The 72,089-nt window shown below is 45.3% G+C and overlaps 1 protein-coding gene across 1 annotated transcript; it reads right to left on the bottom strand.

The window, feature by feature from the left end:
- Nucleotides 1-14,414: 14,414 nt before the first annotated feature.
- LOC138536967 (uncharacterized) lies at nt 14,415-63,760 on the bottom strand. Its single transcript, XM_069641416.1, has 9 exons — nt 63,718-63,760; nt 53,055-53,107; nt 50,485-50,523; nt 43,056-43,107; nt 36,894-36,960; nt 34,690-34,957; nt 34,468-34,519; nt 22,781-22,847; nt 14,415-22,690 (listed from the first exon to the last, which is right to left on the bottom strand). Exons 2-9 carry the CDS (start codon nt 53,104-53,106, stop codon nt 15,566-15,568), a joined length of 7,722 nt encoding a protein of 2,573 aa, XP_069497517.1. The 5' UTR covers nt 53,107; nt 63,718-63,760; the 3' UTR covers nt 14,415-15,565.
- Nucleotides 63,761-72,089: the final 8,329 nt, after the last annotated feature.

Below are 72,089 nucleotides of genomic sequence, written 5' to 3'. Positions count from 1 at the left end.
CCCCCGGCTGACTTGATGTTTGGCACAGTCATGAGGTCATCCATACCGCACCACCCCAGCAGAAGCCTGGACATGATCGACGAACAAACAAACGAGAAGAGGAGAGGAGCCAATGCGCACATGAGTGCCAAGAGAAGGGCGAAACAATCCAATCACCGGGTGTGGGACCAGGTGGTCATGCTATGGAACCCGACGAAATCCAAGCTGGATTCTCGCTATGAGGCCGTCCCATGGACTGTCAGCAAAAGACAAGGAACCATGATAACTGTTCAAAGAGGGGACTGACAAGTGACACGAAATGCGTCATGGTTTAAGGCTGTGCCACGAAACTTATGGACTGATGGGGAATGCCCCCAAGAAGACGCTGACCACCAATCGAACAATGAAGAACAGGAACCCCCACAAGGCGGAGAGGAAGCAGACGACTAAACGTGGTAGTCGTGGAATGAACCAGAGATGGGTGAGCCGGACATGGAAGGTGAGACACCCAACGAGACTGTGGGTCCCAGTTCCAGGGGTGGGGGATATGGTTTGAGAAGTGCCACCCGGCCGCCAGCTCGGCTAAGAGACTATGTGTGGTGAGACCCCCCCTGGAGAATTCTAATGAAGGGAGCCTCTTTTTGATGGAGATTGTTTAAAAATGTATGTGGCAGTTTGTTATGTTAAATTTGAGTTAACTTGAAATAAAGGAGGAATGTTGTATCCGCCCTGCGTCCCGCAATGCGGTAACACAGGGCGCCTGAATAAAAGCCCCGCCCCTGCGAGTAGGAGGCAGTTCCGGGGCATTCCGACCTAAAAAGCGTGTGTGTGCCGTTATTCGCTACTGCCGCAGCTGCGTAGCTGAGGCCCACCTCCGTGGCCTCACACGTTCTATCCCCAGGCCTCGCGGTGCCGCGGAATGAACACAACATCACTGCACTCCAGGGGTTCCTTCATTAACTCATTTGGATCTACGTTGAAATACCAGAAAAAAACAGTCGAGGCTAAAAACACAGAATTTTTGTTTTCTTGAATTCCCAAAATTATTTTACTTCTTTCTTTGCTTTTTTTTAATGCTGGGGAGACCTCCGGAGGACCCCCGCATCCTCCTATCTTAATGCATTGCCTATTTATTTTAAAAAGTGCACAAATCCAGCATTTTCTCCACTAAACAAATGTATTGTTTTTGGCTTTGGCATTTTTGGATTCATTTTTTTTCAAGCGATACTGCTAGTTTCTGGTGCAATAGATGGGAGAAGTGAAATCTGTCATATATTTTAGAGACCACAATGATATGGTACTGTAAAGAGATGTTATTCAACTTCTTAAGCACATGCTAATCTGGTTGAACCTGAAGGACACATACTTGACAGTGCCAATTTCTCCATCCCCCACATGTGTTGCCTGCAATTTTAGTGGGGCGGCCAGATATGGAAATGTACAAGCCTCCCCTTTGGATTGTGTTCAGACACCGGGTACTTCATGTTATTGGTGGAACCAGTGGCGACTGGTCTCCACTCCAGGAGCCAGCATTTAAATATTTGGCGTGCCCCCATGATTTTCATATCACAAGAAACATAAAGCTTGCACTCCCATGTCAAAAATGTTTTGATCCTCCTGCCGGGCCTTGGAGCCCTATTTAATTGGCAGAAATTACTGACTCTCGTGCAAACCTGACATTTCTTAGATTTCAAGTTGATTTAGTGGGAGTTACTCCTCAGTTACCCAAGAGTAAAGTGCTGTAATGCACAAGAAAGGGGAGATTTGATCTCTCCTAGGAAGTCCCACTGTCTCTATAAGAGTTCTTGCCAAGATGGAAGTGCTATTAGCAGACTCTATACAAGCTATATTTCCAGGGTCCTTGCATTGCAGCGCCCTCTAAAGGCTGAATAACTCTCTTATGTTAAAGTGTCTTCCCTACAACGACCAGGTTCACTTCACCCAGGAAACGCTAAGAGAGCTGAATTGGTGATTAAACCATATGGAAGCATGCGATGGTGGCACCTTTTTCGGATCAGCACCAGATCTGGTCATCGAATCATCATGGGGGAAGTAAAGTAATATTGGGTAGCAACTGCCTAGAGCTGTGGGCAGGCTCCTTTCTGATCCAGAATCTCAGCAGCGACATAGTTTGCTGGCTTACTTCTCTGCATGGGCAATATCTCGGCAGTGTGCTATGTCTACCATTTCAGTGGCATGAGGTAAAGATTGTGGTGAAAAGAATTCTGCCATTATTGCTTCCAGTGGAAGTTGACACTGATTGTGGAAAACTGCCCATGCCATACAACCTGGTGGAGGACTGGAACTCAAGGCTCTAATCAGACCTCAGACCTGCTGGACAGGTGTATGTTCCTGTCTATAAAGGACAGTTGGGTCCCACCCAATATGACCTCTGACTCCCAGCTCAATGTGCAACTTCCCTGCGTCCTCAGCTCGGGACTAAACTCTTTTTCTGTGGTGTCATGCTCAGATATGAGTCTGCCTGAGCTGTATGCAAATATGGAAGAGAATCTGAATTGCATTTCAGCATCTGTGGTAGTGGTGGGCACTTTTCTATCTGGATTATCGGTTTGTAATGTGGATGAAGGTGTAATCCAAGCAGAAGATCCCTGAAGAAGGACATCATGTCTGAAACACATTGGATACCTCTAAACATTAAAGTCTGTAACTTCATACTATAAGACACATTATTCGATTGCACTCTAAGCTATCTGTATAGTGATACATTTCAGTAACTGTGTGCTTTAGCATGCATATGTGCATATTTAGGGCACTATAGATACTGTTTCAATGGGATTTTCCATGTGTGGTTCACTCAGCTACTGACAAAGGTTTTGCCATGTTTTTATTTCACATTTATCTGAATCCTTCACCCAGAAATTCAATGTCTCCAGAGCTCTGGTCATCTTCAGGCTGGACTACTGCAACAGCCTCTTCTTCAATCTACCTAACACCTTCCTTTGCCCACTTCAACTAATCTAGAATCAGACTGCAAGACTTATCCTTTGCCTCAAGGCCAGGGCCCGCATCTCTCCAGCCCTTATATCTCTCCACTGGCTCCTGGTTGCTTGGTTGATCAAGTTCAAGACCCTCTGCATCATCCACAATGCTTTCTAGGGTCTGGGACCTCTCTACATCCAAATCTCTCTCCCTAAATACCTCCCTACTAGATCCCTTCGCTCGTCTAATTCGAGCTCTCTGCAAATCAGATGCTTTTCCAAGCAGAGAGTGGGGGGCAGGGCAGATCGCTCTCCATTGCAGGTGCCTCCCTCTAAAATGGCTTCCCTGCCCCCCTCAAACTTGAGCCGGATCGCCTTAAATTCCAGAAGCTCCTCAAGACCTTCCTCTTCTTCCTTACCCCTGCCCCTTCCATGCTAAAGTACCCATCTGCCTGTGATTGGCGGCATGTTTCCCTCTGAGTCATATAGGGCACCAGGCCCCCTTGCCCAGTCTACCTATGCCCTTGTCCTCCTCTTTCCCCCACCCTTTCACTTAACCTGCACTAGCCCTCACGACCCTCCCCAGCTTGACTTTCTGGCCAGCTTGCACTCCTTGGAGCTATTCCAGCCCTTTTGAAAACATGCACTTAGTTATGGACCCCTTCACTTCTGCTTACCCCTAGCCCTGATTACCTGGCCTCCCCTGGCACTCTCCTTCTCATGGGCGCTTCCGCCCAGTTCCTGCACTTCTCCACCTCCCCTCCCCCATGCACTTCCCGTTACAGAAATTGCACACTTTGAATGTCGCAAGGCTTACTAGGATCGCAACTTTCTCTTACCTGTTTTACCCTCTCCCCCATCTTGTTTTGCACCTTGAAACACTTGTGTATAGGTGCATTACAAATGACCAATACATAAATCAAATACAATAGATCCCTCGTGCACAGAGATTTCTGTTGTGTACGTATTAATATTAGTAACACCTTTTTGGAGTTTGTACTTTTTAATAAGCAGGTGGTGCTCACTCATAACATATCACATATTGTATTTATAACATGTTAACCACACATACCTGAGGTCAACCCACACTATTACCTTCTTGCAAAGGATCAGTGGGAATACAAAACAAGCAGAAAACAAGATCCAATGCACCTTTCAAATAAGAATTTTCTAAGCACCAGTTTTCAAAAGCAGTGCACAGTTTATTAAAGACATTTAATTAAAACACTGCAAAATGTGAAAGTGCAGAGTACATTTCTAACAGTACGCAGCAACAGTGTCTAGACAAACGAACCAACATCGATGAAACACATCAAATTTACTAAAAAAAAACACTCATACGACAACCAACCATACATCCTCACATACGTAACCGACATACATCAATGTACAAAAAAATCTATTCTGCAAAAAAAGTGTGCTTTTTCAGATATTTGGGTAACTAATACTCCCATCACCAAAACCTCTAATCACTGTGTGCCACTACTCTGTAATACGTGGTGACAAAGTACATTTTACACCTAGTGATAAACATTGCAAAACTAAATCCACAAATAAATCTAAGATTTTAGGATTTTCACATTTCCAGATTTCCACACTGCCTACTCGAGTTTCGGCTCTTCGTTTTCCCAATACTTTAATGTACCCAGCCTTCTTCAGGTAGAGAAAATTCAATCGTGGAGTGGAATATAGCCTTACAGTAATCTGTCAACTCACCCGCTTTTAGCGGGTGACTCCCAGCATAGAATCAGTTAAGTCACCAGTCAATCCACTTGCACATCCATAGACGTTAACGGAGCTCTTGCTTGCCGCATCTCTGTTTCACCCTCGGGCAAGTACTGGAAAATCACTGGAAGGTTCTGAAAGTTTCAAGCAGTACCTGTCACTAAGGAGCTCTTCAACAGACCAGCCGAGGACACCGCTTAACTTTTGAAAGATAAGTGAGTCGCAGGAGCCGCAACGTAGTCCATAGGGTAAGCAGCATGGATTGCGGAGAACAGTTGTGGCTGACGTTGCACGCTACCCAGTAGACACTGCCACTCCTTAGCAGCATGGTCAATGCTCTATAGGTGTCTCACTTCCACCTGGCACAGGCTCTCGACGAATTCCTGCAGCTACTTTATTCAAATAATTGAACAGCTGGCATCCTCTGTAGGTATTAAATGAGCTATCTTGTTGACAGACCCAACTAAGTAACTTCACCCTGCTTAAGTGTTTTCTCTGAGAATATAGATTACCCCTGCTATCTGCGCAGGGAGTATTAATTCTATTAAAGACTAGGAGGCGAGCATTATGCTTCATCTTCATTTATTACTACTCTTCAGCAGTTCAACAAAACACTATAAAAAATCGTGAAAAGCGTAAACTTTGCTTTCCTCTTTTCCTTTCCTTCTTTCTTTTTTTTTTTTTTTTTAACTACAATGTCCATGAGTCTCTGTAGTCCATGCCCTTTCCACCAGTCATAACCCACTTCCTGTGCTCGGGCTCCTCCTCTGCTTTTACTCGCTCTGAAACTGCACAAGTCCATTAACTGATCCTCGCCAACAGAGCGAAGGTTCTTCTGAACTTTAAAACTCCACCGCCGGTGTCCTCCCGGTCTGCTACTCTCAGCTACGGCACGGCCATCAGTTATTCTTCTGATCTTCCCCTATGAAACAGAAATAGAAAGTCTTAGGGTGGTGCGTCTGTAGTGTACTTCACTCATATAATGCAACGACATTTAGTACAGTACATTACTTCGGGAGGGAATTTAATGCTCGCCTCCTAGTCTTTAATAGAATTAATACTCCCTGCGCAGATAGCAGGGGTAATCTATATTCTATGACAAGACTGGAGGCGAGCATTATGCTTGTTCAAAGCTGCCCAACACTGTACTAGCCAGACCCTCTGTTGGCTTAAAGTAAAATTCTTTAAAGGTACGGTCGTTTGACCAGTCCGCTGTTAGCATTATTACATTCAAGGGCACTCCCGCTCTCGCTGCTGACGATGCCATCGCACCCCTCACTGAATGCGCTCCATACATGTCCACATTCACACCCGCTGCATGCATGATCTCCTTTACCCATCTAGCTATAGTAGCTGATGTTACGGCGTGATAGGGTTTCCTGCGCGCTATTAGCAACTGGGTAACCTGCGCTGCTCTGTTCTCTGCTGTTCTACTCTCGTATTCTTTAATACACCGTGCAACGCACCACTTCGAATTGCCCGGAAAATACGGATAATGCACTGTGGAGGTACCTGTCTTGGTTCTCCTAGCAATAGAGAACGTGACTCCTTCCGGTCCGAAAGCTCGTCTGTTAATCTCCAGAGCTTTAACGTCTGACACTCGTTTGCATGAGATTAGACATAATAACATAGCTAGCTTACCGGATAGTTGTTTACGGGTAAGACATTTATCCGTCGGCCAATCCGATAATAGTCTTAATACTGTCGCCACATCCCATGTCGAATTATATCTGGGCACTGGTGGCACTCTGAACTTTGCTCCTCTAACGAGCCTGACTACCGCGGGGTGTTCTCCTGCTGGCCCTCCTTCTATTGGAATGTGTCCCGCTGATATAGCTGATCTGTACACCCCTATCGTACGAAAAGCTTTCCCGTCCTGCAGTAAGTTCGCTAAGAAATTTAGAATTACCACTACAGGTGCTGAAACGGGATGAACACCTCTGTCCTTGCACCAGCTTGTCCATTTTGCCCAAGCTGCGTCATAGCTCCTCCTAGTGGAGGGAGCCCAGGATTCTGCGATAAGCTGAGCTGCTTGCTCCGAAATTCCTGGCAGGGCCCAACGTCTCCTGATATCCTGCACGCGACTAAGGGGAGTGTCCCTCTCACTCTCAGAGGATGACACAACCCAGCTGGGTCCGTGATCAATCGCTCTCCTTCGGGAAGCACTCTGGGTAAGTCTGCTAGTAGCTCCATTAGCGTTGGAAACCACACTTGTGACTTCCACAACGGTGCGACCAACACCAGTTCCGCTCTCTCCCTCCGACACTTCGCTAGAACTCTGTTCAACATTGCGAAGGGGGGAAAAGCGTAATGCGGTCCTCCTGTCCACTCTTGCAGGAACGCATCCGTTCCCTGCGCTTCCGGATCTAGCCTCCAGCTGTAATATAGGCTCGTCTGTGCATTGAGCCGGGATGCGAACAGATCTACCTTCAGTGGACCCCATCTCCTGTCCAGTCTCTGAAACACGACTGGGTCCAGCTTCCAATCGCTGGAGTCTATCAGGTAACGCGAGTTCCAGTCCGCTACTATGTTCTGCTCGCCTGGCAGGTATTCCGCTATCACTGACGTCTCTGACTGTAGACAGAAATGCCAGAAGTCCTTTGCTAGTTCCGCTAGCATCTTGGACCTCGTACCGCCTAGGTGATTTATGTAACGTACTGCGGAGATGTTGTCCATCTTCAGCAGCACACAAGATTTCACTCTTCCTCTTGTGAATGCCTTGATCGCGAACGATCCTGCCAGTAGCTCCAGGCAGTTTATATGTAGCCGGAGCTCCTCTTCGCTCCATTTGCCCCCGGTCTGTAGGGTCCCACATCTGGCCCCCCAGCCCTTCCGGCTGGCGTCCGATTCTATTACCAGATCTGGTTTGTCCCCGAATATGGCTCGCCCATTCCAGGCGTCCATATTCTTCAACCACCACTCTAGTTCGGTAATGGAGTCCTGATCTAGGGGTACTTTCTGGTGATACTTCAGACCCTGTTGTAGGTGTCTTATCTTTAATCTCTGTAGCGCTCGGTAGTGCAGAGGCCCTGGAAATATGGCCTGAATGGATGCTGCTAGTAGCCCCACTACTCTCGCTAGCGTCCTGATAGATATCTGCTTCTTCTCCAGACATAATCTGATCTCCCTCTTTATGTCCTTCATTTTCCGAGCTGGCAGCTCCAGGGTCGCTTTCTTCGTGTCTAGTACGAACCCTAAGAAATCTAGCCTCTGAGCTGGTACGGTATCTGACTTCTCTGTATTCACTAGGAATCCTAGAGATAGTAGGAGGTCTTGTACCCATCCTGTTTGATATACTAGCACTTCTCGGTCTTCTGCTAGGAGCAAAAGGTCGTCCAGATAAATTATCAGTCTGACGCCTTTCTCCCTGATCGCTGCCGCTACTGGTTTCATCAGCTTCGTAAACGCCCAGGGCGCCGAGGCCAGCCCGAACGGCATCGTCTTGAAGTGCCAAAACTGTCCGTGCCATCGGAACGCTAGAAATGGTCTGTACTCTTCGAGCACGGGTACTGTGAGGTACGCGTCCTTTAGATCTAGGCGCGTCAGCCAGTCTGCCTCCCTTAGGGAGTCCCTGAGCTGATGTATGCCCTCCATCTTGAAGTGGCGATATATGATCCAACCGTTCAGCTCTTTGAGATTGATAACTGGGCGTACCTTCTCCTTCCTGTGTACTAGGAACATATTGCTGACAAACTTGGGTGGCGTTTCGCATCTCTCTATCGCTCGCTTGCGCAGTAGCTGCTCTATCTCGCTGTCTAAAAGCGCCTGTTCCGCTAGCGCTAGCCTCTGGCTCCGCGGCCTGTCCTTTTGCACTGGCCTCTCTATGAAATCTAACCTCATACCTCTGACGGTTTGCAGTATCCAGGAATCGCTGGAAAGCTTGCGCCAATTCTCTAAAAACATGCGCGTCCTCCCCCCTACCGGAGGATACTGAATCGCTCTCACCTGGTGTAAACCCTTGACCTCGTCCTGATCCTCTGGACCTGCGGCCTCTTGGGAATCTCCCTCTGGATGGGAAGAAAGTATCCTGACTCTTGTTCTCCCAGTATTGAGCTCTGGGGTTTTGAGGCCTTCTTCCGCCTTGGGTCCGACCGGCCGCCCGGCCTCTGTAGCGTCCGGTCCCTCCAAAAACTCTATTCGGGAATATCTTGCGAATCGATGCTTGGGCTTTCTCGAGCGAAGCGTATGTCCCTACGAATCGGCCCATCTCCTTACCGAAGGTCTCACCGAACAGGAGGCCCTGGGCCCCTTCTCCTGCCTCATACGATGAGAGGTCGCTGAGCTTAGAATCAATCTTGAGCAGGAGGCCTTTCCTTCTCTCCGAAGCGATGGCGCAGTTCGCGTTCCCCAGAAGGCAGACTGCTCTCTGCGCCCATCCTGCGAGAGCTTCGGGGTCAACTTCCTCTCCCGTGTCCCTTGCTCTCTCCGCCAGGTCCATGATTTTAGCGAGAGGGCCTGCTAAGTCCAGAACTTTCTCCTGGCAGCTTTTCCAGGACCTATCGATACCCTTGCGCGGGTCTTTATTTGTTTTTGATACGAATGTCAGCATCTTCGGGTCGAGCTCAGGGGCCTCCGCTACTTTTCCAGGGAGATCTGGGCGCGGGCATTCCGCTCGCAGGCGCTGCCTCACCTCCTTGTCGAGAGGCTTGCGCAACCTAGCTGCCATGTATTGTGCTACCCGGGGGGATGGTTGCCACTCCGAGGATTTCGGGTTCCGTATGCTATCGGGGTCAAACATATCCTCTTGTGGCTCGAGGAGGTGCTTCTCTTTACGAAGTCTTTTGCCCCCGCTGGGTTTGGCCCAGTCCTCCTGCTCTATCTCCTCGTCCTCTAGTGAGGCTTGGAATCCATCCTTCTCGTCTTCCGAGTCAGGGTCTTCCCCTGTATTGTCCTCCCCTGGAGTGGGGGTCATGAGGTGTGGCACTGTCTGGCGTTGCAGATAAGCTTCTTTCAGCTTCGCGAACGCGTCAGGCACCTCTGGGGCCTTATCATCTGCCCCTTCCAAAGAGCCCCGGGGGTCGTCAGAGGCTTTCCTCTTGAGGGCTAGCTTACTCCCCTTACGTCCCTCTATCGCGGGATCCGTGGGCGTGCGTCTCCAGTCTTCGGTGCTGCTGCTAGGCTGTGAAAGCATGGCCTCCAACGTCTCCAGCCTCTCCTGTAGGGGTCTGACGCCCTCTGCCACTGCATCAATGAGGGAGCTTCCTAGCACTTTTTTGAAGCTGGCCGCGAGGTCCTGGGACTGCTCCTCCTCGCTCCACTCAAATTCTGACATTCTCGTGCTTGTGCCTAAAATACCTGAGTCAGGTGTCTTAGCACGCCCACAGCTCCTCTTGATGATTTGGGGTTCGTAAAGTCGTCTTTACTCTTGCGCTCCCCCTTTTCTTTTTTTTTTTTTTTTTTTTCTTTTTTTTTTTTTTTTTTTTTCAGTGGCTGCACCTAGACGCGATCACTCGTGGCTCCGAGAAGCCTTCACTTCTGCTGCGCCAATCCTCTGCTACTTGGCAGTGTAAGAGCTCCGTCGGTTTCTACCTTCTGCAGCTCCCAATCCGTGACTTTATCGTCACTCAATGTGCTTCATAGGAAACACGGCGCTTGCGGTCGCTATAACCGCTAAATCAGAGAAACAAGTCGCACGACTGAAAATCATCAGAAATGATTGTACACGAGTGTACTGTAGTCGGTGAACTCTGTAGACAGTGGCGCCATGGAGCGACCTGTCGGCACGTGCGCTTATGCGCCTAACTCCTCCCACACAAGGGTGGGGGCTGCTTGCGGAGCATTTGGCCGCGCACCGAACTTCGCGGGAGCCGGCCCGCCTCCGCGGAGATGGGGCCTGCTCTCGGATGTCGGCGCGGCCTATGCTGCGTCGTTCGCGAGGCTGACTAACCCCAAGTGTGCCGAAATTGCGACACGGGGCCGCCCGCCTCGCGAATAAGCCCCTGCCTGAGATACCCCTTGGGCTACTCCCACGCAAACTCGCGCCGACGCGAGCGCTCGAAAATCTATGTCAACGCGCTTTTACGCAGAATACACTATGAAACCATTATAGTGACTAAAATACCAAGATATTCTTTTTTTTTTTTTTTTTTTAACACGCTCTCTCGGCGTTCCTCTCTTACACACTCATATCTAAAGAATTCATAAAGATTAATCTCCCACTCAACCCCCGTCAATACATTCATGCGGAGAGGGAAGAAATTGTACTTATCTGCTTGAAGAGCAGTAAAAGAAGAGGAGGAGCCCGAGCACAGGAAGTGGGTTATGACTGGTGGAAAGGGCATGGACTACAGAGACTCATGGACATTGTAGTTAAAAAAAAAAAAAAAAAGAAAGAAGGAAAGGAAAAGAGGAAAGCAAAGTTTACGCTTTTCACGATTTTTTATAGTGTTTTGTTGAACTGCTGAAGAGTAGTAATAAATGAAGATGAAGCATAATGCTCGCCTCCAGTCTTGTCATAGAATTGGTTATGAATGTATATTTCTCTACTGTAGTGCAAATGCTTTGTGTTAGGAGGCTGCATTGGCATGGGGTGAATATGGGTTATTTAAACAATGCAGTAATGTATATATATATATATATATCCCATGCCCTAAAAAGCACATGCAATCTAAACTCAATATAATGCATGTTTTTTTACTGTTACTGAAAATGAAACCTTTTATGTTGAGGCACCGCATTAGATTGTGCAATTATAAATAAGTTGTCCAATTTTGGTGAAAGTGCATCCTTAAGAAGTGGAAAAATATGTTTAATTTTTCGCTTTCAATCTTATTGCTAATAATTGTAGGGGTACTCGCCAAGTCAGCAAACACCATTTCTGGGTCATATAATGATAGTATTAAAAAATAATAGAAATATTGGTAAAATCATAATTTTTATCAATGTTTTGATAATTCTTACTACACAGAGCATTGCAGCAGGTAGAAAATAGCAATAGTGACATTGAGCCATTGTGTGCCATCTCTCGCTCCAGATCAGACCTTTCTGAGGTGATTCAGTGCACCACATCACCATATCACCAATGATGTTTAAAGGCTTAAAGGAGCATCAAGCAATAATAATCTTCTCTTTGGTTGTCTATCATTTGGTACCTATTTCTCACATTATTTACACTGTCCCATTAGATCCATGCGTGGCTTTTTCCCATCAGCCTATGTCGTGACTTTGCTACTGCTGGTGTCAGGTAGTGGAAATATGGGGGGGGGTTGGGTGTGAGCGAGGCTATGCGTTTCACGCCTCCACTGTTTGCTAGAGATAGTGATGCCATATAACAATCACAGCCCTGGGTTCGGAAACTGAGGGGAGCTGGGAGCTATTTAGCTCCTGTTTCTAGCATAGCGGGAGACTGAAAAATAGCAATATTTTTCACTGACAAATCGGGAGTCTCCCATCCTAAATCGGGAGGGTTGGCATGTATGACTGTCTGTAGCCAATCCCATTGAGGTGTGGGCAGTTCTACTGTAAGGGCTGGAAATCACTGAGACTCCACACTCTTCCCCGCAAACCTGGAGAAAAGTGTAAAAACCCAGGTCTCCAGGATAAACCCGGAGACTAGGCAGGTATGCCTAGGATGCTTCCCTTTTTATCTACAAACACTGATCACTACCCCTCGAATTCCATTACATCCGTGCATAATGCCGCCATACCGATATACCTTGTGTTACCAATGCCAGGACTACATGTCACAAGGGTTACCGACATTGTGCAACAGTGTGGTCTTTTTAACTACCTGCGTGTATCCTGAAAGTTGCATTATTAGGTTAGCATTGCGTCACATCTAGACAGAATTGTAATACTAGCTTGTGCCACATCGAGACAGAATTGTGAAGATTAGCATTGCGTCGCTTCTAGAAAGAATGGTAATACTAGCTTGCATCACATACAGATAGAATTGTAAAAGAGTAGCTCGTGTCACATCTAGACAGAATTGTGAATGTCAGCTTGCATCACATCTAGATAGAATTGTAAAGATTAGCTCGCGTCACATCTAGACAGACTTGTGAAGGTTAGAATTGCATCACATCTAGACAGAATTGTAATACTGGGTTGCGCCACATCTAGACAGAATTGTGAAGATTAGTATTGTGTCACTTCTAGACAGAATTGTAATACTAGCTTGCATCACATCCAGATAGAATTGTAAAAGATTAGCTCGCGTCACATCTAGACAGAATTGTGAATGTCAGCTTGTATCACATCTAGATAGAACTGTAAAAGATAAGCTTGCATCACATCCAGACAGAATTGTGAAGAGGAGCGTTGCACCACATCTAGACAGGATGGTGAAGATTAGCATGTGTCGTTTCTAAATAGCGATGCCACTGACCTACCCCACTAAACAATCTCACCCCTCTGCATACACCTCTCACACTCTACAAATACACAACCACACCTCCAAAGCACTACAAACCGCACACACTTCACTACATCGCAACAACGAAACATAACCCACTTAGCCTCGCACAACACATGAAGAATACCAACCAAAAAGCACACCTAAGCTCAGCGAACAGTGTTAACCGAACTGAGGCTGCCAACAGCACATCACAGCTCCATTGCTCTTTTTCCCGCTCAACCTTACTAACCCATCCCACCCTGTTTTCCTTTTCAGATCTGCTTGAGCCCCAGGAGACCACTACAGTGGTGATCGTGTGCAGTATGAATATCCTTTAACATAACGTAATATAGTAGAGCGTGGTTAGCTAGAAACCAACAGATACCAGGAGCTACGTTTGGCTCGTAGAGCCAACTGGTGCCTTCCAAACATCTACATGTTACATTAACTGAGCATTTTCAAATGTTAATAAAGAAGAATTAGAACACATCTAATATACATTTAAACACAATGGTTCATTCGAAATGGACAACAAGTTAAAGGCGCCCATCTGGTAGCTCCTGGTTCCCCTGCAGTAGCTCCTGCCTACAGGGTGATGCCCAACACCCAGGGGCTAGTAGCTGGTGCTCATCAAATCTCAATTCCGAACCCTGCAGCCAGTCCTAATTGAGAATTATATGCTGCCTGGAGTGTAAACAGAAAGAAGTGCATAAATAGCATCTGTTTGAGTCCCACACTCTGAATCTGAGGGCTGTTGTCTCCTAGATGAGCCCTGGGAGCAGTATCGAAAGAGAATCAGAAAAGAATAGAGTAGAGAATGAGAAGTGCTTTTGGGATCTCTACATATTTATTTATTGGTTATTGGTAAATTGCACTATGCAGCAAAAATTGTGTTTCAACGCACATAAATCAACACGTTCCTGGGTAGGCTTGAGCCACCTGCCTTTGGGTAAACAGCCAAACGCGCTAACCAGTTGCGCCACAGAGACGGATCAATCAGAACAAACATGAAAGGCCCTTCCACCTAAATGAATTCACCTTTTGTGATGTGCTTAATACCAGAGACCAGTCTCTAAGCATTGGACCGGGATTTGAGCCTACAAACGCATTGCTCCTGAGCTATCCTGCTGGCCCACAGAGAAGAAAGTCGATTGGTTGTGCAGAAAGGACACAGAAAAACACATTGGGAGTCAGAGAGAATAAAGAGTGAGAGAACGCAAGATAACAGAGCGCAACAGGTAAGGAATATGGAACAGATGGACCGATGGAATACATTTGCAAATGGTGATTTGCATTTGGTCAATGTGACTTATTTTCACTGACAATCTAACCGATACCCTTCAAGAAGTCAACTATCAAATCTTGTTCAGGTACTTAGTTGCATTAAATCAGGGGCAGAGACACACAAGGGTTCATTCATCAAAAAGCACACAATGTTTCATTAATCAAAAGCGTTTATTATAAAGGTATAGAACATAAGGTTGCACATGTAGTTGAGAACCAGGTTGAAATCTGGGCTCATGGTCGCCTCATAGATCTGAGGTCATCAGCAGTCTGGTGAGGCCTCGGATTCTCTTGCTGGAGAGTGAGAAAGAGTTTCTTATAGAATCATAGACCTCAAGATGGCAACCAGGTCCGCAAGAAAAATGCTGCTCCTCATTCCTGATCAGTCGTCTTTGGGCAAATGACTGGTGTTCTTGCAATGTCCTTAGACCTCACAAAGTATAAATTGCTTCTCCAAGCATCAACAAGCAGTTTGTTAAACACAGGCTGCGGGTATCCACATAGCTATATCACCCTCTTCAGTCCCTCTCCACTCCCCCATTATCTAAATATAACAAAATGTAAGGCACTTGCAAATGTACTGGTGGCAGCTTGTGTGTCTCCAACTTGCGGAACAAACACTCAGCTGTTCGACTCAAAGCACAAGTACTACTACATCTGGGTGTCAACTCTAAAGGAAACCATACTACTGTTGTCCTTAGTTCTTACAGAAATCGTAGAGTTACTGTTTGCGTTGGAAGGAGTAATCAGGTATTGTTTATGTTTTCCGGTAGCGGTTGCCCTTTGAGGAATGTCTCTTTTGGAATTGCGGCATGCAAGATCTGCGACGTCTTCAGCTCAAATGTCTCACTACAGATGTCTTCTGCAACACTGGCGATTTGTATGGTGAGTAGAGTGGTAGAGTTCTAAGGAACATTTTCCTGGGCCTTAAAGATGAGCGTTGGCGGTCTCACATCTTAACTTAACCCTAACAGGAGGTTTGGTGGCAGAGGCGTCCAGGTTTGAGGACGTTTTGGGTGGTCTGAGCAGAGATGCTTGGGTCTTGCTGTCAGGAATCTACACACATGGGATGTGCATACATCAGGGGTCTTAATGGCATGAAAATGAATGCTGGGTATAAAATGTCCAGGGATATTATTGGCAGGTGTTTGAACTCATATGTACACAAGAGATATAATCACAAGGGTATGACAATCAGGGAATTTAACACATGGCTATGTCAACCACGTGTATGCATGCTAGGGATTTCAATTGTAGATTTCGAAGCATCTTGGTTATGTGTCCAAGAGATACTGCCAAACATCTATGCTCCTGGGGCATGGGCACCTGACATGTGAATGACAGAGCTGTGAGCACTCGTGGCATGTGGACTAGACATATGAAAGCCAGAGCTCTGGACACCTGTGGCATGTGAACCAGATATCTGCATTCCAGCCATATTCCTTCCAGGAATCTCAACATGCAGACCCTGCACCCTGGATATATGATTAACAGCACTCTCAGCCCTTGTGGCATGTGAACCAGACATATGACTACCCATCAAATGAATGCCAGGGTGCTCAGCACCTAGACCATGTGCACCAGTCAAATGAATGCCAGCCAAATGTCCCCCTGTGGCATGAGCACCTGCAATATGCATGCCAGCAATTTGCTGGCCAGAGATCTCAGCACCTGGGACATGTAAACCAGATATATGACTACCAGAGCTCTGAGCACCTGCTTCATGGGACCCAGACATATGAATACCCATCAAATGCATGCCAGGGTGCTCAGCACCTTGACCATGTGCACCAAGAATATGAACACCAGCCAAATGTTCCCCTGTGGCATGAGCACCTGCAATATGCTTGCCAGCAATTTGCTTGCCAGAGATCTCAGCACTTGGGACATGTAAACCAGATATATGACTACCAGAGCTCTGAGCACCTGCTTCATGGGACCCAGACATATGAATACCCGTCAAATGCATGCCGTGGCTCTCAGCGCCTTGACCATGTGCACCAAGAATATGAACACCAGCCAAATGTTCCCCTGTGGCATGAGCACCTGCAATATGCTTGCCAGCAATTTGCTTGCCAGAGATCTCAGCACTTGGGACATGTAAACCAGATATATGACTACCAGAGCTCTGAGCACCTGCTTCATGGGACCCAGACATATGAATACCCATCAAATGCATGCCAGGGTGCTCAGCACCTTGACCATGTGCACCAGTTAGATGAATACCAGCCAAATGTTCCCCTGTGGCATGAGCACCTGCAATATGCATGCCAGCAATTTGCTTGCCAGCAATCTCCGCACCTGGGACATGTAAACCAGATATATGATTACCAGAGCTCTGAGCACTTGTTTCATGGGACCCAGACATATGAATACCCATCAAATGCATGCCAGGGTGCTCAGCACCTTGACCATGTGCACCAGTTAGATGAATACCAGCCAAATGTTCCCCTGTGGCATGAGCACCTGCAATATGCATGCCAGCAATTTGCTTGCCAGAGATCTCAGCACCTGGGACATGTAAACCAGATATATGATTACCAGAGTTCTGAGCACCTGCTGCATGGGAACCAGATATATGAATACCCGTCAAATGCATGCGGTGGCTCTCAGCGCCTTGACCATGTGCACCAGGAATATGAACACCAGTCAAATGTTCCCTGGTGGCATGAGCACCTGCAATATGAATGCCAGCAATTTGCTTGCCAGAGATCTCAGCACCTGCGACATGTAAACCAGATATATGATTACCAGAGCTCTGAGCACCTGTTTCATGGGAACCAGATATATGAATACCCATCAAATGCATGCCAGGGTGCTCAGAACCTAGACCATGTGTGCCAGGCAGATGAACACCAGCCATATGCTCCCGTGTGGCATGAGCCCCTGCAAAATGAACACCAGCCATATGCATGCCAGGGGCATGTTGCTCGGGGATATGCACACCAGGTACTTCAAGACCTGGTACTTGCTTTCCAGGGATATGCTTTCCAGGTAACTCAAATCCTGGTATATGGTAACCAGGCATGTGAATACCCGAGATGTTAAAACTGTGACTCATATTGGCAAGGACATCAAAACCAGGAATATGCGTACCAGGGTACTGAATGCCAGGGATATAAAAGCCATGCATATGCATGCCAGGTTTCTCCACACCTGAGACATGTTGCTCAGGGAAATGCACACCATGTACCTCGAAACCTGGTACTTGCTTACCAGGGATATGCATTCCAGGTAACTCAAATCCTGGTATATGGTAACCAGGCATGTGAATACCTGAAATGTTAAAACTGTGACTCATATTGGTAAGGACATCATAACCAGGAATATGCATACCAGGGTACTGAATGCCAGGGATATAAAAGCCATGCATATGCATGCCAGGTTTCTCCACACCTGAGACATGTTGCTCAGGGAAATGCACACCATGTACCTCGAAACCTGGTACTTGCTTACCAGGGATATGCATTCCAGGTAACTCAAATCCTGGTATATGGTAACCAGGCATGTGAATACCTGAAATGTTAAAACTGCGACTCATATTGGCAAGGACATCATAACCAGGAATATGCATACCAGGGTACTGAATGCCAGGGATATAAAAGCCATGCATATGCATGCCAGGTTTCTCCACACCTGAGACATGTTGCTCAGGGATATGCACACCAGGTACCTCAAAACCTGGTACTTGCTTACCAGGGATATGCATTCCAGGTAACTCAAATCCTGGTATATGGTAACCAGGAATGTGAATACCTGAGATGTTAAAACTGTGACTCATATTGGCAAGGACATCATAACCAGGAATATGCGTACCAGGGTAATGAATGCCAGGGATATAAAAGCCATGCATGTGAAGACCAGGTTTCTCCCCACCTGAGATATGTTGCTCAGGGATATGCACACCAGGTACCTCAAAACCTGGTATTTGCTTACCAGGGATATGCACACCAGGTACCTCAAAACCTGGTATTTGCTTGCCAGGGATATGCATTCCAGGTAACACAAACCCTGGTATATGGTAACCAGGCATGTGTATACCCGAAATGTTAATACTGCGACTCATATTGGCCAGCACTTCAAGCCCAGGAATATGTGTACCAGGGAAATGAATGCCAGGGATATGAAAGCCATGCATATGAAGGCCAGGTTTGCCCTCACCTGAGACATGTTGCTCAGGGATATGCACACCAGGTACCTCAAAACCTGGTATTTGCTTACCAGGGATATGCATTCCAGGTAACTCAAATCCTGGTATATGGTAACCAGGCATGTGAATACCTGAGATGTTAAAACTGTGACTCATATTGGCAAGGACATCATAACCAGGAAAATGCGTACCAGGGAAATGAATGCCAGGGATATGAAAGCCATGCATATGAATGCCAGGTTTCTCCCCACCTGAGAGATGTTGCTCAGGGATGTGCATACCAGGTACCTCAAGACCTGGTGCTTGCTTACCGGGGATATGCACACCATGTATCTCAACACTTGGTGCTTGCTTACCAGGGATATGTGCACCATTTATCTCAAGACCTGGTGCTTGCTTAACGGGGATATGCACACCATGTATCTCAAGACCTGGTGCTTGCTTACCGGGGATATGCACACCATGAATTTCAAGGCCTGGTGCTTGCTTCCCGGGGAAATTCAAACCATGTATCTCAACACTTGGTGCTTGCTTACCAGGGATATGCGTACCATGCATCTCAAGACCTGGTGCTTGCTTACCGGGGATATGCACACCATGAATTTCAAGGCCTGGTGCTTGCTTCCCGGGGATATGCACACCATGAATCTCAAGAACTGACTCTTGCTTACCGGGGATATGCACACCATGTTTCTCAACACTTGGTGCTTGCTTACCGGGGATATGTGCACCATTTATCCCAACACCTGGTGCCTGCTTACTGGGGATATGCACACCATGTATCTCAAGACCTGGTGCTTGCTTACCAGGGATATGCGTACCATGCATCTCAAGACCTGGTGCTTGCTTACCGGGGATATGTACACCATGTATCTCAAGACCTGGTGCTTGCTTACCGGAGATATGCACACCATGTATCTCAAGACCTGGTGCTTGCTTAGCGGGATTATGCACACCATGTATCTCAAGACCTGGTGCTTGCTTACCGGTGATATGCACACCATGTATCTCAAGACCTGGTGCTTGCTTACCGGGGATATGTACACCATGTATCTCAAGGCCTGGTGCTTGCTTACCGGGGATATGCACACCATGTATCTCAAGGCCTGGTGCTTGCTTCCCGTGCATATGCACACCATGTATCTCAAGGCCTGGTGCTTGCTTCCCGTGCATATGCACACCATGTATCTCATGACCTGGTGCTTGCTTACCGGGGATATGCACACCATGTATCTCAAGACCTGGTGCTTGCTTACCGGGGATATGCACACCATGTATCTCAAGGCCTGGTGCTTGCTTACCGGGGATATGCACACCATGTATCTCAAGACCTGGTGCTTGCTTACCGGGGATATGCACACCATGTATCTCAAGACCTGGTGCTTGCTTACCGGGCATATGCACACCATGTATCTCAAGACCTGGTGCTTGCTTACCGGGGATATGCACACCATGTATCTCAAGACCTGGTGCTTGTTTACCGGGGATATGCACACCATGTATCTCAAGACCTGGTGCTTGCTTACCGGGGATATGCACACCATGTATCTCAAGACCTGGTGCTTGCTTACCGGGAATATGCACACCATGTATCTCAAGGCCTGGTGCTTCCTTACCGGGGATATGCACACCATGTACCTCATGGCCTGGTGCTTGCTTCCCGTGCATATGCACACCATCTATCTCAAGGCCTGGTGCTTGCTTACCGGGGATATGCACACCATGTATCTCAAGGCCTGGTGCTTGCTTCCCGTGCATATGCACACCATGTATCTCATGACCTGGTGCTTGCTTACCGGGGATATGCAGACCATGTATCTCAAGACCTGGTGCTTGCTTACCGGGCATATGCACACCATGTATCTCAAGACCTGGTGCTTGCTTTCCGGGGATATGCACACCATGTATCTCAAGACCTGGTGCTTGCTTACCGGGAATATGCACACCATGTATCTCAAGACCTGGTGCTTGCTTACCGGGGATATGCACACCATGTATCTCAAGACCTGGTGCTTGCTTACCGGGGATATGCACACCATGTATCTCAAGGCCTGGTGCTTGCTTACCGAGGATATGCACACCATGTACCTCATGGCCTGGTGCTTGCTTCCCGTGCATATGCACACCATCTATCTCAAGGCCTGGTGCTTGCTTACCGGGGATATGCACACCATGTATCTCAAGGCCTGGTGCTTGCTTCCCGTGCATATGCGCACCATGTATCTCATGACCTGGTGCTTGCTTACCGGGGATATGCGCACCATGTATCTCAAGCCCTGGTGCTTGCTTGCCGGGGATATGCGCACCATGTATCTCAAGGCCTGGTGCTTGCTTACCGGGGATATGCACACCATGTATCTCAAGACCTGGTGCTTGCTTGCCGGGGATATGCGCACCATGTATCTCAAGACCTGGTGCTTGCTTACCGGGCATATGCGCACCATGTATCTCAAGACCTGGTGCTTGCTTACCGGGGATATGCGCACCATGTATCTCAAGACCTGGTGCTTGCTTACCGGGGATATGCACACCATGTATCTCAAGACCTGGTGCTTGCTTACCGGGGATATGCACACCATGTATCTCAAGGCCTGGTGCTTGCTTCCCGGGCATATGCACACCATGTATCTCAAGACCTGGTGCTTGCTTCCCGTGCGTATGCACACCATGCATCTCAAGACCTGGTGCTTGCTTACCAGGGATATGCACACCATGTATATCAAGACCTGTTGCTTGCTTACCGGGGATATGCACACCATGTATCTCAAGGCCTGGTGCTTGCTTCCCGGGCATATGCACACCATGTATCTCAAGACCTGGTGCTTGCTTCCCGTGCATATGCACACCATGCATTTCAAGACCTGGTGCTTGCTTACCAAGGATATGCACACCATGCATCTCAAGACCTGGTGCTTGCTTACCGGGGATATGCACACCATGCATATCAAGAGCTGGTGCTTGCTTACCGGGGATGTGCACACCATGTATTTCAAGGCCTGCTGCTTGTTTTCCGGGCATATGCGCACCATGTATCTCAAGACCTGGTGCTTGCTTACCGGGGATATGCGCACCATGCATTTCAAGACCTGGTGCTTGCTTACCGGGGATATGCGTACCATGCATCTCAATATCTGGTGCTTGCTTACCGAGGATATGCACACCATGCATCTCAAGACCTGGTGCTTGCTTGCCATGTATCTCAAGACCTGGTGCTTGCTTATTGGGGATATGCACACCATGTATCTCAAGACCTGGTGCTTGTTTACCGGGGATATGCACACCGTGTATCTCATGACCTGGTGCTTGCTTACCGGGGATATGGACACCATGTATCACTATACCTGGTGCTTGCTTAGCGGGATTATGCACACCATGCATCTCAAGACCTGGTGCTTGCTTGCCATGTATCTCAAGACCTGGTGCTTGCTTATTGGGGATATGCACACCATGTATCTCAAGACCTGGTGCTTGTTTACCGGGGATATGCACACCGTGTATCTCATGACCTGGTGCTTGCTTACCGGGGATATGCACACCATGTATCTCAAGACCTGCGTCATGTTTGTCAACGATGTGTTTCTCAGTTAGGATAGGGCTGTGGTTGTTGCTGGTACTCACTGACACACCTGCTTTATATGTACCAGGCATTTGAATGGCAGGAATGGGAATGGCAGCAATATTAGTGCCTTGCACATGTTCGTTGGGGTTTTGTTTACCAGGGATATGAATTACAGGGCTCTCAAATTTGGGCACATGTGTACCAGGGATATGAAAGCCCGGTGAACGGACACCGGGGACATGACTACTGGGAATGTTAATTTTGGGGTGTTCCCTGCTTGGCATATTATATCCGGAGATGTGAGAACCTGGGATATAAATCTTGGAGGTGTGTGAACCAGGGATGGCAATGCCAGGTCTTTGAAAGCCTGGCATAAGAAAACTTGGAATAAGAGAGTTAAGGAAACCAGAGCCTGGTAAATAAGTTCCAGGGGCATGAATGCCAGGGATATGAAAGCCATGAGCCTCAAAGCTAGGGATTTCCATTCCAGGGAATTGAGCTCTGGGAAAGGTAATTCCTGCGATGCTTGCGGGCTGCCCAATATCAGGTGGTGCAACAAGCATAAAGGATGACGAGTAGCTCCCAAAATGATGGCTGGTAACCCCGTTTCTGGTGGACTGATGGTAGGTGCCTTGGCCTGGCCTCTTCTCGACGGTGACTGTTCCACCGCTCCTGGGGACTTGCCCAGCATGAATGGCCGCCTGGCAAACAGAAGAGTCCTGCGAGGGAAGAAAAGATGCCTCTTAAAACCCAGATTCTTCTTTTTCATTCTGTTCATGTCTTTGAACTTTTACATTTGTTGCACTTACTTCGGTATAGATGTCTGTTCCCCAGACTTTGAAGTCCTGCGTCAGACATCCATCTGGGCACAAGACTCTGAAACGAGAGAAAACCAATGAGAAGAACTGCTTGTTTGGCCTTGTCCCCTTCTTAGGCAATACACATTTTCCTTTCAAAACTGATACATTGGTTGAGCCTCCGAGTATTTAGCTGGTTAAAGACCTTCTCATTCTGTCATAAAGTCATACCTTAATAAACCTCACATGACAGCGCCCCCACGCCGCCAGTGTAGGAGTCCAAGTGAAAAAGAACCATCCTTGACCCAACTTTGCACTCCTTCCTGAGTCTATGCTTGGGACTCTTGTAAGCTGTGATTCTTCTTCATGGCCTTGTTTGACTAGCCCGCTCTTCACACCAAAAAACCACACTTGCAGAAAGTGGAAGTAAGACAGATTTGATGCACGTAAGCAGGTGCAGGCCATCAGATTGACATTTAGAGAGGCACAGCCAACTGTTGTAGAACCTAAGTGATTGTTCCTTAGAACATTCTGGCCAGGCGCAGCCTGCACGCGCCAGTAACACATGCATTAGTAACCAACACTACCACCCCCACACATGCCCCATTGAGAATAACTGGGGAGGCGGTTTAGATGACCTGCATCGTAATGCAACATCTGCAGTACTCTGTGTCTAGGGAACCTCTAGATGGCCATACCCGCCAAGCTTGATTGTCATGTTCTGTTCTCTATTAAGGACTCTAGTCAAGCTTGTAGCACCCCCTAAATGGGAGTGCAATGTAATACCCTGTTGCGACGGCTGTGGACAGGGTCATCCCTGCTATTGATCTGCGGCATAATGGACCACAGGCAGGCTGCGTCAGAGGTGTCATGCCTGCTAAACTTTACCCTTAAGTTGTTCCAAAATGTGAGCATTCGTTAGTTGGTAGGGCATGTGCTAAATTTGCCTCCACTGTTCTCTTCTGTGCCTGGATTATCAAATGGCCCAAACTCACCTGAAACGATTTGTTCTGTACATGGGGCTCTAGGCTGGATTGCTACGCCCTCAACAGCTGTCTAAGGATCTGTTTCTCTGGCTGCCTTCTAGGTCATGTGTCAAAAGTGGGTGCTTCCCCAATTTCTTGCTATCGGGGTACCAGTTTCGAAAGAGGAAGATTCAGCAAGTGCTAATATATATAAATGGAAACTGGTTTCCCCTTCCTATGAATCACACATATTTGTAGTAGCACTACTTTATTCTTCACTCGCTTTCAGCATTTGGTCAAAACAGAGGGTTTTCTTATTCCAAAATATAAATTCATTATTTTTGTTAAAGGTTTTTTGTTATTTAAAATAACATCCGTGGTCTAGAACCATTATAAAGAACAAATACATTCATTACAACTTCACTTGGACAGATACTAACACTCCAAAAAATATTTTGTGCCTAGGGGCAAGTAAGATGTGACTTTATCATCTGTGACACACCTTATCAACAAAATAGTTTTGAAATATTTCATAAAAGTCAAAAACAAGGACAATGTTCGTAAATCCTTTTGGACAAAGGGAAAAGCGGGGTGTACATCTGATAAATCCACACATCAAACAAAAGTCCCTTCAAGGAAATGTGTCAGTTCATGGAATTGTAAAATAAGGATTACAAGTGTAATTCCCGCTCAAAAACTCTTGAGTAAAAGACAAGAAAAATCACAGAGTAAATACTAGAACAAATATATTTTTAAGACATTCCAACAGGCCAGTAAGGAAGGGAGGGACAGAATTCGAGAAGGCAAAGTGTCCCAAAGCCGTCAGACAGCAACAGAGAAAGCTTGTTGGCAAGTCCCAGCTCCTTAACAATATCAAATAAAAATGTTTTTGAATCTCAACTGTAATACAGTGGTAATTTAGCACAAAAAGGTTTTTTTTAATTAATATGGCTCAATGCGTTTCAAAAGGTTCCATCATTGTAAATTCAACACAAAATATTCATGTATGTTAAGCTACACACTACCAGGAAGTGAGGAAGACTGTGCACTCTAAAGAGACAGATCATTAGACACAAACTTGTAGATATTCTCCTCCTTATCAGCCTGTTAAGCATCAGAGACGAACTAGATTAAACAATCCACAGACCATTTGGATCATACTGTTGGGGCTTTAGTCATTCATCAAATCACCTCATGAATTAGGATTCAGGACCCTCTCTATAATCCCGATATCCACGTTAAGTATCAATTGACATGACCTATCCATTTCTAATCACGTATGTTTAGCTACTCATGTTCAGCTCTTGTAACATCAGACAGCAGCCATGCAGTTGGTGTCTTATTCTCTAGTTAAACTATTTTATTTTAATTACATTTTTTATTTTTCTATTAGTAGAGACCTAGTAAAAACATTGCGAAAATGTGGTCTGAGATTAATTATTCTGTTGTAGCACCACATGTCGCCTTGCAGGCAAGTGCAGTTCAAACACACGTATGGGTGGCTCATTTCACTCATCTGTATGCCCAGCCAAGTCCACTGAGACACCGGAGCAAGGAATGTTTTCGTTGGCTTTTCATCTGAAGTTTGAGTTGTCGGACATCCTATTTCTCATTAATACGGCTAGCAGGTCAAAGGCTAGGGGTCCTAAGGGGCTCGCTAACCATACTCTTAAAAAACACCCTGAATTATGGGCTTCGATTTTGTATAAAATATTTTCGCTCGTAAATGCGACCCAGACTCTTCCCAGATCATGGACCCAGGCGATTACAATCCTAATATACAAAACGGGTGATATACAGGACCCGAATAGTTATAGGCCCATCTCACTTCTCGATGTATCTGGTAAATTGTTCTGTCGGCTAATTTTAGAGAAGTTACAGCTATGGGTGAAGAGCAAAAAACTAATTGACGCGTTGCAAACAGGCTTTGTAAAGGGCCTTGCAACTACGCCTAACATAATCACTCTGAACATGATCCAAGCCCAGCAAGCGGAACGAAGGCAGCCCTTGTATATGGGGTTTATCGACTTTAGAGCCGCTTTCGACTCAGTTGATGGATCTTTGCTGTACCAAAAGTTAAAATAGTATGAGTGTCCCCATTCTCTCATGTCACTAATAATTCTGTTTCACTCAAAAACATCAATGACAGTGTGTATCACCTTAGATGGTAAATTATCTCCTGAAATTCTGACACAACGAGGTTTAAAACAGGGATGTGCACTGGCAATGTTTCTATTCAACTTCTTTATTATATATCTGGGTCGTGAATTTATGAATTGCAATGGTGATGCCCATAGGATAGGAGCCCAGAAAATCCCATATTTGTCATATGCGGATGACCTTGTTCTATTATCACAAACGTCGCAAGGTCTTCAACGTATGTTGTTACGGTTGGGAGATTATGTGCATGCAAATAATTTGGAGATTAACATAACGAAATCCCAAATATTAAGCTGTACCGTCAGTTCGGGGGCTATGAGACATCTTCATTTATTCTCATGGAAGCTCCAGGACACCAAATTATTAAGCGCTACCCTATATAAATATCTTGGGGTGGTTGTTAAGAATAGACAGACTAGGAGAGATGATGAGGCAACTGCCCGGAACAAACTTCAACACTTAATCTCCCAGTCACGAATCTTAATTAATAAATTTGGGAAATTCTCTTTGAAGCATATTGTGCTATTTTACAAAATGAAGGTGTTGCCAATTACCCTATATGGTGCGGAAGGAAGTCTGCCAGAGAAGCAACAGTATTGGGATGCACTAGAATCGACATATTGGAAGCAGATTCAAGCCCTCCCAAATAGTGTCCCAATAGCGATCATACGCTACGAATTTGGATTGTTATCCCTCTACTGCCAGGCACTGTGGAGACAGTGCGCATTTTCCCACAAATGTTTTTTGGGACTAAAGAATGGAAGCATCCTAGAGGTAATAGGTTATAGCCTGCTTAAATCTGGAAATGTATTCCCTAGGACATGGCGGAATTATGTGATGGATAACTTGGTCGAAGCAGATGTATCCGTAGAATTGTTGTTATCAAATCCTGCTCGAGCTAAAGTTAAAATCTTTCAAGCTGATTGGGCCAGGAATAAAACAAGGTGCATCCAATATAAAGACTTTAACATCTGAACTTTTGGAATGAAGCGTTATGGAATGATGGCATCCTATTTAGTGAAATGTCCGTCGCCTAAGGTTCAGTCAGACTACTTAAGGTCCAGACTCAACCCATGGAGCACTTGCAAGGTTCTTTGTAAAAGGAAACTGTTGCCAATTGATCAAAACTATTGTAGATATTGCCTATCACTGCAACAAAGTGAAACATTACAACATCTGTTGGTGGAATGTAGTGCTTTAAATAAAGTACAAGCAAGATGTTTTGATAATGTATTTTCAATTCACACAGTGATGGAGAGCTATCAAATATGGCAAAGGTTTTCAAATACACGGGTGAGGGTACAGATAGCGATAGTTCAATTTTTACAAATGATATTACCACGAGTGAAGGAAATGTAAAAGGCAATAAGTGCAGGGAGCAATGATAGAGATTAATGGTGACTGTACTTATGCATAAGTCTAATCACTATAGAGCTTCTGTTCTGCATGTCTCGTGGTCCTTATGTTTTTTTTTTTATGGTGTTATGTGATTTTATGTTATTGTGGTAAAATAAGTATTGATTATGTTTGGTCGAGTTTTATATATTTTTATTGATTCGACGTTTCTGTATCCTAACAAGAGTGTCTATTTTCTATGTATTATTTTTTATATAATATATGGAAGTTTGATTTGATTTATGTTTGTATTAAATATTTGAAAAGTTGCGCTGCAACTAAAACAAATAATAAAAAATAAAAAAATTAGTAGAGACCTTTCTTATAACATGCATAGTATAACGTGGCATTTCTTTAGAATTTCATTGTGATATATACTACATTATGCAATAAGGACTTAAGCAGTTCATTGAATATGGTTACATGCCTTTACTTCGAAAAAATATACACCGCGGGCATGTTTTACCAATTTTCTTTTACCAAAAACTGTTTCACCGAATTTACATACATAAAGTGAAACGAGTTTATACACCGAAACACTTTCACTGTAAAGAGCTTTAGTATATAAACACTTCATTTTTTTAAATGTAAAATCGGTAAATGCACTTTATGTAAAATAAAATTAGTACAACATGCACTCTGATGACTTGCATAACCAGGCGCTGTCCAGTTCAAAACTTACTTGCTGACACTACACAAGTCAGCATCAGTGAGTAATTTCAGAAATGGACAGCGCCTGATGACTTGCATGCAGTCATCAATCAAGTTCAGCACTGGATAGCGCCTTAAGACTTTTATTTTATTTTGTTATTGGCCCCCCAAACCCATGTTTTATGCCCTTAAGAAACCCCCAAACATTTGAGAGCTTTGTCATCTGAAAATATTTACTGAAATACGTTTTCATCGAAAAATTCAGTGTATGATTTTTTCAATGACAAAGTCTTTCAGTAAATGTTTTTAGATGAAAAAGCTCTCAATGTAAGTTCATTCAGTGAATAGTATTAAATATTTGGCTGATTTGTCTCGGCCTTTGACAGTGTGCAGGGTACAGGAGTTCCCTCATTGTTGGGAACTCTTATCTCGTTTTCGTAAGTGTGCGAAGGGTCAGAGTGCGTAGTGCAAGAGGGTATGTCTTGTGGGTGGCATAAGAGCGTGTGTTGTATGGATGTGTGGCATTAGATTGTCTGGCATGTAAGTGTCGAGTGTGCGAGGATATGGCATATCAGTGTTTGGCTTATGAGTCATGTATCATTGTTTGATATACACACATATGAAATGCACATGCCCAATACACCTCTTGTATATTAAAGCTAACATTCAAGACTGACTGACTATACGTATCGGAGACGTATACGAGATTGACATTTCTTTAAATAAAAATGTGCCTGTGCGCCTGGTGAAATATAAAAGAATGTTAAAAGTTGAAAATGTCAAAGTTTCTAAGTGTTTCTGTTAGAACACCACATCTAGATGCATGCCAAAAACATTGAAAATCAAAGCATACGATTTTGAGATATTCGAGACAAAAAAAATGTTTACCCTTTGGGAAAAATTCCCATTAAAAAGGGTTCAAAATGCAATTAAAAACACATGTTTTAAAATATATGATGCCATCCATGAAACAATCTGAAATGTGCTCATTAGATCCTAACGAGATCTAGTTGCATGCCAAACTAATAAAATTGAAAGCAGGCCATTTTAACAGATTTGGTCTGAAAATAATTGTTTTTCCTCTGTGAAATCTTCATGTTAAAAAGTGTACAAAACACAATTAAAATCAATAAAACAAAAATATGATGCCATCTATGAAAAATTCTGAAATGTTCCATGCAGGGGAGATGCTTCTATAATTTACTCTGACAATTTTTAAGAATTTTCCATTGAGGGGTGCAATTGACATTTTCTATAAGGCCATCACATAAGACTTTTATGCCACATCCGGAAAAGAATCCAGCAAGCAATTCAAAGGCAGGAAGAATAATTTGACTTACGTGGAACCCAAACCACTACAAAATCTAGCTTCAGACACGTGGTGATCAAAGAGGCTGACAAGGGCGCCAACATTGTTATAATGAATAGGACAGATTACCTTGAAATGGCAAACAATCACCTACAAACACCAGGCTGCGACAAAGTTCTAACCAGCAATTCTAAAACCAACATCATTGTTAAACTGGAAGAATATACCTTAGGCTGGTATAGAAAAGGACTTATCACAGATGAGGAGAAAAGATATTTGACCATCAAGGAACCCGACCATACCTAGGATATATTTTCTCCCAAAAATACACAAGAAGTTTGACAGAATCCTGGAAGAACGTCCCATCCCGAGTAGAATTGGGTGGGCCAAAGAAAACATCTCAGAATATTTAGACAACATCCTAAAACCAAGAGCCAGTAAATTACAATCTTATCTGAATGACACCACTAGTGTGATTAAAACATTGAAGATGGTGAAGTGGCAGAAAGAGTACATCCTGGCCACTTTAGATGTCAAAGTCCTATATACATCAATACAACACCAATGGGCAATAACCATCATAGATTACTCCTTCAGAGAAGAATCTGTGTCATTCTATCAACAAATCCAAATGATAAAAGAGATGATACAAACAACACTTGACTACAACATATTTATCTTCAATAATACATTCTATCAGCAGACGAAAGGTGTGGCCATGGGCACCAAATATGCCCCGGCCCTGGCCAATCTATTTATGGGCCTCTTCGAAGATAAAGTTGTATACAAAGATGAAGAATTCAGCAATGGGATGATACTATGGACACAATATATTGACAATGTTTTCTTAATTTGGAAAGGAACAGCAGAACAATTTCAAGAATTTACAAACAGGATCAACCTCAATAAGTATGGAATACAATTCACAGCAGTATGTGATGATAGCACACTCAACTTCTTGGACTTAACAATTCATGTGGACGGTTATAAACTTGAGACGTGGACTTTCAGAAAAGAAACTGAGGCCAGTTCAACGTCACAATAGACCAACAATATATAACATTCCCATGGGCGACTATATCAGAACGGGAAGTAATTGTCAGACACAAGACAAATTCAAAAAGGAATGCAGACTGTTGCATACCAGATTTCACCAAAGAGGATACACAAACGAATACCTGAAAGAAGCACATTAAAGAAGTAGTAAACTCACACAAGACCAAACACTAGAAACAAGCAGAAAGCAGTCTTCCCATGAACAACAGAAGGTCGGTTTTATAACCAGATATAGCAGCAACCACCACGTCATCGCCAAGATCCTAAAAATACACTGGCATTTACTGGAACTAGACAAGAACATTAGTGAATATGTGGATGATAAGCCAAACATCATATACAGAAGAGCAAATACTCTTAGAAACAAACTAAGCCCCTCACTGCTACCCAATACACCTAATACAATGGACAGCACGTGGTTACAATCGGAGTGCATTGGATTTAGGAAATGTGGTACATGCACCATGTGCCATTTTGCATACGAGAAGACCAACACATTCTGTGACATTAATGGAAAAGGAATTGAAATCAAAGAAGGAATAAACTGCGGGTCACAATATGTAGTTTATGGCATTATATGTAAATGTCAAAGTCTATATATTGGAAGCAGAAAGAGAGAGCTCAGAACACGAATAAGAGAGCATTTGCCACCATTGGCAAACAGCGCATCAAATCAAAAATAAGTCTGAAATAGGATTTATTGGACTTCAAAGAATTGTTCTTGGTAGAAGAGGTGGTGACAAAGCACTTAGGCAAGCGGAAGCAAGGCTTATATGTAAATTGAATACTACTCTCACAGGTCTTAACTCAGATAATGAAATGGTATCTTTTCTGTAAATATGATACCAGAATAGATGCCAAGTAAGATGAAATAGTCAGGCCCACAGTGTTAGACTGTATAAATGTGGTCTGTTCCATTCACATAATAATAATATAATAATAAAAAATGTAAATGTCTTAGCCATAGAGGATCCAAAATACACCCTATCGCTAACATGTCTTGTACCTTTATAATAGGCAGGTATGAATTTGGCTATTTGTGTTTTGCTTCCTGCTTTCTGTTTAATGGATTAATTTTGGGACCATGGAGTTTGCATCTGACTCGGTGAACAGACAATACGATTTTATACTGAGAATTGATTTACTCTTGAGAACCAGAACTCCATCAGTAATGTACTTTTTGAAAATAACCCAGTGAGTATGTTTATTCGTTATAAGGAACTGACAAGTTTGTAATTAACTGTGTAACCATTACATATCATGCCTACTAGAGCTAAGTGTTTATATATCAAACAGACAGCAATTGAACGCTGAACTCTCCTATTTTGTAGTCCGGGAATCTATGTAGCCATCATACACTATTGACATCAAAGGCATTTAAATGCACGAATAGTGTGGATTCCAATTATTGGGCTCTATCACATTTACCTTACAGCTAAGCATGCAACACATGCCCTAAAGATGGCACTGACATTTCCCAAACGGATTAACAGGTTCCCAAAAGATGGCGGCTCATTCACAGTAAGGAAACAGAAAAGGGACGCATGCCCTAGTGTTACCATAGTTTCCAAAAAAACAACATTAACTCAATGGCGAGGCTCTCTCGCGGCCTAATGAAAAGCCAATGCGAGTAAAAGAATGCCGATCAATGGTAAGAGACTGATACTAACAACAATATCTGTAACCCATTATAGCAATAGTTGTCACTATGGAACCCACTTGTTCAGTGGGTAAGATTCTAAATGTACATTATCAAGTACGATCGTCTAGTGAAGCACACACTGTTTAGGGTGAGCGCACTGAAACTTGAAAAGCGCGCATTCCCATATACGCGCTGGTGCTAAAGCATTTGGAACAGTGAAATTGTTCACTTTGATTGTTATTAAATTGGCGGCATACAAGCAGACAAACTACTGGTGTGGATAAATATGCATATTACACTTACAAGTGGACAAACATACTTTAAATGATCTGTAATGGATATTAAGGCGTAAATAGGCTACTATGCGCCTGACAATACGCGTATATATATTATTTCTTCACAGGGATATAAACCATGAAATTGACACTTTTTCGAATATCAGAAGAAGACAAATGGTAAGATTAGCTTGTTTCTTGCACACAGCAATGGACACGAATAATGTCATTAAATATACCACGAAGAGCGCCTATTGTGTATACTATACCTGTACCCCGAATCACGAGTGACTTGAAATTGGGGTCAGCCAGTCAGCAACACATTGACCTAAATTATTCCAATAAGAGTTTTACTACCCATGTGACCAAATACTTATCATGAGCCTGGTAGTTTACTAGACTTAGGCACTTTTAAAATGGAGTGGGTGGTTGATCGGAATATGGTCTTTACAAGCATTGTATAATAATTGCAACTTACATCTATTTTTCTTGTTTTTCTTATCTTCTCCTTTTCCAACCTTCCGCCAATGCTCCCCTACACCAACCCCTAACTTTCTGTCACAAATTGTATTTGCATTGTGTTCTAATGAACACGGTTGAATGTGTATATATGGTGTGCAGTCATAATGTCGGAAAATAAATGTCGAATGACAAAAATGTAGAAGTAGAAATGTAGAAAAAAAAAGTCGAATATATTATTTTTTTTATTTATATGTATTTTTTGGGTTTGGTAAGTATAAAAAATGGGTAAAGTATTTTTTAAAAAAGGGGGGGTTGGAGGGGAACTCCCCATTTCGGAAAAAAAACGTATTGAAAAAATAATTTGACTTTTTTTTTTTTCGACATTTTTTTTTCGACATTATGACTTTCGACATTTTTGTTTTCGACCAAATGACTATAAACCTGTATATATATTACTTATGGCTTGACACACTGTACCTACACAGATTTTTCTTTTGAAAATGTATACAATGTTACATTCCCTGATTTGAAAAAGGCGAATACCGAAACCCGTGTCATCATCACTGTGATGAGTTTTTGCAATAAATATTGGTGATTTAAATCTACCTGGCGCAGGTCTCTATGAGTATATGTGCTTTTATAATTCCTTGTGTGGTTTGTTGGCTTTTTACCGCCTTACTCTTTGAGACGCGACAGTAAAGAGAGTTCATGTAATGGTAAAAATAGCCAATTACACAAGGGAAAAGCAGTAACTTGCAAGGTGTCGCCAAATAGACCAGCCTTTACAAAAGCCTAACCCCGTTTATACCTGTATATTTATTTATTTAGTAGAGCATATGCTAATTACTTGATTGAACAAGTGAGATTGTATCACCCATACCTCTCCAATCTATTATTTGAGCCAAAGTATCAATTGTATTCTTCAAGCTTTCCATGGCGAAATCCTACATTGGTCATTGATCTGTCTATAGTTAAGTCAAGTGCTCCTTCTTTGTAGGTAATTTAATTGGCACACTTCACTCACTTGCCAACCTGCATTCGCTCATCCAACAGCAGCCACTCATATACAGAAGGCTGGGCCTTCCCTGATTATTGGAGCCTGGCTTTGGAATGGATTTCTCTTTTCCAATTGTAAGATAACTATCATTTCTTCTGTAAGGTGGTGCGAACAAGGTTATTTACCAAAACCTTCTAGGACTAGCTGCTTTGCAGCACCGTTGATTCTTGTTTTACTAGGCACCCAGTTGTGAGGATCCGTGAGCCCCTCAACAGTGATATTATATGGCATTTATAATGCGCCTAATCACAAGTGTTGCAAGGCGTGACGAGGCAAGCAAGGGGGAACAGAGAGAGGACAGAGACAGCGATCTTACTAAGCCAAGTTACATTGGGATAGCACAAGTGCAGAGGAGGGGGAGGGGAAAAGAGCCAGGGGAAAGGGGAGGGGGCAGGGCTGTACATGGGATCAAAACAATAACAAGAGGTTCGACCAGCAGATGGCAGGTGCAAGCGTACGTGCAGACAGCAGGTGCCCAAAAGTGCAGGTAGGGGGACGGTAGGGTTACAGATACAGACCCAAGTGCAAGGGTAGCCGGGAGGCAGTTCATTCTTTAAACACAACCCAAGTTTATAAGTGATACTCACGGAGGAATGCTGAACGATTTCAACACAAGATCATAAATACTAGTGTCAGATTTCAACAAAACATGAGATCATAAGTGGTAGTCACAGAGTACTGGTGTTAGACTTCATTACAACATAAGAGCATCACAAGTGGTACTCACAGAGTAGTGGTGTCGGATAGCTCTTTTGCTGTGGTGCCACAGTTCACAAGCACTAGAAGGGAAGATAACACACTCAGGTGAATAGGCATGACCTGCTTCTCATCTGCAAACACTTAACAACCTCAAATCATTGGGCAGGGGTGCTCAGATGGATGCCAAAACACACATCAAGTGCATGCCATGCCCTCAAGGAGGGACTGCAATGGTTCCTGAGTAAGTTACCTGTAACAGAGGAGGAAACTTGAAAGTTTGGCATCTCAACGTCGAGGAAACGAATCCTGGTAAGATATACCTCTGGGATGGTGGTGATGGCATCAGAGGGTAACCTGAGCACAAAGGATGCAAAGCCGGCTCCACAGCCCAGAGTGGTCACTCCATTATGTGTGGCTGTGTCATAACTTTTCTCTCCTGGTCTTTTCTCCACTGTCACTCGGCCCCCGGTGCCACCGAGCTTCCCGGCATAGATGGCTGCCCGGCAGATGGATGAGTTCTGAGAACAGAGGAGACGTGCATTGTGAAACGGGGGATTTGTGTGTGGATATCTTCTCCTCTGTATCTCTCATTTGCAGTCGGTATGCTTAGGAATTAAGAATCAGCAAGTAGATAAACATTACATAAAGTGGTTTTACTTCTGCATAGAGAGTTATAACACAGAAGGGAGCTCATTTTGAGCTTGCCATACCTTGTCTAAGGCTTTTGCACATTTTGTTTACGGTACGGCAAATTTTCTTTCATTTGTATGGCAGACAGCTTACTTTTCCACTGCTCCCTACCTCACCACCATACAAATACTCCAGCATTTTCATGCTCGACCAAATGCTGGGGATTCCTATGGAGTCTGATGGCTTTTTGCATCCAAGGAATCAATTGTAAATGCCACCTGCCATGCGGACATGGCAGGCAGAGTTTACTTCTTTTGCACCGTGGAGTGCAAAAGGGTGGCGTACAAGTGTGCACGCCACCTTTTTGTCCTGCCATTTTGAACTCCGTCTGGGAAATGTCTAAGGGCTGGTGGCAAGCATGTACGTAAACGTGCACACGTAATGGATCCCTGCCACCAAATTACGGGGGACTCAAACATGAGCTCCAATGTGTCTACAGTTGCATTGAGAGTAAGGATACTTCTGCATTGTGCATCATATCATTCACTGTGAGCAGTTCTGTATTGAGAGTAAGCAACATGGCATAATGTATGACTACTTCTACACTGAGAGTAAGCAACGTGACTTATAGTGGGCCTACATCTACACCGAGAGTAAGCAATATGGCATAATGGGTGACAACTTCTGCAATGAGTAAGCAACTTCAAGTCTACCTACATCTGAGCAAGGAACATAGCATAAGGTGTGCCTACTACTGCAGCAAGAGCAAGCAAACTTCATGAAGTGGGTCTTCTGCATTGAGAGTATGCAGAATAGCATAACGTTCTTCACTGATAGTAAGGTGCCTGATTTAAAGTGTGCCTACTTCTCCATGGAGAGTGAAGAACATGATTTCAAGTGTGCCCACAGCTGAGTAAACAACATAGCATAAAGCGGGCCTACGACTGCACCGAAAGCATGCAGACTGCATAAAGTGGGCCTACTTCTGCACTGGAAGTAATATGGCATAATATGTGACTACTTCTACACTAGGAGTAAGCAACATGACTTAAAGTGTGCCTACATCTACACTGAGAGTAAGCGACATGACATAAGGTGTGCCTACGACTGCAGCAAGGGCAAGCAGACTGCATAAAGTGTGACTACATCTACACTGAGAGTAAGCAACATGGCATAATGTGTGACTACTTCTGCACTGAGAGTAAGCAACATGGCATAATGTGTGACTACTTCTGCACTGAGAGTAAGCAACATGGCATAATGTGTGACTACTTCTACACTAAGAGTAAGCAACATGGCATAATGTGTGACTACTTCTGCACTGAGAGTAAGCAACATGGCATAATGTGTGACTACTTCTGCAATGAGTAAGCAATATGACTTAAAGTGGGCCTATATCTGAGTATCCCAACAGCATAAAGAATGCCCGCTGCTCCGCTGAGAGCAAGCAAACAGCATAAGGTAGGCCTTCTGCTACAATGGGAGTAAGCAACATAGCATACAGTGTGTCTACTTCTGCGTTGTGAATCAGCAGAATAACATATGTTGTATCTAGTTGTGCTCTGAGCATCAAAACATCACGCGTGTGTACTTTTGCAATAAGAGTAAGCAACATAACACACTCTGCCTCTGCTTTGGCACTGAGCATCATGGCAGCGTGTCTACCTCTGCGCTAAGAGTAAGGAACATGAGAAAGTCTGCATAGTTCTGCTTTGAGTATCAGCGACATACTATTGGGTGTATCTACTTCAGCGTGACATAGAGTGCCTATACTTCTGCAATGTGAGAGAGCAGCATGAAGGCTTGACTTCACTCTGGTTTTACCTCTGTGTAGATACCGTCTCCCCAGACCTTCCAGTCCTCGGCCTGGCATCCTTCAGGGCAGATAACACTGCAATGGGAGAGAGCAAGGACATCTCTGATTTCATGCAGGTGCATCTGAAGAATATGCACTATTATTACTATTAATATCACACCCGCCTTTCATCTCTCAATTCTCTTATGGTATTGAAAGCGGGTCCCTTACTGAAGAACAAGGCGACATTGCATCTGCTATAGGTCCAGCCCTCATGCATGTCTGTCTTGCGCGCACACAGGTGGTCTGCGTGGCTACACAACAAGAAGGAAAGCAGGCTTGGAGCCCTACAAGGGGCACTAGGCCACAATGCCTTTAAATGACAGTTTCACATGGGTGTTCAACCTGTGTCTAGACACCAACACATGTGGCAGGGAAGGGAATGAAAGAAGTGATTTGCTAAGGAATCAGGATCACACAGTTTGACAAGGTGAATAAGCCAGGTCGAGAAATCCTATACATCCATCAAATTGCAGCCACTGCTGAACAACCCACATTTACATATAGAATATTACTAATCCATACTTTTGATATAGAAAGTACACAGGCATGCAAACATACACCACAGACAACCCTGAACCCTTATATGTAGGTAAATGTTTAACCATGCTAATTATGTCGATACAATAACCACACGGCAGAGGTCCTGATGCATGAACTTGCATTTAAAATTCACCATTCTTGAAAGTAAGATTAACATCATGGGGCTCATTACGACCCTGGCGGTAGCCATGCTGGTAAATACCGGCACGGGTGCCGCCAGAGTCCTGAATTTACTGGCGTCTGGGAATGGGCAATTACCGGGGCATAACAGCCCCGGCGGACCCGGCAATTTCCCATTCCAAGGCTCTGGCAAATATTAGTCCCCATTCCCATTTGAGTCCCATTGGACTCAATTGGAATGGGGAGGCCGGATGCACCGGGACCATTTGTGAATCCAAAGTAAATCCATTGAGCAAGGAGCATATGTGTTGTATGGAGGGTGATTTGTGTGTACACTATAATAATGGGGCCAGTGTGTGCGCATGTGTGCAGTGTGAGAAGCTTTGTGGGGGTATGCAGTGCTGGAGGCAGCGTGTGCAGAGCTGATTTGGAGCTGTAATACAGCATGCAGTGCAGGGATGGTGCAAGCGCACAGCAGACGTGTCTGAATAGCAGGGTTGAAGCTGTGTATTTTCATGCAGTGTGGGCATAGTGTGAATGTAGAGCAGATTCGGGGCTGTGTGCATGTGTACAGTGTTGGGATGGTGTGAGTTCGGTGCAGTGGTTTGTGCGAGTGCAAAACAGTGTGGGTGTGCAGTGCAGTGCAGTTGAGTGGTGTATATGCGCTGTGCTGGGCAGTGTGGGTATGCATTGCAGTGGAGAGGTGTTTATTAATCAGTGCTGGGTGGTACAGATGTGCCATGTAGTGAGTTGTATAAAGTGTGGGGAAGTGTGGGTGTGCATAACAGTGGGTTGGTGTGTACATACAGTGCTAGTGTGTTTTTTTGTGTACTGAGCTAGTGATCTGTGCTAACTGGGGTTGGTTTGTGTGAATGGGCAGTGCTATGAGCTCCCTGTGCAGTATTGATATGTTTATTGCCAAAGCCCACTTGGGCAAATGGTGTGCATGCTTAATGCCTTATAATTAAAGGAGGTCCTTAATGGTGAACACACCTCAGAAGACATTTCCATTAAATGTACCTAATAAATGAAAAATAAATGACTTTCTCACACTTTTTATAGAAGTTCTGCTTTGCCGACTTTCAGCCAAAATTAAAAATGAAAGTATATACATAAAAAGAATGATATTGCTTTTAGCACTTCCTGATTCAATCGTGCAGCTTCTCTGCTCTCTTGCCATCAACACGTTTCTAAGACCAACTCAATGGCACTCATTTGATTATGTTCAGTAGCATGAAAATCTGCCTTGTCTCTGATAGGGTGCAGCTGGTGCATCAATCCACCTTCCCCACCTACATTATGTCAGTGTAATACATGTGCAGCAAAATTGTACAATCATACACATATTTACTGAGTGTCTTTCCATGTGTTGGTGAGCAGAGCAACAATGCTGGGTTCTGTAGAATGTGTGTCAGTCTGGCAGCTGGCTGAAGGTGTTCCAGGGCTGGTGGGGTGTCTCAGCGTGATGTTTGGCAGCCCGCCTTGCCTTACAGCTGGGAACAACAGTCAGACGTGCAAGTGGGGTCTTTAAATATAAAGTCAAAAGAATGCAGCAAGATGGCTGATAGCTGCATCATTTCATGGGAATAGCAGCCAGCAAGGGTCCTTAACACAAAATGAAATGTCCCCTGAAAAGCTGTTAATTGCGCTTTGACCGCAGGGGGCTAATGTCGGGGAAACCTGATTAAAAAGGAAACAGGGTGGTAAGAACACTGCCAGAGACTGCCAGAAGGAGGTGACGGTCTTCAATCTGCACGCTGTGCACGTATAAAGTCATAAATTAAAGGAGTTTGTTTCTGTATCACAAAACGGCCAACAGAAGGCCGCTGTTCGAGGATCCTCAGACAGAGGCGTCTCTGGCAGGGTGCTGGGAGGGCTATAGCCTTGGGTCTTTTGCTTGTAGCAGGGTCCCGACAGTCCGAACATTAGCATGGCCCTGGATCATTTCCAGGCATAGCAATACCCCCGTCCCCAGAGCTCTGGTGCCGTTAAAGCCGTTCCTGCTATGGGCGAGTCAGCGGGCAGCAGCTCTACTCCAGGGGCAAGCAGGTAGGCCCAGTAGGAAATGGGACCAAGAAGCAGCTTTACCAGGGTTTCATTCTGTAGATGGGCTGCAGCTGTGTTGAGATTTGCAGGGGAAAGATTGCCCCTTTAGCCTCTACCTCCCAACCCAAATGATTAGGAAAAGTCACCTCTTTTCTTAACAATGTATCATCCATTGACAAGTGTGACAAATTCTCTCTGTAGCAAACTGTGAGTTATCCAACAGATTGCTCGCCAGGCCCTTAGCATGAACATATAACAAAGCACCTCCTTTGTTAACGTGTGATGTGTTTGTATCTTGCCAGTACAAAAGCACAGCACAGCTCTCCTCTCCAACCCATCATATGCAAAAAATACCCTGTTCGTGTTTAATAGGAGAGCAATTCTCACCTTGCTAAGCCTAAATAAAGCAATTTAAAGGTAAATGGTGGGCAGGTCAATCCGAAGCGATCCAGTCCAAAGAAGACCACGCCTGTGCCTTTGTCACAGGTAAGTTGATACGGGAGGGTGCTGCGAGGGGTTTTATACATTAATACATTACACAATTACAGCTTTTGTATTTGTATATTAATACCATGTAACTCTGAATCATACAAAGAAAATATTACTAAGTGACGTTGAGGGCTTAACATTCACATCTTTTTACCACCATGGAAAGGATTTTCTCGGAATTGCCCTGCAGCCTCTGACAGGAAGGTGGTAGTGGGACAGCTTCCAGCTGTGACCCATCCACCGCTTACTCTACCAGGATAATGACCTGAATGGGCGACTCAAAGGAAGCACACTGCAGTCTGTTCACATTTCGGGCACTTGAAAAAAGAAAGATGTGTTTCCAAAAGGACAATCAAGCTTCCCAAATGGAAAAATAAACAGACTTTCTTTTCACTTGCTCCAGATTGTGGGGAGTGGTGGAGGGGGGGGGGGCTAAATTATATTATATCCCCCCAGTTTAAAATCCTGAGGGGGATGTTATCACCCAAGTCCCCTCAGTTGCCTAGGTCCTTGGAGATATGGTAATGTTATCAAACTGTGGGGACTCCTGGGGACCAGAGTCACAGGAGCGCCCGGGGACCAGATTCACAATGTAGCGGTAGAGAAAGATTTTTTTTAACAGAGCAGATTGCTGGTGACAGTTGTGAATGCTGCTATTTTTTAATACTATTAAATTGCTCCACCTGCTTCCTTAAAATGGAATGCGGCAGGCAATGATACACCTTATCATTTAGTGGGCAGATTTCTGGAACGTATGTTACCCCGCCACATCGCTGAGCACCCCACAAGGGACAGGAGGCAGAGTACTGTGTGCCAGGTGCAGCCGCAGAGGCCACAAGCCATGCACAGATCCGGGCTTTTCTGCGATGCATGTGAGTGCACCGCTCACATGCTGATACTCCAGCATTCCCTGGCTGTGCAGTACCGCTTCCTTAAGTCTTCTTAGAGTTATCCTTGTCTTATTTATATAGATTTTAATTCAGTTAAACACTATAAAACAAACACCCAAAGAGTCTAGCAAGTAAAACGTTTGTCTCAGAACTGTGGAAATGGTTGTGGAGAGATGTAGCGGTTTGACGAGTAAAAGCCAAAAAGTGGAAGCTAGTTCCAGCTCACTTCGACCTCTGGCTGGTATGCTTTTAAAGGATTTAGAGGAGCGCCCTAAGACTGCGCACATCTCGTCCCATTCCCCACTTCTCTTCTGTGACACTTGCTCTAAGATGGAGGAGCAGACCCTGACCCTGACCGCCACTGAACGTATCTATGTGATTAGTGCGAGAAAAGAATTGGATGCGCCCACATTTTTTCAAATCTCATTTACTGCATATATAAGTGGGGGGAGGCCCCTGCCCCCCTCCCCGATACCATTCCACTGTTTTTATTAGCTTAAAGTGGTCGAAGTCCACGAAAAGAAGTATTGGAACTGTGTTCCGTAATGGCCTGCACTGCTCCCCATAAAGCCCATCGCCTTGCCCTCTCCCACGCACCATGCAAACCCCAAAACACATCTGCCAGCTGTTAAGGGGAACGTTCAGTGCGTGCAGTGCACTGAAAGTGCAAGTCTCAACTTCTTCTGACACTTTTATTTTGAAAGGAAACCATTCTGGAACAGAAGTAGAGGAGCACCGCTGCCGACTGCTCCCGCCCACTTCGACCACTGCCCCCCATATGTGTATATATTTGCATCAGCACCCTATTCATATGATTATCTCCTCACTCCCACGCGGGAGCTAGGTGGTTGGCATTCCACTTTCCTATTCCAATGATTAGCCCCCTGCGAGCCGCCGGAGCCAGGAGTTTGGAAAAAATGTGGTGCTTCCTGCCCTCCCCCTGTTGGCCAGGGGCGCGCGGGCAAGGGCGGGCGCAATTTCGCCTAGGCCGCTGCTGCCACTAAGGCCGGCCCTGGCTGTGTCCTTCTGTCAAGAGAGACCTCATATGCCGGGCACAGTCATCAAATTCAGAGTACAACTTCCCCAGCCTCATTTGCACAGGCACAATTACAGAATGCATAGGATCAAAAACAGCACACCCAGCCCTGATATAAGGTGGTTGATCCTCAGCAACCAACCACTGTACCTGGGCAGATGAGGCTGTACTGGACAACCAAGGGTGGGACAAGATGGCTGGCTGGCAGGTTCATTTATGCACACTCGATTGCATGTGCCTCGCGGCGGTATTTCCGCCCCCTTGCCCCTCCTCGGGCCATCCATTTAGCTGCAGTGCTCTTCAACCCTTCCTGTGTAGAAGGGAGCAGAATAACAGGGCCTGCAGTAGATTCCATTGCATGGCAGAGGGGGGATACCTGTCAGGGTAAGAGAGCAATGTGGCCCTCCCCCATAATCATCCTTGATGCCCAAACCCCTCCAAGAAATATGCGATTTATTTTGCCCACCATAATGTGCTTCTCCATTTGAACAGCTTATTTTTAAAATGGTATTTCTGTAAGCAGAGCACCAGTGACAGCCACGCCGCTCGCAGGCGCTAGGGGGCAGCAGCGAGCAGATCCTATGCCTGCTTTTACCATCTCACCAGGAGCCACAGCAAAGTGCACGTTCCTCTCTTTGCCTCCTCTTACTCATCACTCACGTGCTCTTCCACCACCCTCTCCTTTCTTCCCCCCACCCCTCCATAAAGTTGAAGTTTCACTTCTTGCTTGAGATTGGCCTGTGCACAGAAATAATAGTGTTGTTAGACTTACTCTTGGTTTGTATGTCAATCTCAATTCAATAAAAAAATTTGAAACAAAAAAACACAAAGAGCCTAGCAAGTAAAATGAAGAGGTGAGCTTCAACAGTAAAAAGGAAAGATTCCCAACTTTCGAAATGGTTGTAAGAAGATGTAGAACTTTAAGCAGCAAACCATAAACTAGCATGCTTTTAGGGGGTGTGGGGGGATGCCCCAGTATCAGCCATACAGGCTGTGTTGGTACTCACTCGTTCAGCTCCCCAGATAGATCCTGCGATGTTGTGCTGCACTGGATGCGAACTGGCAAAAAAGAACAGACGAACGGGCTGCATTTAGATTTCTCAGTCAATCGCGAGCTGTACAACTTTGCATGGAGCGACTCTGGACTTCTACAGCTGTGCGCGTGCAGGGGTGCTCTGATTCTGGCCTGGTGGCATGAGGCCCTGCGCAAAGAGAAGCAAAGGTGGGCAGGCCTTTCGGAACATGCATTAGCAGCGCTGGATCGAGGCAGGCCATACACTGTCTTTCTTCACTAATTAACCTTATCATTCAGATGCCCGGTGGTCAAAGCTGCTTCAAAGCCCCTGCTGATTTGGGGCTTTGTAACCTGGCGCAGCGATAGGCCAAACTCCCACCAGCACACCTGGGACCCTCTCTACCTAGGTATCGAGTCTGTGCCCCTCCAGATCTGTCTGACCTTAGGGGTCCAGGTTAGCAACACAGTACTTATCATCCAGTTTACGATTTCACACGTGTGCAGTGGGAGCTATGATGTGAGCTTCTAATGTAGGGTGCTGGTGGCATCCTAGACCACCCCTGCGCCTTCTGTTCCATTGTACGAGGAAAAGATGCATACTCCCTTGCTGGTCCAGTCGAATCATCTTTGCTCCACAGTCTTGAATCCTACATCAAGGTATCCAGGAAAAGTCACACTTACTTTTTCAAGTTATTTTTTTCCTGAATAGCTTCTCTTTTATTGTTATTACTTCAGTTTCTTGTCATTTATTTATTTATTTATTTATTCATATTTGTAAAGCGCAGAACAGCCCGGGGGCATTGTGGCGCTGTTACAGAGGTGACAAGCTTGCTGGTTAAAGTGGAGGGTAACAGGGGTGCCGAGTAGGGGGGTGCTGCGGGGCCCGGCCCCCCTCTGGCAGAATGAAGTCGGGGCTGAGCTCCCCCCCCCCCCGGGCCGGAGAGAAGAGACGCAGTATGGATGGCCCTTTGTTCCATCCATACTGTGTCTCTCTCTGGCGGCCCGGGTAAAAGCCGGGGGAAAACGATGTTTATAAATTGTGGGACAGATGCAAAGCAAGAGGCTCTTGCTTTGCATCTGTCCCTCAATTTCTAAAAATCGTTTTGGGTTGGTGCACCTCTACATCTGTGCACCCCGGTGCACAGATGTAGAGGTACACCCAACCCAAAACGATTTTGAGAAATGGAGGCACAGATGCAAAACAAGTCTGTCCCTCAATTTCTAAAAATCGTTTTGGGTTGGGTGTATTTGTACATCTGTGCACCTCTCTTGGCAAGAGAGGTGATCAGATGTAGAGGTACACCCAACCCAGAAGGATTTTTAGAAATGGGGGTACAGATGCAAAGCGAGGGAGGGGGCAGGGAGCAGGGGCAGGGAGAGGGCAAATGAGACTGTTTGCATGTCTCTGAGTGTGCACGTGGTGAGGGTGAATGCTAAGGGCGGGGAGCGGAGGCGTATGAGCCAGCACTTTCTAGTAGAGCTACCATATTTGAAATGGGGCAATGCTGGTACTCCTCAGTTAGCTGGCTATACTCTTGATGGGGTAGTACTGCTGTAACAGGGCTTCTATAATTGTTGAATCTTCTCAGCGATAATACTGTGCTTTTGTTGAGGCAATGCTAGTTCATCTTAGTGGGGCTGCTATACTTTTGATGGAACAACATCAGCACCTCTCAGTTGAGATGCTACACTCTTATTGACAAAGCCCCAGCACTTCTCAACAGATGTATTTCTTTTTATTTTAATTGGTTATTTATAATGCGTGTACTACCCAGAGGTTTCTAAGCGCGGACTGAGGGAGCGAACCTGTGTTGCGCGGACCGAGGGAGCGAACCTGTGTTGTGCGGACCGAGCGAGTGAACCTGTGTTGTGCAGACCGAGGGATCGAACCTGTGTTGCTCTGTGTCATCTTGCTTCCAAGGCGAGCACGTTGCCCCTGAGCTATCCTTCCGATACTCTAAAGATCTGAAGTACCTTTAATGATACACAACCAGAACTATTGAGCAAGTCTGTCATCATCAGAATAACTCAACACTGCCGTGGTTATACAAGAGCTCCTACATTTAAAGGGATGGAATTACTCAGAATGTAGCAGCACTATTCAATAACCCAAAGTTCTTAAGCATAGTTAATGTGAAAATACTACACTTCTCACCGTTGGGACAGTACTGCCACTTCTCACAGAGGCCTCTACACCTTTTATGGGGCAGCACTGATCCAGACTACTGCTCACATGATCAGAATCGTCATTTCTCAGCAGGACTGCAACACTATACCTGTGTGTTCTGTATGTTGAGTGCTTCTTCACCAACAATGTGGATTCATGGCTCTCTCCCAGTGTCTAAATAGTAGATCTGTCTACATTCAATTGGCAATAGGCATGTTCGGGACTGCCTGTTGTCCATAAACTGCTGCTCAGGATGTTGGGAGCCGTGATGGGGCAAGGGATAGAAGGCTCGAGCCTGTCGGACAGCAGAATCAGCAGGGTTTTAAAACCTGCTCACTACTTCTTTAGGGGCCATGGGGCAAAATGAGCCTGATCCCACATACAGGGGGTTGTTACCCCGTTATCTCTCCTGAATGAAAGAATTAGCTCTCTCAGACACAAGTTATCACCCCTGCACATACATTGAATGAATATGGTATGGATCTATAGATCGAGAAAACTGGAGTGACAATTCAGAGTGTTTTAACAGAAATACAATTGTCTTCCCATATGGGAGACTGACTCCATTAATATACATGGGGTCACTGAAATGACCAAGAGTGAAACTGTACATTCAGTTGTGAGATTACCAGCAACGGTTGATACTATGCTCCAAGGAGTGAGGTGCCCACTCAATATATCACACTGTTTATAGGTGTTAGACCTATCCTGAATCCTTGCCCAAAGAGCCTTGGCCAGAGTTTCACACTGAAGAAGTGAGCATGTGATCCGTGGTCTGCAGCCCACACACACGCATGGAATTCCCATGCTCCCAGTTGCGAGACTTGCACCAAATTAGTGAGATTGTGCTCCAAGGTAGGAGGCACACGCACAGTCTTTGCTCTGACGTTTGACACACTCACAGGATGGGAAGGCATTTCGTTCTCCCATCCTAGTTGTGTTGCTCTGCCTTTTGAGGGCTACTACAACCTGGATGATTATAGAGGGGTGGAGTAGGGGCAGTGATGGCCTACTGGAATGCAACTGGAAGGCTTAAATCTCCTTCTTACTTGACTTTAGTATATTCAGTACATGCTAGCCAATGTTTCCACTGCGCTGCGTGCGCCTCCACCCCAACCCCCCGCGCGCCGTTGCACCAAGTTGGCGACTGCATGCAAATTTGTGGTCCTATAACTGCTGGTGATGTCACTCCCTGTATTTGGACACCCCCGGGAATTTCATAAATCGGCTCCCCTGGAGGGTAAGATGGTTACATGGAAATGGTTACATGGATAAATACATTTACAGATCAAATTTGAGAAACATAGTAACTGAGATACAGGCTGGATGCGATATAGTACAGATTGAGGTGTGAGGGGAAGTGGTAGGGTGTATGTGGAGGTAGAGAGTTAGGTAAGTCATCTTATTGGTGTGGGGGTAAAGTGTTGTAAGTGTCCCTTTAAGTGGGAAGAACACATGCCAGAAAGAGAAACATGAGTTCAAATAATATTAAACTAGCTGTACCGGCATACCATACATAGGCCTAAAGCTCGCTGTCGCTCTCTTCCCTTTCCTCCCTGTCTCTCTCTGTCTCTCTCTAGGACTCTGTCTCTCTCTCTCTGTGGGCGAGAGTGGTGGTGTTGAGTGCGCATTCGCTAGAGCCACCCCAGCTGTCGCAGACAGCCGCCTGACTACAGAAAACATTCACATATCTTGGAGGAGAAGGGGTGGGTGGAGCGCTGTGTTTTTATGGTTAAAAGTTGGATGAGAGCAGCAGCCACAGAGGCATCCCCCAAGGTGGGGACACACCTGTTGTTTGGAGACGGACATTGTCATGGCGCGTGACCTGCATTAATGTCACCATTACACTGAGGTTGCATTCTTCATATGGTGAGAAGCAAGAGTGTCATGGATAGGCTCTGCTGGGATGCTGGCCTTCTGGCAGAACTTGAAAGGGACCAGAGGACCAGGCTCTGGGGTCTACACCTACATGTGTGATTTTCTATTTTGTGTTCATTATTAATTATTAGTGTTTGTGCAATCAATGGCCAGCACGCACAATTAAAAATGGTCTTGGGGCTCACAGAAGAAACAGATCCTTGGTTTTAATGGAATTCCAACCCCTTCCAAGAAGGAAGACCACATTGGCAGACAAAATGGTGTGTATGATCAGCTACTAAAAAGGATATTAGCACGTTTTTCGAAAATTGTAAAGTGACTCTTTTTAGAAATGTTCAATTCTAGTGAACACTTGCAGTTTATTTTGTAGGCCTAGTAAACATGTCACACTTGTTTTGATAAGCAAAGCACTTTATCAAAGGCTTCACTAACCATATAAATGATGATCTGACAGCTCATCATTCCAAGATGGACAGTCAGGTACGTTCATGTTGTAATCTTTCAAAATACCACAGTGACAAAGGGGAAAGGAGCAAATTACCCAAATGGGGATCCCTGGATGCTTTGCACAACGTCAAACATCATTCTGGGAACATTAGAGTGACCTCTGATCTTTCTATTTAACATTTCACTCTTTCCCAGAGCAAGAGCCTGATGACCAATATAAATTCTTCAGAATGTTCAAGTGTTATCAGCTTGACAGCTTTTGATTTTGTGTATTGAGACTTAAGGGCTCAGTTTGCCTTACCACTTCCTGAGAAGTTATTGGTGAGAATATAGAGTGGCAGTGTGACGTGCAGTGGATACTCAGGTCACTGTAATTGAATTTAAAGTGGACAAAGAAGGACATGCTGGCTGAAGTAATCACATTACAATACTAACAACCGCTTTATTAACCCATACAATTTGACTAACATTATCGTCTTCCAGCAGACGTACGTATAAATCGATGGGTGGGGGCCGTAGCATGCCAAGTCATGAAGCCAGAGCAAAGCAAGAACTTGGACGTTAGCCTGCCCCAGTAAATAAAACATCCAGAGGGGTTTATTGGTATTAGCATCCCCTCATGTTTACCGGGATGCTAATGGTTGTTTTTTTTTTTAAAGTTGAGAAACAGCACGGTTGCAGTTTCTCAATTTAAAAAAAATACAAACCAAGATGGCTGCCATGGATAGGGAGAAGGGAAATACAAGTAGTCCCTTCTCCCTTTCCATGCCGGCCATTGCCATGACGGAGATGGGCCGGGAACACCGAATGACAAAGGTGCGCAAGGTAAGTGGGGCAGGAGTGGCTGGACAATGTGAACATTCGGGTTAGGGGTTTCAGGAGAAGAAGGGGAAAGGAGGTGCAGGGCCATCGGTGCACTTACCAGCACTTACCATAATTCCTAGCGGGAAGAGGGCAGTCCCCTGCTTCAGAGGAGACTTGGGCCGGTGCTTTACCATGAGGTAAACACCCTGTTCCGAGCCTCCTGATTGGCTTGGAGGCAGCCACCACCTCTCCTTCCCCCGTTGGGTGCTAATTAGCAATGAGAAAATGATGCAGGAAATGTCCAATTGGAGTGTTAGCAACAACTTCCTTCTTGATCCTCAAGACACAAACTAGTTTCATGGAGGCAGAGTGTAAATAAATAATATAGTGCAAATGCTGTGATTACCCATAGGCATGTGCGGCACAGCTCCTTCAAGTTCAACACCATGGAATTTCCAGGAACCCAACCAGGTAGAACTGTACAGGTCCTTCCCGAGGTACAAGATATGAGTTTCTACTGGGCTCAACTTCGACTTTGCATCTATATAAAGATAGGTGAGTAGACACTTGCTCTCATACTCCGTCTCCCCTTCTTTAACCCCTACCTGCCCCTCCACAATTATATTCTTCCCCTCGGCAAGCACTCACACTTTGCGCTCTGAAACACTTGTGTACGAGCGCGATATAAATAAAATATCACATCATATCTTCTCAACCTCTGCCTGCCCTCTTCGGAGTCAGACTCCCTCAACCTCTCAGTAGTCCAGCTGCACAGCCTTCAAATGTAAGAATAGGTTGCCAAAGTGGCCACTGTGCAAAACATGCATGTGCTCAAGGTGCCTAATGTGCCTAAGGTGTCAATGTGCAAAATGCAAAACAAGACACAAAGACAAACAAAAGGATTCTCACAAAACACACACAACAGCAAAGGGTTCTCAAAGCACATAAAAGGGAGAGAACGTTACTGAGCACAGCGCAGGAAGACTTGTTGGGTTCACAAATACAGGGTTCTCTCTAAACACAGGAAAGGGCAGGTGTTATCAAACTTTAAAACAATATTAGGGTGACACAAAGGAAGCAAGAGCAAGAGAAACATATATTTTCAAAAGGAGTAAGGCTAAACAGGGAAGATTAGTGAGGGACACGAAGAACACACACAACCAGACAGACAAAAGGGCGTGGAACGTGGCACAGGAAAAACAATAAAAACACCACTAGAAGCTAACATACTCCTCCAAAACACTCATTAAAGGACCCCAAAACGCCTAAAAAAACAACAGCAATTTCTGAACCCGTCCAACAGCCAACAGCCACATAAATCCCGCAACTGTAGCAGAAAGCAAGCTTGGGCTTTTAAAGGTCCCCAAACCTGCTTTACACGTCTTAGGGACGCTGATTGGCTGGTGAAACTCCCCTCTCGTGTTTCTGTCATTGCAATTGGATGGCGGGTGTTCATCCCCCCTCCATGAGATCGGTGGTGGGCTTCAACCCTTGGGAACTCATACAGGAACCCCACGTGGTGGGTTAAACCCTCTCATAAAAGCTAAAGGTAAAGGGGGGGGGGGGGTTGTATGTGGTCCAGGGGGAAGGGGGATGCGAATGAGAAGCACATGGGGAAAATGGGCGACAGCAGAAAATAAAAGGATTTCTGACAAGTGAATTGGTACAGAAGGGCATAGAAACGCTGCTTTTTCATTGTTGTGTGATGTGTCAGAGGCCTTCTTCAGGGCAGACAAACGTAAATGATGGCTAAAAACTTTGCAGCAATGTTTTGCTCTTACAAGACCATTTTTGTGGGCACACGAGTGCGACTTTTTGAATCAGGCATGGCGTAATTAAAACGTAATTGTATGCAGAACTCGGTATGCCCTATTAGCACATAACACAGTGAGTAAAAGCCCCACCGCCTCTGAGCTCTGGGGTCTCAATCCAGTTATCGTGTTGCCGTGTGCATCTTACTACCTGGTAAACATACTCCGGGGTATGTTATGCTAATGGCTAATCAAACAGAGAGCAAGACAAATGGGAGCAGATGGACAACCTGAGCATAATGGGGTCTTCCTCTGTGAGGCAGGTGGTTAGATATGGGTGAGCAGAGACAGTGAGGGAAAAGACGGGTTCTTACCTGGCTCGGCGTCCTTGCAGACTTGCTGGAGGACTGGCACTAGGGGGAAGAAGCAGTAGAGTCATTATGTCCATAGTGGAACACCACTCAAGGAAATGGAGGACTTATCAGCTCATGATTTTGGTACCCCCAATGCAGTAGCCATGGCCACGCCCCTTATATACACTTTAAAAGCCTGCCATAGCATTCCTAGGGAGTCAACAGTCCTTGTATTCAGTGCGAAGTACTGTTGTGTGTGCTCCCGGAGTGTTGCCTCAAAAACAATGTCTTGCCATCAGGGACGTCATTTCAACAAAATGCCAGGGATATGGGAAGTGACATCATATTACCATTGAGCACTGATAACGTCATATGAAGTTATGTAATTTGACCCTGCATACCCAGTGTCATCACAGGAAGTGCTGCTTCAAGCAAGTACATTTTACCTGTTTATGGATGAAGATGGCCGCTCCACGCACCTTGGTGGAGTAGGATGTGAAAAATCTGTTATTGCCTGACATTTTTCCATAGCTATTGAATATCCTACCTTTGGCAGGCGTTTCCTTCCTGCAGGAGCAGTATTTTGCTCGTATCTTTCTCTATATATACGCTAAGAGCTTCCGCGTCTTTATTGGGTTGCCCAACCCCCTAATGTTCCAGCTCATGATTTCGCATCTTCGAAATGTGTGCATCCCGTGATCGTGACCCCTAGACCCATGGCAAGTAAGGTGTACTTTTTGCAGTTCTGGAGTGTGAGTGCTAAAAATTACGGTATCGGCCAGTCACATTTTAAATTAAAGCTTTATCCCCCCTTCCTCACCCAAACTTCCCTTAGTACCCTCCCAATCCGGGAAATGCAACCTCAATTTACTAACCCCATCAAAACCTAACACTGAAGTTTGCTACTTAGCAAGGGGGTGACATCTGTAGCCGATAATGTCTAACATCTCACTGTTGGTTGGTCAGATCCTGTTTTGCTATGATTCAATTTAACATTCAAACGTATATCATTTCAAGGCCAGGACAAAAGATCAACATCTTTTAAACGGAACCTGCGATCACTAAAGCATATGTCTTTGTCCATGGCTCTTCCGCATCCATCGGATTTAGATGTTATGAAGGGCTCTGTAATTCAGGCTTGTTCTAAGTTTCATGAAGGCATGCAGACAGCAATGGATAATATTGCCCCACTCCATGTTAAAATGATTCATAAAAGGCCACCGCTCCTTGGCTCACAGGAGAATTAAACACTCCGAGACAAATAGCGAGACAATTAGAACAGACATGGATGGCGTTTAAGACCATCTGAAGACAATATCATTCTTTTGAAGTCTGCTCCTAGACAGACAGTACTCTTTGAGTATTATTACTAAGCCTAAACAAATGTATTATTCATCAGTCATTGAATTGGCCTCAAATAAGGCGAACACCTTATTTTCGCTGCTGACAGTAATGCCAAATCCTTGCATATCTAATCACTCTCTGTCCACCAAATAGAGCTGTCAGGATTTTGCACAGGTTTTCTCTGAGCAAAATTCCATTATACGTAATAAGATCCCTTTTGGTTTCATTTGTTTGATTTAATATGGTGCCAGTTGGCAGATTGATGGGGATTTTTCTCCCTATCTGATATGGAAAACCTTTTTTTTTTACTGACCAAAAGAAACCTACATATTTTGCTAATGACCCTTGTCCGGATCCAAAAATTGAAGAGTTTTTCTTGCCCCTTTTTTCCTTCAATTGATTCATCTCTCGGTGGAATAGGGTTGTTTTCTAGCCTCGTCCACTCTTGAAGAAATCTAATGTGGATGCTGACTGCCTGGCCAATTATCGTCCAAACACTTCTCCCCCTTTTGTAGAAATAATTAGAGAAAATGGTTGCAGACCAATTCAACGTTTGGATGAAAAGGGAACCTTTACTGGCTGTCTCCCAATCTGGTTTTCGAGCAGGGTGCAGTATTGAAACTGCAACTCTAAACATTCTTGATGAGATGTTCCAAATTTTGGATGATGGATGTGAATGTCTTTTCGAGATATCGGCCATATTCGATAGGATTGACAATGAGGTATGCCTGGAAATGCTTTCACAGCGAATGGGAACCAGAGAAAGGGGTATTAAGTAATACTGTCCCCATGCATAATGTCGCTGGAAAAAACCTTTGGCGACATATTTGGTGACATTATGTATGGGGACGGGTTGCAAGATGTCCCCTGCTCCCCTTTAAAAAAAAAAAAATTCAGGGGTTGCCGGGCTGTCCCCCGCATGTTCAATTTAATAATGTCTCTACGAAAAAACAGGGAATTTTTTGTCAGGGGACATTATTACATGGAACCGAGAAAAGGTACTGGATTGGATACGCTCATTACTCACGAATCGTTATCATTTAGTATCAATTGGTCAAGAACGCACAGACCCCCCTTCCCACGCCATTTGGGGTATTGAAGTTTGAGATGCAGATAATACCAAACCATTTTATGCATGGTAATTGACAGTTATTAAGAGCCACATTTGAGCCTCATTTATCTTTAAACATATCAAATAGATGCTCATTGCAATACTCAGGGCAACAGTTCAATGATCACGCACTCACCTGCGCCCATGAGGGGCATAGATGCCAGCAGGAGCAAACACAACTGCGCCATCCTGCGGAGGAAAGTAAGAGTTACTGTTAGTGAGAGTCAAGTGGTTTCACGCCCCCCTAAGCAGAACCTTACGGTATACCTAGATGCCGGGTAAGCAAGGGGTACGTTGACCCATTGGACACAGCGAGCACAAGTATTTCTACTGCCACAATGCTTTGCCACGGTGTTGCCATATGTGTGATGCGTGTGCCGACTTGTGGGACTCAAGGGTTGTGCTCTGATAGGGTACATTTTAAGGAGTAGAGCTGAGATGGGGCTATCATGGTGAGGAGGTGCACATGCGCTACACATGAAGGCTCGTTTGCTAGCCGTTGCCACATGTTAAGGTGTAGGGGTAATCGCTTGTAATGAGAGAGCTGGGGTTATATGCCGAGGCACAAGGTGAATTGGGGCTTCATTTCAAGGCTCGCAGGCAGGGGTGGACTGGGAACCAAGAGAGGCCCAGTAAATAATGATGAAAGTGGCCCCATATTACACATTTTCAGCAGGTCCTACCTTGTTCCTATGGGAACATTTGGGAATAAAATAGAATTACCTCACAAAAGTGGCCCACAGTGCAGAGGCCTGCCGGGAAATCTCCAGAGTTCCCTAAAGGCCAGTCCACCCCTGCTCGTAGGTGGCCTGGGGTTAGACATTAAGGGAAAATGATGAGCTGCTGTGATCTGGGCTCAGACTCGAGATAGTTCTACATACCAATGAACAGAGGTTAGCTGGTAGTAGCTATCATGGCTCAGAGGTGAGCTAAAGCTAGCTAACTATATATTGTGGTGAAGAGGTGTTATCACCCAAGGCACAGAGGTGGGCTAGTGCTATGTGATAATGCAGAATGGTGAGCGGGTGCTACCTAACAGGAAATAGGGTGAGGTAGTGCTACATAACAATGAACAGAGGTTAGCTGGTGCTAGCTATCATGGCTCAGAGTTGAGCTAAAGCTAGCTAACTATATGTCGTGGTGAAGAGGTGTTATCACCCAAGGCACAGAGGTGGGCTAGTGCTACGTGATAATGCAGAGTGGTGAGCGGATGCTATCTAACAGGAAATACAGTGAGGTAGTGCCACATAACAATGTACAGAGGTTAGCTGGCACTAGCTATCAATGCTCAAAGGTGAGCTAGAGCTACATAGCGATACATATTGTTGAACTGATGTTACCATCCAAGGTACACAAGTGAGCTAGTGCTAAATAAAATATGTAAATGTGAGCTGCTGCTTTCTATAACGAGCTAGTGTTCCATCAAATGTATAGGGGTGAGCTGGTGCTATTAAGGCACAAAGATGAGCTAGTGCTGCATAACAATGTATAGAAGTGAGCTGGTGTGATCTATGAACGCACACAGGTGAGCTAGTGCTGCATATCAATGTATAGAAGTGAGCTGGTGCTATCTATGAACACACACAGGTGAGCTAGTGCTGCATATCAATGTATAGAGGTGAGCTGGTGTTATCTATGAACGCACACAGGTGAGCTAGTGCTGCATATCAATGTATAGAGGTGGGCGGGTACTATCTCTGAAGGGGCACAGGTAAGCTAGTGTTGCATAGCAATGTATAGAGGTGAGCTGGTGCCATCAATGCACACGGGTGAGCTAGTGCTGCATATCAATGTATAGAGGTGAGCTGGTGCTATCTGTGAAGGTGCACAGGTGAGCTAGTACTGCATATCAATGTATAGAGGTGAGCTGGTGCTGTCTGTGAAGGCGCACAGGTGAGCTAGTGCTGCATAGTAATATATAGAGGTGAGCCGGTACTATTTCTGAAGGTGCACAGGTGTGCTAGTGCTGCATAGCGATGTATAGAGGTGAGCTGGTGATAACTCTGAAGGTACACAGGTGAGCTAGTGCTGCATAACAATGTATAGAGGTGAGCTGGTGATATCTCTGAAGGCGCACAGGTGAGCTAGCGCTGCATAGTAATATATAGAGGTGAGCTGGTACTATCTCTGAAGGCACACAGGCAAGCTAGTGCTGCATAGTAATATATAGAGGTGAGCTGGTACTATCTCTGAAGGCACACAGGTGAGCTAGTGCTGCATAGCGATGTATAGAGGTGAGCTGGTGCTATCTGTGAAGGCGCACTGGTGAGCTAGTGCTGCATAGTAATATATAGAGGTGAGCTGGCACTATCTCTGAAGGCGCAGAGGTGAGCTATTGCTGTATAGTAATATATAGAGGTGAACTGCTACTATCTCTGAAGGCACACAGGCGAGCTAGTGCTGCATAGTAATGTATAGAGGTGAGCTGGTACTATCTCTGAAGGCACACAAGTGAGCTAGTGCTGCATAGCGATGTATAGAGGTGAGCTGGTGCTATCTGTGAAGGTGCACTGGTGAGCTAGTGCTGCATAGTAATATATAGAGGTGAGCTGGTACTATCTCTGAAGGCGCAGAGGTGAGCTAGTGCTGCATAGTAATATATAGAGGTGAGCTGGTATTATCTCTGAAGGCACACAGGTGAGCTAGTGCTGCATAGCGATGTATAGAGGTGAGCTGGAGCTATCTGTGAAGGTGCACTGGTGAGCTACTGCTGTATAGTAATATATAGAGGTGAGCTGGTACTATCTCTGAAGGCACACAGGCGAGCTAGTGCTGCATAGTAATATATAGAGGTAAGCTGGTACTATGTCTGAAGGCGCACAGGTGAGCTAGTGCTGCATAGCAATGTATAGAGGTGAGCTGGTGCTATCTGTGAAGGCGCACTGGTGAGCTAGTGCTGCATAGTAATATATAGAGGTGAGCTGGTACTATCTCTGAAGGCGCAGAGGTGAGCTAGTGCTGCATAGTAATATATAGAGGTGAGCTGCTACTATCTCTGAAGGCACACAGGTGAGCTAGTGCTACATAGCAATGTATAGAGGTGAGTTGGTGCTATCTGTGAAGGCGCCCAGGTGAGCTAGTGCTGCATAGCAATGTATAGAGGTGAGTTGGTGCTATCTGTGAAGGCGCAGGTGAGCTGGTGCTGCATAGTAATATATAGAGGTGAGCTGGTGTTATCTCTGAAGGCGCACAGGTGAGCTAGTGCTGCATAGTTATATATATAGAGGTGAGCTGGTACTATCTCTGAAGGCACACAGTTGAGCTAGTGCTGCATAGCGATGTATAGAGGTGAGCTGGTGCTATCTGTGAAGGCGCACTGGTGAGCTAGTGCTGCATAGTAATATATAGAGGTGAGCTGGTACTATCTCTGAAGGCGCAGAGGTGAGCTAGTGCTGCATAGTAATATATAGAGGTGAGCTGCTACTATCTCTGAAGGCACACAGGTGAGCTAGTGCTGCATAGCAATGTATAGAGGTGAGTTGGTGCTATCTGTGAAGGCGCACAGGTGAGCTAGTGCTGCATAGCAATGTATAGAGGTGAGTTGGTGCTATCTGTGAAGGTGCAGGTGAGCTGGTGCTGCATAGTAATATATAGAGGTGAGCTGGTGTTATCTCTGAAGGCGCACAGGCGAGCTAGTGCTGCATATCAATGTATAGAGGTGAGGTGGTGTTATCTCTGAAGGCGCAGAGGTGAGCTAGTGCTGCATAGTAATATATAGAGGTGAGCTGCTACTATCTCTGAAGGCACACAGGTGATCTAATGCTGCATAGTGATATATAGAGGTGAGCTGGCGCTGTCTCTGAAGGCGCAGAGGTGAGCTAGTGCTGCATATCAATGTATAGAGGTGAGCTGGTGTTATCTCTGAAGGCGCAGAGGTGAGCTAGTGCTGCATAGTAATATATAGAGGTGAGCTGCTACTATCTGTGAAGGTGCAGAGGTGAGCTAGTGTCAGGATCCATCCCTGGAAGTTATGGCAGAAGTGGAAGTTTTCGCCGCAGAGAACCTTCAGTTAGCAGTCCAGTCCTCCTCCAACATGGCTGCCTTTGTTATTTAAGCAAGCCCCGCCCACCTCCCGGCACGTTGTATCTGTGTTATTTTTCCTTGTGATACCAGCGCTCTGCTAATACTCCGTCTTAGCTCCTTCAGTGCCTCCTGCAGTTTTACTCCTACCCGCTTGCCTTTACCTCAGTTTAACTTTGCTTTTCCCTACTTCCCTAGTCCTTTCACGGCACTTGTCCATTACGCCTTCTCAGTCTTTTCCTTTGCTTTCGGCATCTTGCCACTCGTACTAGCGGTCCGCCGCCATCCTCGCGTATCTACGTGTTCCTCCATGTGCCTTTCGTGGATCCAACAGTTTCTGGTAAGTAGGGACTTTAACTGCTTCTCCCTCTTTTCCTACCTTTCCCTCTCTGCTCGGACCGTTTCTCCGTTCCAGGCTCTATCCCTCTTCTCTTTCCTCCCTCATCGCTTCTCATTGCTGCTTACCTAGTATCCGGCCAAGTCTCCACGGATCGGATCCTGCCTTCTTTTCCTCAAGCCATCTTCACTTTGGTGGACAGAACGAACTTACTTGATTCACAGTTTCCTGGGTTCACTCCGGATCACTCACTACCACACTATTGGAGAGTCTCATATTCAATACAATCTCAGGAAGACGACACAGGGTTTTTTACCGTCCATCGGTCTTTTCCCTGTCGCAGGGCCTTGGCTCCTCGGGGCTCCCCAAGACAGGTCCCACTTCCTGTCGAGGTGGCCTCCGAGGGAGCCAGACCCTACTTGCATGACAGGAGGTCCAGAGACAAGTCTACAAAGGAAGATCCCAGAACTCTCCGAAGATCCTCCAAACACTCCAAGGACAAACAAGAGGAAGCCTCAGGTGAGGAGAAGGGTGGTGAGGGTGAACAGCCTGACAGCTAGTGCTGCATAGTAATATATAGAGGTGAGCTGCTACTATCTGTGAAGGCACACAGGTGAGCTAGTGCTGCATAGCAATGTATAGAAGTGAGCTGGTACTATCTCTGAAGGCACACAGGTGAGCTAGTGCTGCATAGCAATGTATAGAGGTAAGCTGGCGCTATCTGTGAAGGCACACAGGTGAGCTAGTGCTGCATAGCAATGTATAGAGGTGAGCTGGTACTATCTCTGAAGGCACAGAGGTGAGCTAGTGCTGCATAGCGATGTATAGAGGTGAGCTGCTACTATCTCTGAAGGCATACAGGTGAGCTAGTGCTGCATAGCAATGTATAGAGGTGAGCTGCTACTATCTCCGAAGGCACACAGGTGAGCTAGTGCTGCATAGCGATGTATAGAGGTGAGCTGGTACTATCTCTGAAGGCGCACAGGTGAGCTAGTGCTGCATAGCAATGTATAGAGGTGAGCTAGTGCTGCATAGCGATGTATAGAGGTGAGCTGGCGCACAGGTGAGCTAGTGCTGCATAGCAATGTATAGAGGTGAGCTGGTGCTGCATAGCAATGTATAGAGGTGAGCTAGTGCTGCGTAGCAATGTATAGAGGTGAGCTGGTGCTATTAAGGCACACAGGTGAGCTAGTGCTGCATAGCGATGTATAGAGGTGAGCTGGTACTATCTCTGAAGGCGCACAGGTGAGCTAGTGCTGCATAGCAATGTATAGAGGTGAGCTAGTGCTGCATAGCAATGTATAGAGGAGAGCTAGTGCTGCATAGCAATGTATAGAGGTGAGCTAGTGCTGCATAGCAATGTATAGAGGTGAGCTAGTGCTGCATAGCAATGTATAGAGGTGAGCTAGTGCTGCACAGTGATGTATAGAGGTGAGCTGGCGCACAGGTGAGCTAGTGCTGCATAGCAATGTATAGAGGTGAGCTGGTGCTGCATAGCAATGTATAGAGGTGAGCCAATGCTGCATAGCAATGTATAGAGGTGAGCTGGTGCTATTAAGGCACACAGGTGAGCTAGTGCTGCATAGCGATGTATAGAGGTGAGCTGGTACTATCTCTGAAGGCGCACAGGTGAGCTAGTCCTGCATAGCAATGTATAGAGGTGAGCTAGTGCTGCATAGCAATGTATAGAGGTGAGCTAGTGCTGCATAGCAATGTATAGAGGTGAGCTAGTGCTGCTTAGCGATGTATAGAGGTGAGCTGGTGCACAGGTGAGCTAGTGCTGCATAGCAATGTATAGAGGTGAGCTAGTGCTGCATAGCAATGTATAGAGGTGAGCTGGTGCTACATAGCAATGTATAGAGGTGAGCTAGTGCTGCATAGCAATGTATAGAGGTGAGCTGGTGCTGCATAGCAATGTATAGAGGTGAGCTGGTGCTGCATAGCAATGTATAGAGGTGAGCTAGTGCTGCATAGCAATGTATAGAGGTGAGCTGGTGCTGCATAACAATGTATAGAGGTGAGCTAATGCTGCATAGTAATATATAGAGGTGAGCTGGTGCTATCTCTGAAGGCGGAGAGGTGAGCTAGTGCTGCATAGCAATGTATAGAGGTGAGCTAGTGCTGCATAGCAATGTATAGAGGTGAGCTAGTGCTGCAAAGAGATGTATGGAGGTGAGCTGGTGCTGCATAGCAATGTATAGAGGTGAGCTAGTGCTGCATAGCAATGTATAGAGGTGAGCTGGCGCACAGGTGACCTGGTGGTTTGGCTGTTGCTGTCTATCAAGCTTCATAGATGAGCTGATGCCACATGTCAAGGCAGGGGTGGGGGGGGGCTGCTGCTACTGCGTTGCCATACAATCTGAAGTGGTCATTAAACTAAGTTCAAATGTACTTTACCATACATGAAACATGGTAAGAATTCCTCGTCCTGATTGTGTAATACGATTAAACACCTCCAATTAAGTGCTTATGTTGGCCATCTCGCACAGCCAAGTGCCAAACTGATCTACCAAAGCCAGTGCCTATTGGCGCTCGCAGCAGTTCACGATTTCCAAGCACCAAGGGCGTGGGGATCCTTTTGCCTTCCTCAGCACCCACACACCTGCCCACAGACTGCACCAGTCAGCAGCTGCACCGAGCAGTGTCTGCCACCTGCCCCGCCAGAAGCCCTGATCCTCGGAAGTATCCAAGCTCCTTCCACTAGTTTTCATTGATGATGCATTTCAAACAATAAGCCTATGAGTGGCACATGCCTGAGCCGAGTGCCATCTCCTTCAAGTCTTGGCTTCATCTGCAAGGTCGCAAATAATCAAGAACCAAACAGTCCAAACCCAACTTCCTAAGCAACAACCCCCTGAGCTGTCTCGGATGCTCGCCCTGCCTCTTTCGTCAATAACATCCACGCTAAGGGCCCGATTCATGGAATATTTGCCCAGTTCAAAGTGAATTTGCACTGCTGAAAAGTGCCTTTGCCCTGCTGGAACCGTGCAAAGTGTATTTTTGCCGTGCAAAGTCGGGGCAAAGTCATGTTGCACTGCAAAAATTTCTATGCGCTGACTTTGCCCCAACTTTGCACGGCAAAAATACACTTTGCACGGTTCCAGCAGGGCAAAGGCACTTTTCAGCAGTTCAAATTCACTTTGAACCGGGCAAATAATCCATGAACCGGGCCCTAAATGCACTCCCTGCTCGACCACAGGAGGACAACAGCGTAGGCCTGGACCCCGGTGCAAGGAAGGAAAATGCCCCCACCCCCCTGTTCCCCCCCAACCTCTCTCTGCTCTAGAGGACTCTGGATGTCAGAGCATTGATGGGAATGGAGCCGCCTGGGTGGGTACATGGCCAACATCAACGGAGCTTTGCTTTATGGGACAGAAATGCATAGAGACGCAGAAACGACACCATATGCAAGGCTGGGGTTACATTGTTACACAGCAGTTGCTGTATTGATCGTAAATTGTCAATAAAAACGGGGTACTGTTGAACCCCGGCGGGGTAAGAGGTTACGAGGGGTGGGGAGCGCGTTGGGGTGGGGTCTATAATATAGGGAAGGGGAGTCGTGCCCCCAAATATAAAAACATGTCGCGTAAATAAATGATTTCCTAAAAGAACTCACGTCGATGTAGGGACATATAACCCAGGTGAGGGGGGTGCTCATGTTTTTCACTGGGCCGGGCTTTGGCTCTTCCATGTTGGGTGGTGGTTTGCCACTTATGGATGAGCCAACTCTAGAGAGAGGTACATAGTTACACAAGACACCTAAAAGTGTGCATTACTGTAAAAAAAAAAAGGGAGTCTCCTTTAAAACGTGAAAGAAACACATTACTGAAGATGCGCGCCTAAAAATACCAGGTGAGTAACAGCAAAATTAATAGAAGAACTGCGAATTAGTGTCAAATTCTCTTGCATATTTGCATAATTTAAGCACTTGCTGGCTGAGAAGAAACAGTTCAGAGCTCATGCAGGCAACACCAAAGAGTACAAGTTAATTGCCCAATAAGCAAACTTTTGTCACATGCAATTTCAAAAAGTATGCTATTTACAACAAATGATTGCACTGGTCAGTCCACCAATACATTTGTGGTCCCCCAAGCATTGGGTAGCTGTTTATCGGGCTCCGTTCAGCACCCGAGCAAGCGGCGCCTTCGGCTGCGCTGCTCTGACTGTAGGAAAGGGTAACCGATCTCGGATAGACCTGGCCTCAGGATCCCTTCTCCAGGGGAGCAGTTGCGGTGCTACTCACTCTCAGGTTCTCACTTAAGAAGAATGCTACGAGCATTTGCTGGACAGGCAGTGCTGCAAGCATTTGCTGGGTGGCTGGGACTGCCCTCCTCCCCTGATGGGCTCCACTCCCAGTTCCGCTGCATTCGTGGCATCAATGGTAGTTATGCCCCTGTTCTCAGCGTGTTGCAACAGGCTGTTGGTAACCACCTTCAAAGACTTTTGCAGAAACGACCAACATGCCTATGCGGCCCCGGTGACTAGTCTGTGTCAAATAGCAATTCCCTTTCCCTCCCAGCAGAAAGGGCCTTCCAGGTGCTCCAGGTCCAGAGATGGAATCTAGTCTGTAACAAATAGCAAGTCCCTTTCCCTCCCAGCAGAAGGGACCTTCCAGGGGCTCCAGATCCAGAGATGGAATCTAGTCTGTAACAAATAGCAAGTCCCTTTCCCTCCCAGCAGAAGGGACCTTCCAGGGGCTCCAGATCCAGAGATGGAATCTAGTCTGTAACAAATAGCAAGTCCCTTTCCCTCCGAGCAGAAAGGGCCTTCCAGGTGCTCCAGATCCAGAGATGCAATCTAGTCTGTAACAAATAGCAAGTCCCTTTCCCTCTCAGCAGAAAGGGTCTTCCAGGTGCTCCAGATCCAGAGATGGAATCTAGTCTGTAACAAATAGCAAGCCCCTTTCCCTCCCAGCAGAAAAGGCCTTCCAGGTGCTCCAGATCCAGAGATGGAATCTAGTCTGTAACAAATAGCAAGTCCCTTTCCCACCCAGCAGAAGGGACCTTCCAGGGGCTCCAGATCCAGAGATGGAATCTAGTCTGTAACAAATAGCAAGCCCCTTTCCCTCCCAGCAGAAAAGGCCTTCCAGGTGCTCCAGATCCAGAGATGGAATCTAGTCTGTAACAAATAGCAAGTCCCTTTCCCACCCAGCAGAAGGGACCTTCCAGGGGCTCCAGATCCAGAGATGGAATCTAGTCTGTAACAAATAGCAAGTCCCTTTCCCTCCCAGCAGAAAGGGCCTTCCAGGGGCTCCAGATCCAGAGATGGAATCTAGTCTGTAACACATAGCAAGTCCCTTTCCCTCCCAGGAGAAAGGGCCTTCCATGTGCTCCAGATCCCTAGATGGTATCCCCTCAATTGGGATGCAGACAAAACCATTCATGAACACATTGTTTGATATAATCAAGCCCAGCCCTATTCCATATGAAAGCCTACTGTTGCCTTCAAAGTGCTCTGCACCTTCTGGCGTTTGGTCTTCACAAATGCAGCCCATGAGAACGTCCCCTAGCGCCGCTAATCTAGGTTCACCTGGCAATAGCCTCCTAGCGCTGTTCATGCCCCGTCTGCCCAATGGCGCGATTTTGGTTGTGGTCGGTAGGTAATCCATCAACCAATTGACTTTAATATGAATCCAGGCAATTGATTGAATAATTCATGCCAACCAATGTTCGGACCAGCGTCATGCATTCTTTGCACATTTCAATGCAGATCCCCTTTAATGTGCCCAGCGGCCCCCAACAGATGCAGGTAGCCAAGAGTGGTGCCCCCATCTTCATAGCAGCACAACACGGTCTCATGATGCCAGATTTCAAGGCATAGAGATGTCTAGTCGGCCGGTGCACAGAGGGGGCGCGGATGCATTTCAAGGCAGAGCTGTGTGAGGCGCTAGACTGCAGAGGGGAACTGGCCCTGTCTGTTACAGATCGGAGAACGGAAGGGAGCTGCGCTAGGAATCAAGATCTACTTCCAGGAGCTAGGTCTACGTTCAATGAATACCACGATAATAATAAAAGACACAGTAATGTGGGCAAAGGCTATCAAAACGGAAAGGTAAGATGGCGATGAAGATTAAAATGGAGTGTTAGGGGGTGGTACATATCAAGGGGCAAAGGAGTGCTACTATTAGAAATGAAAGCATAGAAAAGGCACAGGTGGGAGACGATCCACTGAAGCAAGGAGCAGTCCTGCCCAGGTGCCATCTACCAGTGGGCAGAGGAGAGCTGAGGTTACACATGTATGCATGGGACGTGCTGGGGCTGCATGCGCCTGGAGACTGCCCTTGGGTGGTAGCGGTGCGCGGCATAAATCAACATAATGTCCAGCCACTGAGAGGCGTCTGTGTTGCATATGGTAGTGCAGAGGTGAGCTGTGCTGGCTAGGAAGAAGCAGAGGGCTGGCGGCGCAGCAAAGCGAGGCACATAGGCAAGCCGGCTCTACATACCTGTGGGACAGGATCGGTGGCTTGTCTGCACATGAGGACCCGCACAGAACTTATATCTGAATTGCTGTCCAATGGCAGCGCTGGGCGGGCGTCACTGCACCGTCGCGTGTCTTTGTGGGGAGAGATGTGGGTGTAGCCAAGGGCTCTCAGCACCCCAGGCAGGCAGCCCCATGAATATTAAACTCACGTGGTCTCCAACAGCCACAGCTCGACGAGGCGGGTGTCAGAAAAAATGCATTAATGGGCTGCAGTGCACATGTTTCAGAGTGACGTTTCAGGCCTTCTGTGTTGCACATAGGTTTTTGTTGGTGACCAGGCATGGACTGGCCTATAGGGCAATAGGCCCATGGCCGAACCAAAAACAGAAAATGCTGCTGTGGGCCCGTTTTTTGGTTCAAAGTGGGCCACTGTTGGGGCCAATTTGGGCCAGTTTGAAGAGTTAATTCACTCTGAGGCTAATAGGTTTGAACAGAGTTGTGAATAAATATTCTTTAAAATGTACAATTTGCGTCACACTTTATCAAAAAACTTCCCCTTGGTTACTATTCAAACAGTGTCACAAAAGGAATGAAAAGTCACTTGCAAATTCGGGCCACGTTTTTATTGGTGCCCAAGACAATTTTATGGCCCAGCCCCACCCTGATGGTGGAACCCCCCAAAAAATAAAAATAAACAATTTCGATGAGTTTTGTCAGAAAAAAAAATTCATCAAAGACCTCATTAAAATAAAAATGTCGATGAATGAATATAGAACCCTGGAAAATGCCTTGATTACAAAAGAAAACGGTGCAGTAGATGTTAATGATACCTCACTGCCGCCATATCGTAACTTCTTTTTTTTTTTACATGCAAAACCAGTGCTTCTTTGCACGGAGGATCCCCTCACAGTGTCTGCCCTGCATTAGTGACCGTTGCTAGGACTGATGTCAGCCTTTAAATCAGACACATGCAAAAGTCAAAACTTGAAGCCAGGCTGACACATACTTACTTAAAAAAAATATGGTGCTTTCAAGAAAAGTGTTGTTCATACACGTAACAACACTTTTCTATTTCTGAAAACACCTCATAATCAAGTGCCATATTTTAACCTCTTTTTGCATGAAAATCCAATGCTTTATCAGGAGTCCCCTTGTAATGCCTGCCCTACATTATGGATTATTGCTAGGGCCGTTGTTAGGCTGTAAATAAATCAATCACTTACAAACGCCCTGGCTTTGATGCCAGTCTGACACATTCTTACTTTAACAGACTATGGTGCTTCCAACAAAAGTGTTGTCTCTACACGGAACAGCACCTTTCTATTTACGCATGGACCTCGGAGGGCGCCCTTAATGTGCACTGGGGATGTAATTTGAATGCGTCCTTATTTATAGAGAGCATCAACACAATGTTTGTTATTTTCATGCACATAGTATCTTACTCCAACGGTATACAATCAAATTGCTACCGAGGCTCAACTTTCAAAAAATGTATGAAATGTCTTGATGTTTTCCTCCTCTATCATTGAACTACAGCAACTTGCATGAAATGAGAGCGTGCACCATAGGAATTCCGTGCAATACTCATTGCACATGCAGCTCTAGTCGATCACCGCCACGTGCCTGGTGCCAGAAATTTGCATGCATGAAATGTCAGCTTAAAAAAGTTCTATCTGAATAAAGTAGCGTCAGAACATTCACCAAACAGACATCTTAGTAAGCAAATAAATGAAGCTATGGGTTTGCCGCAGGGTCTTACTTGTGTCTCAGTATAGAGTTCAGCGCCTTTTTGCTGATGTTTAGAACTAGGTGGGTTACTGCACGTGCAAAGTAGACTTTACGTTTCAACAACACTTCCATTTTTGCACTGACCTTATAATTGGACCATTGTCGCCTTTTAAGCATATATGCTGAGTGTGTTCTTATTTACGTGCAACAGTCTTCTTATTTCACCCAATGTACCTCTGATACATGCTGGGCACATCCTTCCAAGACGCTGCACATCATTTCACCCCAAGCTGCCTCCTTGTCATTTAACAGAGGTCAGTGTGCGTGCCCACTCAAGGAAATGGGCAGGGGGTGGAGGATCGGGGGGATGGAGGCTCGAGAGATAACACTAAACTACTGCACCACAAGAGTCCATTGCCGATGCTCTGTTATAACTTTCATAAACCTGGTGGCATATCTTTACAATTCAATTCTAAAGACACACCAGTCTTCTGAAACTTATAACGCCAGAGTGGGTTTTTAGAATTCACTGTATTGATGTACCTCCAACCCAGACCTTCAAGGCCGAGAACTGCATGCCCCCGCAAGAGGTGCTGACTGATAATGATGCCAGTACAAAATCTCGTGACAGCCACTGACACAGTAAGAAAGGGCTGGAATGGCTGCCCCAAAATGCCCAGTCTAACCAATTAATAACACATACCATGCTTGCTTTAGCAAGATGCCCAGAATAAAGTAATGTCAAAGTAAGGGCTAGAACGGCTGCCCCAAAAAGGACAATCCAGCCATGTAATATTTCATATTTGCCTTCTCGATGCCCATAAACAAATACCATGCCTGCCAAGCGCCTCTCGCGCACACACATACATACACACACACAATTCATACCCATTCACCATGGACAGCATCAGGACCTTTGAACCCTTTCAAATGAAAGAGGCATCGGGCCTCAGAGGTGCCCTCCAGCACATGGCTCATGTTGCCAGTCAGTAGTCTTGTAACACTACAATATATTAATTTTTCTCTATTTTCGTTTGGGGCTTAAAATGTACACCTTGCAGTGCTCGCATTACAAGCTGCATTTTCTCTTACCACGGAAAACACATAAGTGTTATCACCTCACTGCCTTCTAACACTGGTTCCTCCACATCAACCACTTACTGACAAAAAAAGGTTTTAGAACTCTTCAGTGGGTATTTAGAGTTTAAGCTCCCTGCTGGCTGGCCGCCTCGTGATAACTGGCAGCTATTAACCTTATCGTATTCGCCATTGTAATGTATGCACCCCACAGGTGCCTCAGACTGTTTTCACTATAATCAGGGGGCCCCCAACCATCATGTTGGAAATTGGCCCCACACATCTTCAGCAGGACCTGCCATTCACCCTGTGACACATTACATCCACAAACTTTATTCCGCTCAGAACATACAAACAATGCATTATTTATCATTCAGACACAAAAGTCAACACACATATGCTTGCACACAGTCACTCATACATACATGCACCCAGCACCTCTGTTGACATTCACTGTGTGCACACACAATTAATATGTGCACACACAATAACGCATGCAAACAGTGTCACAACGGCCATTGAGCATACCAGGCTTTATCCCCCATCCCTGAAATTCTGGGCTATGTTGAAAGGATCTGGTTGATCTACAAAGCCATGGCAGGACAGGACCTGATAATAAACAGTGCTTGGGGTGGTTGCACTTTTAACAAAGGCCTAGCAATTAGTAATGCCGGTCTATGTAGCCTATATGGACTTCTCGGCAGCTTTTGATATGATAGCTCGCAGTAAATTATGGGCCAAACTGGTGCGCTGGGGTATACCAAATGGGCTGCTGTATATGATACAGCTGCTCTATCAAGATACCTCAGTTAGAATTCGATTAGATGGAGAGGGACATCTATCGGAGAACATCCAGACGTCGCGAGGAGTTTAACAGGGTTGCACATTAGCTGCTACCCTGTTTAACTTATATTTAGCAGATTTCCTTAGAAATGTCAGTAACACACATATGAATGACATTAAGTTAGGCAATCTCATGCTAGCTAAGGTGGTTGGGATATGCAGATGATCTAATACTGCTTGACTATACCCCTAAAGGCTTACAGGCGAAATTAGATGAACTGAAAAAGTTTGCTAGGGTCAATAACCTTGTTATTAATATAGGAAAAACTAAAATTATGAGGTTTGAAAAAAAACCTGCCAATAAGAAAAGATACAATGGTGGGTGGTTACTGAATCAACTTCCGATAGAAGTGGTTGATGAATATAAATATTTAGGTGTTATTGTGGATAATAGACTTACGTGGCACTAACACTGGACTGAGATTAAAAGAAAATGTATGATAGCAACCATGGCTTTGAGTAAGTTCATAGGCAATCAGGGCACCTTCTCGGTCGCAACAGTTGTTAAACTGTATAGGGCTAAAATTGTCTCGTGTTTGGTATACGGAATTGAAATCTGGGGAAATAAATTTGGAAATGACCTAGATAAATTTGAGGCAAAAATGCTGAGAATACTGATGCGAATGCCCAAATCATTGCCTTATGAATATATTCTGCTGGAAAGCGAAATAACCAGTGTAAGAAGTCAAGTGCAGTTGTCCACAGCCATGCTCTATGTGAAGTTAGCTCAGTTAGCCAATAATACATTTATTGTGCGAATGATGGAGCAACATGAGGTAATAGATACTAAATCTGATTTTGAAATGATAGACAGATGGAGATTTATTTACCTCAAATGGATAAATAATGAGAACCACTGTTGGCTGCTCTACTCTGTGATTCAGACAAAGCGTAAATTGAAAAAATTAATCTCTGAAATAGATAGAGAGCAAAGAATAGTACATTTAGCAACCAAAATTAATATAGGGCATTTATAGAACACCTCACACCAAGAGTGACCAAACCAAAGTACCAGTTGGCGTATCCCAATTGCTCCACAATTCGTTGGTATTTGCTGTTTAAATTTAATTGTTGTGATGTCCTGGAAATATTAGGCGCCAGAGTGGGTATCGCACGAGAAACTAGGTTTTGTCGTCTCTGTGGAATAGACATTCTAGAATCTTCACACCACATAATGTGTGTGTGTGAAAGTTTGGATAAACTACGGAGACAATTTTTAATGTCATATGACAATTCAATGTATATGTGCAATATGAATGATGTGTGGGTAAAGTTATTAGAAGGGAATGACCTGAATTTAATTTTTTATATGATGAAATTTTATGTGTTGATTTTAGAAATTTTAAAAGAATTATCGAAAGATTTTTTATATTTTTAGAAGTATTATGAGTTAAATGTAGTATACTTATTCAGATTGAAATATCTTGATGCGAAATGACAAAATATGTAAAACTCTATTGTGTATGCATATTATTAATACATTATTAAATTAAATAATTTAACACATTTCATTGCTAGCACCTGAATTTGTATGCATACATATTTAGGCAATTGAAATCATGATGGGCGACTTGGTACTTGCACGTCAATGGAGTGATCAGGGAATGAGAGACAGAAGACAGCTCATTCTCACAGCAGTTCTTAAGTGTGTGTTCTGACACAGAGAGTCAACAGCTTTTAACATTTAATTTAAGATGACTAGAATAGTGTCATTAGAATATGTTAACAGTAAGATGCATGCACCCACAAAGTACGCCCCACTCCTGGCGACTCCCGCAGTCTCTAAAAGTCGCATGACGTTTATTTTTACAGACGTCAGGGGGCAAATGCAACTAATCATAATGATTTGTTATTTGTATATCGCTTTTGCCAAAGCACTGAACAGAGAATATAATTATATAAAAGTATCACCCAATCAAAGTTGGTACTCATTTTTTAACCTCAGAAGGATAAAGGGCTAAATTGGATTTAGGATTTGAATTTGTGAACTGCAGATTGCACTCAGGTTATAGCAGTCAGTGCTCAACCCGCTGAGCTCTTGTACCAGCTAGCCAGCAGGGACATGTTTTCTTACAGTGACATGGTTCTTTTTTTTTTTTTTTTTACATTTGGTTTTATTGGTTTTAAACAAAAATGTATACATTTCACTTGGTACAACTCTATTAGCATACGGTTACATCAAAAGAACAAAGTTTAAATCTCATTAAACATTAGGTCATTGTTGTATTCGTTTCCGTTCTTTAGTTGTAACAGTCAGTATAACATAACCCCTACCCACCCACCCCCCCACCTTTGGTTGGGCAGAAATCATTGCAGCATCTTTCTTTCTCAACTTGTTTGCAGTGAGTAATTTTAAGCTCACTACTGTGGGATTTCCTTTATTCTTGGGTCATAACTGTCTCTTAGTAAGAGTTTTGGGATTCCTGATTTGTATTAGCATCTTGTAGTGTCCTCGGGTTGGGAGTCCACGGTCTCTGAAAGGTGTTTACCTCGAAAGTCTAACCATAGGGTCTCACATTGCAACGCTTTATTATGTAGGGAGGCTGTGATAATTTCCATCGTGTAGATGTTGGTTGACAAATTGATCCATTCCGTTTTACTTGGGACCGTTTTGAATTTCCATTTTGTTACCAACAGTGCACGGGCCACGGTAGCTGTGGGGCCAGACCCTTTTGTCTAGTCCATTCATCCTCGTCTTTTTCCAGCCCGAGCAGAATCAGAAGTGGATCAGTGTCCCTTTGTATGCTGTCTATTTCCTTAATTCATCCCAGGACTTCCTCCCAGAATACCTTTATGTGTGGGCAGCTCCACCACATATGCCAATAGTCGGCTACCTCTCCACAGTCTCGCCAGCATCTCGGGCTCAGTGTCTGAAACATTCTAGACAGTTTGAGTGGGTTGTATTGCCATCTATCTAGGAGTTTAATGGCATGTAATTTATATTGACTAGATATGGATGTTTTGGATGGGGGTTTGCACATTGTTTCCCACTGGTCGGGGTCTGTATCCTCTCCTAAGTCTCTTTCCCATCTGCTCCTGAGATGTTCCGTGGACCCACCTCCCGCTTCGATAAGCTCTTTGTACATTACAGATATCAGACCCTTCATTTCAGATTTTGAGTCCAGGAGTTGTTTGAATGGGGTGAGATCTCTTTGCAACTTAACCTTCCATACAGGCTTTGTCAGGACTCCTTTTATCTGGATGTATTGGAAGGTGGATAATGAGCCTATCCCTAGGGCTTCAGTTAGTTCCGGGAGAGAGATGAAATTGTCTTTTTTCTGCATTTGCCCCACCCATTCCAGGCCCGCCTCGTACCAGGATTGGAATCTTCCTACGTCAGGTATGTGGTCGTTTATGCCAGGGGACCATAGGTGGCTGAGTGGGGATGGCCAAGTGGTGTTCTTACGCATTGCTTTGCTTGGCTGCCAGATGTTCCAAATGGTACTCAGTATCGGTGGCCCCTAATTTTCCATTGGATTCTTTTATGAGGGGTCCATAGCCCTTCTGATACTGTGGCCGGCGACAAGTAATGATTATCCATACGGACCCAATGGAGGTGCCTGTGGTCGCGTAAGTGTGGGATAAGGATACGTAGTTGTGAGGCTTTATAATATGCTTGCAGGTCAGGGAGACCCACTCCTCCTTTGTCTTTGGGGAGCTTCAGAGTGTCGTATGCAATCCTCACCTTCTCCCCTTGCCAGAGGAACCTGAGCATAAGTTTTTTGGCTTCCTGAAAGAATGCATTTGGTATCTCGATGGGTAACATCTGAAAAGGGTACAGGAATCGGGGGAGGCATACCATTTTAATGGCGTTAATCCGTCCTAACCACGAAATCGTGAGCTTGTTCCACCTTTTCAGATCCGCCGAGAAACTCTGGAGGAGTGGAGGAAAGTTAGCTTTGTATAGTTCCGTTAAGTTTTTAGTGATCTGGATGCCTAAGTATTTCAACGCGGAGTGCTCGAGTTTGAGGCTTAGGGGCAAAAACTTGGTTTAATTTTCCTCTTTCGTTCCTTGTAGAGGGAACATTGTTGATTTAGTCTTGTTCACTTTGAACCCAGAGAGTTGGCCATATTCTTCTAATAGTTGGAGAGCGTGAGGGACAGATACAGAGGGGTTGGTTATGTGTAAAACTATGTCGTCAGCATAGAGCGCTATCTTGTATTCTTTCGTTCCCAATCGCATGCCTTCTATTTTAGAATCGGATCGTATATTTTGGGCTAGAGGTTCTAGGGAGAGCGCAATAAGAATTGCAGGGAGGGGACATCCCTGTCTGATTCCACGTCCCATTTCAAACCATCTGGAGTATTCCCCATTAACAGAAATAGACGCCTTTGGGAATGTGTATACCGCCCGTATTCCCTTCCTAAATCTCGGCCGTATACCCACTTTGCGGAAGGACTGCCCTCAGGAATTCCCACTCTACTCTATCAAAGGCCTTTTCTGTGTTTATCGACAATAGGGCCAGGTCACCTGGTACTTCTAGTGATGAGTGGATGAGATGGAGAGTTTTGCGCATGGTGTCAGCCCCTTGCCTACCCAATGTAAATCTGACTTGGTCATTATGTATGAGGTGGGGGATCAGTACCTCCAGTCGGGCGGCTAATACCCTGGTATAGATTTTGGCATCTAAATTGAGTAGGGAGATTGGGCGGTATGATCCGCAATGTTTGGGATTCCTTCCTTCCTTTGGGGTCACTGTTATGAGCGCCTTCGTAAAGGAGTCGGGGCTGTCCCTGTTTCTAATA

The sequence above is a fragment of the Ambystoma mexicanum genome, chromosome 1q, assembly GCF_040938575.1.
Source record: "Ambystoma mexicanum isolate Mex_15411 chromosome 1q, UKY_AmexF1_1, whole genome shotgun sequence".
Taxonomy (NCBI): domain Eukaryota; kingdom Metazoa; phylum Chordata; class Amphibia; order Caudata; family Ambystomatidae; genus Ambystoma; species Ambystoma mexicanum.
This window is presented reverse-complemented; position numbering and strand designations above follow the sequence as displayed.

Excerpts from the sequence above, each read along its gene's own strand:
- LOC138536967 (XM_069641416.1), bottom strand. The coding sequence starts at position 53,106 with ATGGCGCAGTTGTGTTTGCTCCTGCTGGCATCTATGCCCCTCATGGGC. Across the intron at positions 50,524-53,054 it reads TATGCCCCTCATGGGCGCAG|TGCCAGTCCTCCAGCAAGTC; the intron begins GTGAGTGCGTGA and ends TCTTCCCCCTAG. Across the intron at positions 36,961-43,055 it reads CTATCTGGGGAGCTGAACGA|TGTTATCTGCCCTGAAGGAT; the intron begins GTGAGTACCAAC and ends CTCCCATTGCAG.